At 43.5% G+C, this 72,089-nt stretch overlaps 1 protein-coding gene across 1 annotated transcript; it reads left to right on the top strand.

The window, feature by feature from the left end:
- Nucleotides 1–16,221: 16,221 nt before the first annotated feature.
- Nucleotides 16,222–51,629, top strand: LOC120021011 (leucine-rich repeat transmembrane neuronal protein 4-like). Its single transcript, XM_038964671.1, has 4 exons — nt 16,222–16,310; nt 16,659–16,684; nt 19,120–20,762; nt 51,564–51,629. Exons 1-4 carry the CDS (start codon nt 16,222–16,224, stop codon nt 51,627–51,629), a joined length of 1,824 nt encoding a protein of 607 aa, XP_038820599.1.
- Nucleotides 51,630–72,089: the final 20,460 nt, after the last annotated feature.

Here is a 72,089-nt window from a genome sequence, read left to right as displayed (position 1 = left end):
GATACCTTTGCGTCAAAATGTAAGTTCCAGTGATCTGACAGGCTCCACATTAAGGGTGGAAAGAGCTGTCCCATCTGTCACAAATGTCAAGTGCTGGTAAGGTTGCATGCCTGGAGGAAGGGGGGTTATTTTGATGGGACCTGATTTTGTCTGTTGAAGTATGATCTTTGTACACCTGGCAGCACTGTAGTCTAGTGGAAGTCCTAGAAATTAAGAATTAATGTGCTTTAATAATGGTGACATTTGACTCGCCTAGTGTGTCATAGCTTCATGTGTCAGAGGAAAGATGGACTGAAATCCAACAAACTAATTGGTTCTCATTAGTAGCACTGGGAAACTTTCATAAATATACTTGCTTCGCTTTGTATGAATTCTGAATGCTTCATACATATAGGAACCTGCATCACAATGAGACAAATCAATACTCACATGAATAACAGCTGTTTTTATTTAACCTTTATTTAACCAGAAAGTCCCTTGAGATTAATAATATTTTTCAATTGAGACCTGTATATCAAGCCCTTTTACCTTTAACTGTGATGGAGCAAATGAAAACAGTTATACTACCTTCTACTTAAAATCCCATCCCTACCCAATGACTGTACAGATCCATTGACGCATGTCTCAAGGGCCTCTTAAGAATTGGTGTGGTGGGAAATGTAAGAACAATCAACATTTCATTGGTGGGTCTTACCTACAAATGACTGTTGAAAACCATGACAGATAGGTGAGAGAGATCATTGGGGCTATAAGATGACATGGTCTAATTGCCAGCTGTCTGATGTAGAATGGTTCCTCTATCTGTCTGCTGCCATGCTCAGTTACTTGTTCCTGGCTCATTGTGCTTGTTAAACAAAGTGTAGTGTGGATGCATGTTTAATCCCCTCCGCCTTGCATGTGTACTAAAACAAGACATGCAGTAACTGCTCTCAGCTTCGTTGAGATCTGGGATCACATATGGCTTAATGTAGCCACCTACTTAATCTCCTACTGGATAAAGATACTTACAGATATGTTCTTTTATGGACATTTTTAACACACTTTGTGGTTGGGATTTCAAAGAAACAATGGAGGGGTCTATTTTTTATTTAGTTGCAATGTATTCCTTATTATTTATTCTAAAGCTTTGTCGTATGAACTTAAAGCAAACAGGTATAAAGCATTATGGTGCGGCAGGTAGCCTAATGGTTAGAGCAGTGGACTAGTTACCGAAAGGTTTCAAGTTCGAATCCCCGAGCTGACAAGGTACAAATCTGTCGTTCTGCCCCTGAACAAGTTAGCAGTTAACCCACTGTTCCTAGGCCGCCATTGAAAATGAGAATTTGTTCTTAACTGACTTGCCTGGTAAAATAAAAAAACTATAATGTGGTTATAATGCATTGCAAAACTTGTCATAAGCATGTATGACCCCCTCATAGATGCTTATAACAAGCATCTTTAAAGCTTCATACCTGTCTGCTTTAAAAAAATAAGTAGTTGGTTCAGCTGCAAGGCTGCTCATTGATAATGGGTAATGAAACCCTAGAATTATATATAATCTTTTCATTCTTGTGATTATATTAGCTAATCAGCACTTAATGCTCATAATTGTGCAGTTTAATCTGGGCATTAACTTTTAACCCTTGAGTTGTTTTCTACTGGAATTATGGAATTATGGAAAATATCGCTTTGCATAATTTAGAATATCATATGGAAAAATTTACCCACTACTATACCATTATATCATCTGCACTGACAAATACTAATAAGCACAGTTATGGCACAGGAACATAAAAAGTTAAATGCAAGCTAGTTCCCCCCCAAAGGCTGTCAAATAAGGCAGCTCTTGCTCTTCTCTTGAGCCTTCCCCGATATGTTTTTTTCTGAAATAATTTATTATGCTGTGCAAATCCCTTCCCCAGCCTCCCACTCTGATTCCAGGGTTGTGTGTGGGTTGGCCTCTCTCTCTCAGTTCTGCTTCGGCAGGTCAGAGATGTTCCAAATCTGCCTCATTCCAGCCACACAGAATTGGGCGTCAGGTAGCCTAGTGGTTAGAGCGTTGGAATAGTAACCGAAAGGTTGCAAGATCGAATCCCCGAGCTGACAAGGTAAAAATCTGTCGTTCTGCCCCTGAACAAGGCAGTTAACCCACTGTTCCTAGGCCGTCATTGTAAATAAGAATTTGTTCTCAACTGACTTGCCTAGTTAAATAAAGGTAAAAAAATAAATAATAATCATTGAGCTTAATAAGGATGTTGGTCCTCATTTCATTTAAGGCTCTAATTTATGCACTGTAATCCAGGCTGAGTTCCTCTCTCTGATTAACCAGCTCCTATACTATACGTCTAAAGCTCTTGCTGTGCTATACACTCTTAGAAAAAAGGTGCTACAGTATCTAGAACCTTAAATGGTTCTTTGGCTGTCCCCATAGGAGAACTCTTTGAAGAACCCTTCTGGGTTCCATGAAGAACATTTTCCACAGAGGGTTCTACTGAAACCTGAAACCAAAAATGGTTCTACCTGGAACCAAAAAGGGTTTCCTTTTGGAAGGAGAACCATTTTGGAACCCTTTTTTCGAGGAGTGTAGCTTTAGCTCCTCTACCTCTGCCTCCACTACCTCTGCCTTTGCTGCTACACTTCTGTTAGCTCTACCTATAAAATCTGTTTTTATCATAAATCAGTCGATTTTATACTGCTCCCTTCTTCTACTGTGAACTGGAATTACAGCTCTCTCCAATTTCTAAATTAATGGGTGTAAAATAATGGGTTTAAAGTGTGTAAAGGGTACTTCATTTCAATATTGCAATTTAAGTGTGACCAATTAATCTGTGTTGCATGATGGCAGTCCTGCATTGGTAATATGTCCCAGGCTTATGTGGCTTGAAAGTCTTTTTCATTTTATGTGTCTTAAATCTGAGTGAATACACTCAGTATTGCAGTATATCACATACAGTGCTACTAAGCCAGACCTTGGCTCAGCACTAGTGTTGTCGTGAAACCCGAATGTTGACTTCGATACAGATACTAGGTTTAGTATCACGATACTCAATGCCGAAACAATATCACCAAAAAAATAAAGAAAGCTTATTAGCTAGTCACAGAATAACCACTGGCTTAATTTTTTTAAACATTGCACAATATGTTGATAACTGGTAGAACAACTAAAATAACAAATAGAATATCTTCTACATTCAATTTCTTTAAAAAATAAAACGCCATTTTAAATAACAGAACAATATTTTTGGGACTCAGAGCATACAAAGTATTTTTATTTATTTTTTACATCTAAACTGTTTAAAAATGTAATTTGATATATAGCAGGGTTAATTTGCTAATCTATGGCCATAATATTGGGTCAAATTACATTTATTAGACCTAAGATTCATTATTCATTACAAATATATGATTTAATGTATTAAATGAAGAGTTTAGTTCCAAAACAACTTTGAAGCTAATTTCTGAAGCTTCGATATTGCAATAGTCTACAATGGATTTTACACAGCATACTACAATTATTTTCAGTGCTTTTCAACTCCCAGGGTGCAATGCCTTCACAGGGCTGCTGGCTGGGTGCTGTTAGAAAGGCCAGAGAAACGCGAAGTAGTCTATATACAGTATATTGTTGTCATAGAGAGCATTTCACATAACTTTTTTTGTTGTAATCATATTATAATGCTCACATGAATGTCATGCAGAATATACAGTGGGGAGAAGAAGTATTTGATACACTGCCTATTTTGCAGGTTTTCCTACTTACAAAGCATGTAGAGGTCTGTAATTCTTATCATAGGTACACTTCAACTGTGAGAGACGGAATCTAAAACAAAATTCCAGAAAATCACATTGTATGATTTTTAAGTAATTAATTTGCATTTTATTGCATGACATAAGTATTTGATACATCAGAAAAGCAGAACTTAATATTTGGTACAGAAACCTTTGTTTGCAATTACAGAGATCATACGTTTCCTGTAGTTCTTGACCAGGTTTGCACACACTGCAGCAGGGATTTTGGCCCACTCCTCCATACAGACCTTCTCCAGATCCTTCAGGTTTCGGGGCTGTCGCTGGGCAATACGGACTTTTAGCTCCCTCCAAAGATTTTCTATTGGGTTCAGGTCTGGAGACTGGCTAGGCCACTCCAGGACCTTGAGATGCTTCTTACGGAGCCACTCCTTAGTTGCCCTGGCTGTGTGTTTCGGGTCGTTGTCATGCTGGAAGACCCAGCCACGACCCATCTTCAATGCTCTTACTGAGGGAAGGAGGTTGTTGGCCAAGATCTTGCGATACATGGCCCCATCCATCCTCCCCTCAATACGGTGCAGTCGTCCTGTCCCCCTTGTAGAAAAGCATCCCCAAAGAATGATGTTTCCACCTCCATGCTTCACGGTCGGGATGGTGTTCTTGGGGTTGTACTCATCCTTCTTCTTCCTCCAAACACGGCGAGTGGAGTTTAGACCAAAAAGCTCTATTTTTGTCTCATCAGACCACATGACCTTCTCCCATTCCTCCTCTGGATCATCCAGATGGTCATTGGCAAACTTCAGATGGGCCTTGACGTGCGCTGGCTTGAGCAGGGGGACCTTGCGTGCGCTGCAGGATTTTAATCCATGACGGCGTAGTGTGTTACTAATGGTTTTCTATGAGACTGTGGTCCCAGCTCTCCAAGTCATTGACCAGGTCCTGCCATGTAGTTCTGGGCTGATCCCTCACCTTCCTCATGATCATTGATGCCCCACGAGGTGAGATCTTGCATGGAGCCCCAGACCGAGGGTGATTGACCGTCATCTTGAACTTCTTCCATTTTATAATAATTGCGCCAACAATTGTTGCCTTCTCACCAAGCTGCTTGCCTATTGTCCTGTAGCCCATCCCAGCCTTGTGCAGGTCTACAATTTTATCCCTGATGTCCTTACACAGCTCTCTGGTCTTGGCCATTGTGGAGAGGTTGGAGTCTGTTTTGATTGAGTGTGTGGACAGGTGTCTTTTATACAGGTAACGAGTTCAAACAGGTGCAGTTAATACAGGTAATGAGTGGAGAACAGGAGGGCTTCTTAAAGAAAAACTAACAGGTCGGTGAGAGCCGGAATTCTTACTGGTTGGTAGGTGATCAAATACTTATGTCATGCAATAAAATGCAAATTAATTAGTTAAAAATCATAAAATGTGATTTTCTGGATCTTTGTTTTAGATTCCGTCTCTCACAGTTGAAGTGTATCTATGATAAAAATTACAGACCTCTACATGCTTTGTATGTAGGAAAACCTGGAAAATCGGCAGTGTATCAAATACTTGTTCTCCCCACTGTATGTTCATGTTAGTAGCTAGGTTTCCATCTAAATGGCGACAGATTTTCATGCAAATGTTCTAAAATCCGCATAAAAACACATTTTTCCCAGCAGAGATGTGTTTCCATTAGGGTTGCAAAGGGTTGGAAATTTTCTTGGAAATTTGGGGAAATTTTGCTTAAATTCATCAAAAAAGTTAGCTTATACCAGTGAACCTTTTTTGTGGGATACACATACGGCAATTATGGGTCTTGTTGCATATTTTGGTTAAACTATCCCCAAATCAATGGAATTGCAACCCTCTGCATGCATTCTTTCATCGCATGTACAGCTGATTCTCAAGATCTTGCACACTAATGAGATGCTATTGAGCCCACACTGCTACACTGTCTGAGCCAAGGACTACATGCTTTCTGGTAAGTTTTGATTACAATACTGGGTGTGGTGAATATATTTTATATGACATACATGATTACATGAACTAGTAAATAGTAGCCTACAGCAAAGTGTGTTCAAATAATTTCTAACTTGTTAACAATTTCTGCTAGTTACTTTTTGCTACCATGTGGGTTTTAGCTTGCTTGAGCCTGCTAACTGAAGAGTGTTAATTCACCTGTTTCCATACATGTTTCATTTTAAAACATTTATCTTACAAAAGAGTTGTTTAATCTAACTGCTTAACTATTTATCTGTACATGGAATTGTATTTGTTTTTTTATTACTCCTTTTTAAAATCTTTATAGGAAAATGCCACAGAAAATGCCACACTATCTGATGTGTGAAGACATTTCACTGCAGCTAATGTAGAAGGAAAAGCTGTGTACATTTGCAAATACTGTGCCAAATCATATGTGAAGAATGCAACAAAGATGCAGAATCATCTGGCCAAGTGCATAAAACAATGGATAGACTTTACAAGAGAGCCAAGGAAATGGTTAGGTATGTGAAGGGTCATCAAGTTATAGCAGCAATCTACCTCGCCAAGCAAAGTGAGAAGAATAAGAGCACCACATTGAAGCTGCCCAGCAACACCCGTTGGGGTGGTGTTGTCATCATGTTTGATAGTCTCCTGGAGGGGAAGGAGTCTCCAAGAAATGGTCATATCACAGTCTGCCAATATGGACAGCCCCATCAAGAGGATTCTCCTGGATGGTGTATTTTGGGAGAGAGTGGTAAGCAGCCTGAAACTCCTGAAACCTATAGCAGTAGCCATTGCACGGATTGAGGGAGACAATGTCATCCTGTCTGATGTTCAGAGAAGAAATCTGTACTGCCCTGCCCACTTCACTGTTGCTCCAAGCAGAGGAAACTGCAGTTCTGAAATATCAAAAAGAGTGAAGACTTCTACCTGAAGCCCATACACGCCGCAGCGTACATGTTGGAGCCCAAGTATCCTGGCAAGAGCATCCTGTCTGGTGCAGAGATCAACACGGCCTATGGTGTCATCACTACCGTGTCTCTCCACCTTGGCCTGGATGAGGGCAAGGTTCTTGGCAGTCTGGCGAAGTACACTTCCAAGCATGGGCTTTGGGATGTAGATGCAATATGGCAGTCGTGCCAACATATCTCATCAGCCACCTGGTGGAAGTGACTTTGTGGATCTGAGGCGCTTTCCCCTATTGCCTCCATCATCCTCCAAATCCCACCAACATCAGCCGCCTCAGAGCGCAACTGGTCCTTGTTTGGGAACACACACACCAAAGCACGCAACAGGTTGACCAATACAAGGGTTGAAAAATTGGTGGCTATCCGGGCAAATGTGAGGCTTTTTGAGCCTGACAACGAGCCATCCTCAACAAGGTTGAAAGTGACAGTGAAGATGAGGCCTCAGAGTCTGATGTTCAAGACGTGTACATTGAGGAGGTCCACAGAGAAAACATGGAAGCCTGAGAGGAAGACAACCAAAGCTTTAGTTTCTGGACTATCATTTTAAAGATGTATGTTGAATTTTTTGGGGGGAGATACAATGGATCATTCAATAATCCCTTTCTTTTGTTGTTCAGTGAAATCATCCCATGTGAAGAGTCAACTCATTTAATTAAAGTTCAATTCATAACTAAATTGTTTTTTAAATTTCTATTGGAAATTTTGCAATTATGTCTACTTATGATAAGGTAAAAGGTTTTTGTTTCTGTCTCCATATGATATGGTAAATATATCCAATGCAAAAAAAATCTACATTAAAATGGTATTAATATTATTCTCATATATTTCCGTTAATTCCCATATATTCCCGTTAATTCCCATGAAAATTTTACACCTCTGAATAATCCCCAAAATGTGCAACCCTAGTTTCCATCAAATGTACTTGTTGCGGATAAAAGGCTGTGTGTGATGATGTAATGCACATAAGAGTTTCCGTCGCATTTTCAACTCTACTGATGGTTTTCTCACAAAAAATGTGGCGTTATATACCTAGTGTGCACATTCTGGTATTGACACCTGCGTTCTAGCCAATAGCTCGCAGATACAGTGCGGGGTATAAGCCTACGTTATGAGATTTGTCAAACGGCAGCCAGGCATCGATCATCATGTCACCAGAATAAGACCCTGGATATTTATTGTAAAGGAGCATCAAGCTCATCACCGTGCACTTTCACCACACTGTGAAGTTCATCATAACTTCTTTCATCTGTAACCTAATAAACTTCATGTTTTCCAAGTCATAGTGGGAGGACCACACACCATATCATCACTTGACTCCAAGTTTACTTCAATATAATGGTTATTATATCAGTATTTGCGTATAAAGGAGTTTCCACTGCCATTTCTCACATATATTAATTTTACAGACACAAAAATATCCCCCCCTTCTCACACCCAGGTGGCGACACGCATCTCTGCGCGCTTGGCAGATATCTCAGTTTGGATGTCGGCCCACCACCTCAAGCTCAACCTTGACAAAACGGAGGTGCTGCTCTTCCTCCCGGGAAAGGCCTGTCCACTTCAAGACCTCTCCATCACGATTGACAACTCCACGATGTTCCCCTTCCAGAGTGCAAAGAACCTTGGTGTGACCCTGGACAACACCCTGTCGTTCTCTGCAAACATCAAACCAGTGACTCGCTCCTGCAGGTTCATGCTCTACAACATCCGTAGAGTACGACCTTTCCTCACACTGGAAGCGGCGCAGGTCCTAATCCAGGCACTTGTCAATTCCCGTCTAGACTACTGCAAATCTCTGTTGGCTGGCTCCCCACTTGGAGCGGCAAGGGGAACTGCATCCTATCTCTTTGAAGAGTATCTTAAATAATAAAGAAGTACCCCCCAAAAAGGTACTTCTTTTTTCCCACTTACACTGACTTTGCTGATAAATACATTGTTGAGAGAAAATTTACTTGATACAATTGTGATGTGTTGTTGTCTCACCTAGTTATCTTAAGATGATTGCACTATTTGTAAGTCACTCTGGATAAGAGTGTCTGCTAAATGACAAAAAAAGGAAAAAAATGTAATGTCATACGAACCAATTATCTGTCGGCATTGATATTTTTTTAATTTAGAAGAATAACGCTACAGTGCAAATGTCATTTGTAAAATAGTTTTTATGTCGTTTTGGAACTAAACCTCACTTGCGCTGTACTGCTTTGTAACACCTCTTTCTTATTTGTTTTGGTGGGCTGGCCCTCATCATCCTTACCGTAGTTCACTTCTGGAGACAGTTTTGTAAACTAGATGCGGGCGAGAGATAATGTTTTTGTTAGAAGTCATGCTGTTAACATTTTCTCCCTTTCTCGCTTGCTCTTCAAAAGTTGCTCTTGCTGTGTCAACTGCATGTACAAGTAGCCTGGCTAGCTTACTACTGATCCCCCTGAAAATACTCAGACAAATTACTAGACAGACTCGATCCTCTCAATCCGTATCTGACGTGAGACACATCTGACAGAAGTACTGAAAGTAACAACAATTCTAGTACCGAACTGTTTTTCATGTTCTAGCATCAAAAGAATACCGTGCAACACTACTCAGCACTAATACATACTTTAAGCTGTCTGCTCTTGTGTCGCAAAGAGACACTAACAATGGATGATTCTAGACTGTGGATTCTCTTGCGTCCATTACTTTCCTTATCCACTCACTAACCTTAACACCAGAGACCTTGAGTTAGCCTGGGGTAATGTACTATAAAGGAAGTGTTTGATCTTGCTGTGTTTAATAGTCCTCCATTTTGTTATTATTTTAACCCCTGGTAACTACCCACTATAGAGGAGAGCATGTTTACATGTATGCAGCAGCTCAGGGTAGAATACCAGAGATGTTCTACTTAAGCAATAAGGCCCGAGGTGGTATGGTCTATGGCCAATATACCACGGCAAGGGCTGTTCTTAATCACGATGCAACGCGGAGTGCCTGGATATAGCCCTTAGCAGTGGTATATTGGCCATATGCCACAAACCACTGAGGTTCCTTATTGCTATTATAAACTGGTTTCCAACGTAATTAGAGCAGTAAAAATCTATGTTTTGTCGTACCCATGGTATGCAGTCTGATTTACCATAGCTGTCAGTTAATCAGCATTCAGGGCTCGAACCACCCAGTTTTTTATGTTTGATATAAGACTGCTTTCAGCCAATCAGCATCCAGGACCCAAACTACCTGGTTCATAATCACCAGTGGTGGAAAAAGTACCCAATTGTCATACTTGAGTAAAGATACCTTAGTAGAAAATTACTCAAGTAAAAGTGAAAGTCATCCAGTAAATTACTACTTGAGTAAAAGTCTAAAAGTATTTGGTTTTAAATATACGTAAGTATCAAAAGTAAAAGTATACATAATTTCAATGTCCTTATATTAAGCAAACCAGACAGCGCCATTTTATTTTATTTTATTTATGCATAGCCAGGGGCACGCCCCATCACTCAGACTTAATTTACAAACAAAGCATCTGTTTAGTGAGTCCGCCAGATCAGACGCAGCAGGGATGACCAGGGATGTTTTTGTGATAAGTGTGTGAATTCAACCATTTTCCTGTCCTGCTAAGCATTCAAAATGTAACGACTACTTTTGGGTGTCAGGGAAAATGTGTGGAGTAAAAAGTACAGAAATTTCTTTAGGAATGTAGTGAAGTAAAATAACAATTTTCAAATATAAATAGTAAAGTACATTTCAGATACCCCAAACAACGACAACGTATTTTTACTTAATCAATCAAATTCATTTGTAAAGCCCTTCTTACATCAGCTGATGTCACAAAGTGCTGTACAGAAACCCAGCCTAAAACCCCAAACAGCAAGCAATGCAGGTGTAGAAGCACTTACGTACTTCACACCAGTGATATTCACTGACATTGACGTTTTTTACGGAGCTCTTAACATACAAATTGAGTATCTTATTCTTCATTTCAAAGACACATTACAAATAAACCATTTTGAGCCATGTTATCTTAAGACCACATTTTATTTCCCCATTGCTAGAAGTTCAATGTCCATATTGATTTATACTTATCCAGGAAATCTATTACTGAGTGTGATTGAATAAGTTCTTTTTTTTTAGACATCCTATACCGTATCTGACCCATGTTATATGCTGAGGGCTTAGGCTATATGCAATATTTTTTGGTTCTCTGAAGTGCTCCACTGTGCAGCTCTCACGGTGCTGGCCGCTCTATTAACATGGGCACTCTGGGTAATAGCCTTTGTGTCAGCGCACCACAAGAGCACTGTGCATTCAAATGAAATATCAACTTGTCGCCCCGCCAAGGAAGATGACAGCTGACTCTGCCGTGGCCGCCAGAATCCAACTCAGTCTTATGAAAGAGCCAACCTCTGTTTTAGATGATTTTAAATTAGTTGCTTTTAAATGAACTGACCTTGGAGGAGCTCGATGCCATCAATTTACAGTATTTTAGCAACAGGGAAAAGCTGGAGGAATTTGGATACCTTTTTATTTGCAGCGCAACCCTGATGTGGTAGCTATGCTTACACCAGAACCTTGTTTCATGCCTTCGACTATGAAAAGAAGGTTCTGTGGAATGTACTAACATTCTGCAACGGCCTTGAAGTAGAATGTTGCGGTTGAAAACGGCATTAGAATAAGTTGAGCTGCCAGTGTTCATCCTTTTATGAGATGTTCCTCTCACTGATGATTGTGGCAGAAGTAGAGCACTGGGAGGCACAAGCTCAATGTGTTCATCACAAAATCAGATGGAAAAGTAGCCGTAGTCTCTAAGTGTAGCATTATATCATTGGATAGAGAGGGTGCTAGATAACCTGGCTCAGACTATTTTATGTCATGGTTATGTTAGCTAGGCATCGTGATGAATATAAAATAAGTGTGTGTGTACGCTCTGTGTGTGTGTGTGTGTGTGCATGTCTCTGTGTCTGTAAGTCATTGTAGTCCTTTGTCATTGCACCTCTCATGTTCTTTCTTAATTCCCCTCGGTATGCCTACAGAGGCAGGCAGGGGCATAACAATTTGTTTTACTCTATTTATCTAATAGGCTTGTTGATTAATCTCTGTCAGGAAAGTGGTTTCTAGAGAGCATTAGCCCCACCTTGGAAAGGTGGACTCCTGGCAGGCCCTATATTATGTCAGATCCATGTGATAAGGGAAAATCAGGTTACGGCTGAACAGGATGTCACGTTTAATGACCAGTAATGACCTGATGATCAATCTGAGACACGTGGCCACGTCTCTCTACCAGGCGCTCTTTAAAAGCCCTAGACACTAGGGCTTTATCGCTCCACGTCCGTTCTGAGATCTATGTTGTGCCGACGTGTGCTAATTAGCGTAGCCGTCATGCGGAGATGTCAATGAGCCCAAAGCATGGGGAAAAATGGTCCTGCCCCAGATTATATGTTACATCTGGGGAATGTTCCCGGATGTCCAGGTGTGTCTATTGATTTCCTCCCTATGGAGCGGCACGTGTGCTCATGCAAGCCACCAAATGGTGTGTAAGTGATCTAATAGGAGAGAGGGTTCTCTGTAGGCTCTCGGAGGGACATGCTAACCGTACCAATGGAATTACCATTTAGTTGAAAGTGATGAGTCTGTAAATTGCAGTGGATGCTTGGCCAGCTCTGTTGGTGTACTCTTAATGAAGGTGAGGGCCCTGGCATACTGTATTGGTTTAATGACCTCAGGGCTTCATTTACACAGTAGCTTGAATCATCATTTCCAATACACAGTTTGAATCATAATTTCAGAAACTGCAAGAAGTATTGGAGGCTGCGTGATTTTCTCTCACAGAGGAGTTTTTCCTCCAACTATGAGTCAGAGAATCATGGGAAAAGAGATTATAGGAGGAAATTGCCTCTCCTGTAATGGATTTAATTTTGATGCCTCAGAATATCAGGATTGTTCGGGGCTGCGATGGGTGACTGATCAAATGCAGCCTCAAATTGGATACTGATCATTTTGTGACCATACTTGTTAGTCAGAGTTTAAACAAGTTTACATGGGTGAAAGGCAACTGAAAGCCAGAACCAAAGGACTGTGAGATGAAGGATAAAACAAGGCATCAGCGCATTTATTCATCCAAGACCAAGTAAGAACTCTGATCAGAGTGGTAACAGGCTTCTGTTTCTTCATGTCTAGTGCATGTCCAGTTCTGTTACTAACACCACTGGTCACGAAGAAACAGAAAGAACTTAATAGACACTAAAGCCAATGTACGGCAATAGTCTGGCCTCTCAAACCACCAAGGTCAGAACATGATCAAATACTGAGGGAGCACAGAATGTAAATGCAATTCAAAGCCCAGACACGTACTGCATTTAAAAAAACATGAAATCATGAAAACAATACATCTTTTCATCAGTGAGCTGTGGTTATACCATATAGGTTAGGACATTTCAAATGAGAGATTGATATTCCATTGGAAAAAGGAAAACCTGCACTTACTGGAAATAGTATTTTTAAGTTTAATTTTCTTAAACAGCTGCAAAAGATAATATTTTATCTCATGATTTTTTTTTACTTACTATGACTGTGATATGTGGTTGTCTCACCTAGCTACCTTAAAATGAATGCACTAACTGTAAGTTGCTCTGTGTAAGTGTGTCTGCTAAATGACTTAGAACATAAATGTACATTTTACATTTAAGTTTCAATATTCAATAGTTTCATTGTGCTCAAGTCCAGGGCATGATATCTAGCATTCATCAGTGGCATGGTGTGGTAATTAGGACAGTCAATAGATAATAGTTGCACCTTTATGTCCTCACGGATATCGAGTGAGGAACACTGCTCTAGAAAATTGGCTGCTCTGATCAGGGGCCACATTAGACTTGTCATACCTTCATACTGACATTTTGCCATCTCAGGATACTCGGTAATACCGGCACTGAACACAAGGGGTGCTATTTTCAAACCCCACTGTGCCACTGTAATCCGAAGATTAGCAACACTAACAAGTACATGTAAAATTCTATAGCGAATGCTAGCTAAATGCTAAAGAGCGCATTGCAATCATTTTATACAGTCTCTGACAAACTATTTGCAGGACAGACATCCCAGCTCCTAAAGTTATACAAGTAACTAAAAAATGCTACTCAGAGTTTGCTGCATGCACAAAAAAATATTAGACAGCAAGGGAGGTGATTCCCTGCTGTTACCAAGATAAGCTTGATTTTGCAAGAAGCTAACCACTTAGCTAGACAACTAGCTACTAAATAAGCAAACCAAATGCACAACTGCAGAGCATTTAGCACATTTTAGACCGTTAACTTAATAGTTATAAGATTCTATACTGTAGGTAGATCACCTGGCGTGTGCTGCAGTGACTGACTCACAAGGATCTGGTCTGTTGTCCTTGTGTGCTTGTAAACAAACACCATGTGACTGGGGACTACCGGTAGGGTTCAAATTGAAAAATTATGTGATAGGTGAAATGAAGAACGCAATCTGCTTTATCTCCTAACGTATTGCACAAGTTGACTGTAGGTATTTACATTAAAAGTAGCTACAAATATTAAAATACATTTTTAAAACTTCAAAGAAATAGTTTAAATGGTATTGAAGGTATTGAAAAACTATCCCATTACTATTTCCAAATACCCTGGTATACTGTATATACCGCGGTATACCGCCCAAGCCTAGGCACCATGTCAATGTACTGTACAGAGCATCTGATCTCACACGCAGTCATCCATCCGTAGACTACAGACCTCCTTGATAACTGAAGCAGCAATTCAGCTGAAGGGGCCACTTCATGGACACACATCAGTGCTCAAGGGAATCCAATGACATGTCTGAGGCTATAATCCTTAATTTAATCACAAAGCGGGCATCCCGCCTCTGTTTTGGTATAAATCTGAGGGATGGGCCTAGAGAAATGTAACAACTTTCAAATTCATAGACAGAGCTATGGATGAAAGAACTGTAATATCACATGTTCACCCTGTTTCTAGCTCCTAGACAACTTTGCAGTATTTGTTTTGTGTGTGTTTTTTCTTACATTATTTGCTCAGAACGTTACTTGTAGTATTACCTAAAGCTGAAAAGAACTTTTGGATATTAGATCGTGGTCACTTACCAGAAATTCGAGCAGAAATTCGACTTCCCTGAACTGGACCCTTTGTTTGAACTTCCCGAGGCAGCTCTATTCATTCCGGGGACTGCAACGAAACGCTGTCGCCGGAAAAGAGGAAGAAGAAGTAGGGCCCTAGTCAGACTCAAGTGGCGTGCATATCATCCACCACTTCTAAGTACATTACTCGCTAACGTTAAGTCCCTGGACACTAAAGTAGACGATCTCAGGGTGAGGATCTCCTTACAGAGAGACAGACGACAGGGACTGTAACATACTCTGTTTTACGGAATCATGGGTCTCTCCGGATATATTATCCCCGGGACAGGAAGAACAAACATTCTGCGAAAAAGAAAGGCAGAGGGGTTTGTTTCATTATTAACAACTCATGGTGTGATTGTGGTAACGTACAGCAATTCAAGTCCTTTTGCTCTCCGGATTTGGAATACCTCACCATCAAATGCCGACCACATTACCTCCCAAGATAATTTCTTTGGTCATTGTCACTGCCGTGTATATTCCTCCCCAAGACAACATCACAATGGCTCTAAAGGAACTATACTGGACTATGTGCAAACTGGAAACCATGTAACCTGAGGCCATATTTATTGTAACCTGGGACTTTAATAAACGAAATCTGAGGAAAACGCTACCGAAATTCTATCAAGACACCTCCTGTCCTACACGCGCATCATGGACTGAATCATTGCTACTCTCCCTTCCGGGATGGCTACAAGGCCCTCCCTCGCCCTGTAGCCATTGCATCCATTCTGCTCCTCCTCACCTATAGGCAAAAACTTAAGCAGGAAGCACATGAAGTAAGGACTGTACAACGTTGGTCTGACCACTCGGAATCTATGCTTCAAGATTGTTTTGATCATGCGGACTGGGAAATGTTCATTTCGCCTCTGAGAATAATATTGACGTAAACACTGACTGGATTCAGCAGGAAGTCGATAGAGAATGTTGTTCCCAATCAACCAAAAACTGTGGATAGATGGCAGCATTCTCCCAAAACTGAAAGTGTGAACCACTACATTCAACCATGGCAAGGTGACTGGGAACATGGACGTGTACAAACAGACCATCTATGACCTCTGTAAGGCAATCAAAGAGGCAAAACCACAGTACAGTACAGTACAGTACCAGTCAAAAGTTTGGACACACCTACTCCAGTTTTTTAAAACTATTTCTACATTGTAGAATAATAGTGAAGACATCTGTCATCATGAAGTGCTTTGAGAGGCTAGCTAAGGACCATATCACCTCCACCTTACCCGACACCCTAGACCCACTACAATTCACATACCGCCCCAACAGATCCATGGACGTCACAATCGCCATCACACTGCACACTGCCCTATCCCACCTGGACAAGAGAAATACCTTTGTAAGAATGCTGTTCATCAACTACAGCTCAGTCTTCAAGCCCATCATTAAGCTGAACCCCCTAAGGGTCTGAACCTCTCCCTGTGCAACTGGGTCATGGGCTTCCTGATGGGCCGACTCCAAGTGAAGAAGGTCGGCAACAACACCTCTGCTACGCTGATCCTCAACACGGGGGCCCTACAGGGGTAAGTGCTCAGCCCCCTCCTGTACTCCCTGTTCACCTATGACTACGTGGCCAACTCAATCATCAGGTTTGCTGACGACACAACAGTGATAGGCCTGATTACCAACAATGACGAGACAGCCTATAGGGAGGAGGTGAGACCCCTGGCAGAGTGGTGCCAGAAAAAACAAAAACAAAGGAGCTGATCGTGGACTGCAGGAGAATGCAGAGAAAGCACAATCCCATCCACATCGACAGGGCTGCAGAGGAGAGGAAGCACTACCATCTAAAAAGGCAGAGACAGTACAGATGCATCAAAGCTGGGACCAAGAGACTGATAAACAGCTTCTCAGCGCCTTTTCAACCACAGGAAGCTGAAGAAATTCATCTTGGCCCGTAAGACCCTCACAAACTTCTACAGATGCACCATTGAGAGCATCCTGTCGGGCTGTATCACCGCCCAGTATGGCAATTGCACCGTCCGCAACCGCAGGGCTCTACAGGGGGTGGTGTAGTCTGCCCAATGCATCACTGGGGGCACACTGCCAGCCCTCCAGGACATCTACTGCACTCTGTGTCACAGGAAAACCAAGTAGATCATCAAAGATCTCAGCCACCCGAACCACAGCCTGTTCACCCCGCTACCATCTAGAAGGTAGAGACCAGTACAGGTGCATCAAAGCTGGGACAGAGAGACTGAGAAACAGCTTCTATCTCCAGGCCATCAGACTGTTAAATAGTCACCATTAGCCGGCATCTGCCCAGTACCCTGCCCTAAACCTAAGTCACTGTTACTAGCCAGCTACCACTAGGTACTCTACCCTGTACCTTAGAGACTGCTGCCCTATGTACATAGAGTCATTGAACACTGTTCACTTTAATAATGTGTACATACTGTTTTACCCACTTTATATGTATATACTGTATTCTAGTCATGGTTCATCCTATATAACTACTGCTGTACACACCTTTTCTATACTGTTCATACACACCATTTTATATATATTCCGGACTCTGACATTGCTCGTTCTGATATTTCTTAATTTATTCCTTTTTACTTTTGGATTTTGTGTATTGTTTTGGATTTCTAGTTATTACTAAACTGTTGGAGCGAGAAACACAAGCATTTTGCTACACTTGCGATAACATCTACAAATCTGTTTACGTGATCAGTAAACTTTGATTTGATTTGACCATCCATGATTTCAAAATGATAGTTTTAACCATGTTTTAAGGCTATACAGTGTTTGTTTACATTTACATTGTTTACAAACATTGTGGTAAAATAAGCTTTTATTTTGGCTTCTCATGGTGTGTGACAGTTGAACTAAACTCATGAGGCATTTATAAGTTATATTATTCAAGAATCAATGGGTATGGGGCCTCCCAAGTGGAGAGGAGTCACTACAGACCTGGGTTTGATCCCAGGCTGTGTCACAGCCGGCCGTGACCGGGAGACCCATGAGGCGGCACACAATTGGCCCAGCGTTGTCTGGGTTAGGGGAGGGTCTGACTGGCCAGGATGTCCTTGTCCCATCGCACTCTAGTGAATCCTTGTGGCGGGCGACTTCGGTCGCCAGCTGTACAGTGTTTCCTCTAACACATTGGTGCGGCTGGCTTCCGGGTTAAGCGAGCAGTGTGTCAAGAAGCAGTGCGGCTTGATGGGATTGTGTTTCGGAGGACGCATGGCTCTCGACTTTCACCTCTCCCGAGTCCGTACAGGAGTTGCAGCAATGGGACAAGACTAACAACCAATTTGGATATCACGAAATTGGGGAGAAAAAGGGATAAAATAAAGAATCAATGGGTATATATCATTATACCCCCCATTCTCTCTAGTAAGTTGTTCCTTCCACTCTCAAACCATCCTAGAGTACCCCTGCCCCCATATGCTCCCTAGTAAGTTGTTCCTTCCACTGTTAAACCAGCCCAGAGTACACCCCCATTCTCCCTAGTAAGTGGTTCCTTCCACTGCCAAACCAACCAGGCCAGAGACTAGAATAAGAAGCTGTCAGGTCGCAGTGTGTCTAAGGAGAGAGCTCAGCTGAACAGCCCCATCCTGTTGCTACCTCAGCCTGCACAGCCGTTTTGCTCACAGTCACTTCACGCTGTCTTTATGTGCAAAGGGACGACATCACACAGCAGGCAGCAATGTGTCTCAATTAGAGCTAAATCTACGGGTGTTCTTGTTTCCCAGCAAACGGTTTAAAATGGGGACAACCCGTTACTGTCTGCTGCACAAAGAGAACAAAGAAAAGAAAGAATAGGATCAAAGCTTTGAATCACAGAGGGGTTGAGAGGAGTGTTATTTGTAGGGTCTTGTCTCCTGTTTATCAGGGCATGTGCTTAGTCTGTGTAATGTCTGCTTCAGCATTAGAAATGTAAAAAGCTGTAACAGAAGACAAAGACCCCTGCACAGGTTTACCGGGGTGAAAAGAGAGGACACCAGTTACCCAAAACAAACATTGTGTGCGTGCACTTTGTCATAGCAAATGAAGTAGGCATGTTTTTTTCACTGCTGTCTATCAACAGACCTTGAAGGTATGGGATAGATAATGTACTCATTTCTTGTACATCAATGTAAAATTGATTACAACGAGAATCTAAAAACATGATGTATAAGTGTTTACTTACAGTATATGTATTCATTTCAAATCAAATATTTTTTACAATGTACGGAGCGTTCTTGAATGTGGCCATGATAAACGTACTCTAATTTAACTACAATTATTAGTATTTATCCTTTTATGGGTATTTCCATGGATCAACATTCATAAAAATTCCTCTCTAACATGCCTGCTTCTTCTCTCTCTCTGTCTCTCTATCTGTAGGTTCCAGGCTGTGTGATGGACGAGCGGCGCACCCCATCCTCCTCCTGCTCCTCGTCCTCCAGGCCATGCTGCCGCTCTGCTCTGGTGAACGCACCTGCCCTCACAGCTGCCGTTGTGAGGGGAAGATAGTCCACTGCGAGTCTGCTGGCTTCTTGGACGTCCCTGAGAACATCTCAGTGGGCTGCCAGGGCCTCTCTCTTCGCTACAACGACCTGCACACGCTGCTCCCCTACCAGTTTGCCCACCTGAACCAGCTCCTCTGGCTGTACATGGACCACAACCAGATCTCTTCTCTAGACAGTCGGGTCTTCCAGGGGGTTCGCAGGCTTAAAGAGCTGATCCTCAGCTCCAACAAGATCTCTCAGCTCCACAACGCCACCTTCCACGGGGTGCCCAACCTCCGCAGCCTGGACCTATCCTACAACAAGCTGCAGGTGCTTCAGCCGGGGCAGTTCCACGGCCTGAAGAAGCTGCAGAACCTCCACTTGCGCTCCAACGGCCTCACCTTAGTCCCCATCCGGGCCTTCCTGGAATGCCGCAGCCTGGAGTTTCTGGACCTGGGCTACAACCGTCTCCGGGCCCTCACCAGGACCACCTTCCTGGGGTTACAGAAGCTCATGGAGCTGCACCTGGAGCACAACCAGTTCTCCCGGATCAACTTCTTTCTGTTTCCACGTCTTGCTAACTTGCGAGCGCTCTACCTGCAGTGGAACCGCATCCGAGCAGTCAACCAGGGCCTTCCCTGGACTTGGCACACGCTGCAGAAACTGGATCTGTCTGGCAATGAGATCCAGACCCTGGACCCTGCCGTGTTCCACTGCCTGCCTAACCTCCAGACCCTCAACCTGGAGTCCAACAAGCTGTCCAACGTGTCCCAGGAGGCAGTGTCTGCATGGATCTCCCTGAACTCTATCAACCTTGCAGGTAACGTGTGGGACTGTGGGACAGGCATCTGCCCCCTGGTGGCCTGGCTGAGGAACTTTCGTGGCACTAAAGACACGACCATGATATGCAGCAGCCCAAAGCAGCTCCAGGGAGAGAAGATCATGGAGGCTACGAGGAACAATGGAATTTGTGAGGAAACTGATTACTTCCAGACAGAAACCCCTTCACCAACCCCAGATTTCATTGAAACGACATCTGACCCAACCCCTGCTCCCACCAGCCCACTTCCACCCCTGCCTCCACCTACCACCCTGGCCCCCCTACCCCCACCTCGGCCTCAGTCCCCCCCCCGGCCTACTTTTCCCAGCCGGGTAAGGATTGACCCCAGAGACTCCCCTCCACGGGCTCCGCCCTCCCTCCGCAGCCTGGTGGTGACTCAGCCCCCAGAGCCGGAGCACATGTCCTTCCACAAGGTGGTGGTGGGCAGCGTGGCACTCTTCTTCACCATGTCACTCGTCCTGACCGTCATCTACGTGTTATGGAGGCGCTACCCGAATGCGGCGCGGCTCCTGCAGCAGCGCTCCGTGGTGGGCCGCAAGCGGCGGAAAAAGAGCCCGGAGCCTGAGCAAAACCTGAGCTCCCAGCTGCAGGAGTATTACATGAGCTACAATCCGGCCGCCTCCCCGGAGGGCTTGGAGGTGCTGGGCAACGGGACTGGCTCCTGCACCTGCACCATCTCCGGCTCCAGGGAATGTGAGGTATGACCCGTCGCATCAGCCTTTAAAAACAAAACCCAAAAAGCAAAAACACAAAGGCTCAAGAGAGAGAGGTAAATCCTTTTTCAGGCATGAACTGTTTAGAGAGACTTTGAATCAGGGCTAAGCACCCTTGACTCTTGGTTCATAACATGCTCGACTTAGAACTTTGAATGTTTCCAATTATTTCTGCAGTTTTCATTCATAAATTGAATTGGACACTGGAAACATGAAAATTACATTTAGAACCAGGAGGCAACGGTAACCTAGCTCAGGTTCAGAGAGCTACATTATTGCACTGCCACAAAATACCTTTTGTTCACTTTTTTGTTTGTTTAGTTAATTTGCCAATCAGCTTATTTTTGTTCAGCGTTACACTTCAGCAGCGTTTTGAAGCACAATTCTTAATCATACTTGCACACTGTTCATGTTTTCAAGGTCTCACACAAGTCATTGCTACGACATCATGGCATGGCTCACTGGATGCTTTGATATACAGAACCAGTAAAAGTTTGGAGGCACCTACTCATTCCGGGGTTTTTCTTTATTTTTTACTATTTTCTAAATTGTAGAATAATAGTGAAGACATCAAAACTATGAAATAACACATATGGAATTATGTAGTAACCAAAAAAGTGTTTAACATATCAAAATATACGTTCGATTTTATGTTCTTCAAGGTAGCCACCCTTTGCCAAGATTGTGCAAAGCTGTCATCAAAGCAATCTCTCAACCAGCTTCATGTGGTAGTCACCTGGAATGAATTTCAATTAGCAGGTGTGCCTTGTTAAAAGTTAATTTGTGGAATTTCTTTCCTTCTTAATGCAGTTTAGCCAATCATTTGTATTGTGACAAGGTAGGGGTGGTATACATAAGATGGCCATATTTGGTAAAAGACCAAGTCCATATTATGGCAAGAACAACTCAAATAAGCAAAGAGAAACGACAGTCCATCATTACTTTAAGGTAATTACTTGAAGGTCAGTCAATGCGGAAAATTTCAAGAACTTTGAAAGTTTCTTCAAGTGCAGTCGTAAAAACCATCAAGCGCTATAATTAAACTGGCTCTCATGAGGACCGCCACAGGAATGGAAGACCCAGAGTTACCTCTGCTGCAGAGTTCAAGTAACAGACACATCTCAACATCAACTGTTCAGAGGAGACTGCGTGAATCAGGCCTTCATGGTCGAATTGCTGCAAAGAAACCACTACTAAAGGACACCAATAATAAGAAGAGACTTGCTTAGGCCAAGAAATATGAGCAATGGTCATTAGACCGGTGGAAATCTGTCCTTTGGTCTGATGAGTCCAAATTTGAGAGTTTTGGTTCCAACTGCTGTGTCTTTATGAGACGCAGAGTAGGTGAACGGATGATCTCTGCATGTGTGGTTCCCACCGTGAAGTATGGAGGAGCAGGTATGATAGTGTGGGGGTGTTTTGCTGGTGACACTGTCAGTGATTTATTTAGAATTCAAGGCACACTTAACCAGCATGGATACCACAGCATTCTGCAGCGATACGGCGTCCAATCTGGTTTGTGCTTAGTGGGACTATCAATTGTTTTTCAACAGGACAATGTAGAAAATAGTAAAAATAAAGAAAAACCTTTGAATGAGTAGGTGTGTCCAAACTTTTGACTGGTACTATATATGTGTTTGTTTGTATATGATTGTATGTGTTTATTATGTGTAGTACACTCAATGTGTGTGAGTAAGTGAATAGGTACATTTCTTTCAAGGCCAAAAATGAAAGACAGGGCAGGGGTTAGCTTAAGGCCACTAGCTTTCCCAGTCTTGACCAAACTGGAAATGTTAGCTCTCCACCTCATGAGATGCCAAAAAAACAAACTCCAAATCGATTCAAGCCAAATCACAACATGGATTAATGAGGTATTGATCAACATCGGTTGGATGCCCCATAACAGAGCGACTGGAGCTCCATGTGCTCTTATGTGGCAGAGTAGAAAAAGAAGAGGTCCCAGTCCGCATGGCTGTGTAACGGATGTGAAATGGCTAGCTAGTTAGCGGGTACGCGCTACTAGCGTTTCAATCAGTTACGTCACTTGCTCTGAAACCTACAAGTAGTGTTGCCCCTTGCTCTGCAAGGGCCGTGGCTTTTGTGGAGCGATGGGTAACGACGCTTTGTGGGTGACTGTTGTTGATGTGTGCAGAAGGTCCCTGGTTCGCGCCCGGGTATGGCGAGGGGACGGTTTAAAGTTATACTGTTACATTGATGCTGTTGACCCGGATCACTGGTTGCTGCGGAAAAGGAGGAGGTTGAAAGGGGGGTGAGTGTAACGGATGTGAAATGGCTAGCTAGTTAGCGGGTACGCGCTACTAGCGTTTCAATCAGTTACGTCACTTGCTCTGAAACCTACAAGTAGTGTTGCCCCTTGCTCTGCAAGGGCCGTGGCTTTTGTGGAGCGATGGGTAACGACGCTTCGTGGGTGACTGTTGTTGATGTGTGCAGAGGGTCCCTGGTTCGCGCCCGTGTCGGGGCGAGGGGACGCCATAAAGTTATACTGTTACAGCTGCATGCCCATTACTGGTGGTTTATTTCACTTCCTCAGTGGCCCTGTACAAGCTACATGGTCCACCTGCCGGCCAGGCTGCAGTAGCTACGGCCCTCTTTAGCCTAATCTCTTCAGCCACTTAACTCAACAGTGTGTTTAGTAAAATAGTAGCGGGCATAGTGGAAGGGGCATTAGCTCCCGCCTGTTTTGGGAAGATTTATGGTAATCTCAAAAGAGCCATAGCGATATGTGTAATCCCAAATCTTATGAAATGCTCATTAATGCGGATGGATCCCTCCGGCCTGCCAAGATGAGGCACCTATTTATACCCAATACCAGGGTAATTACAATCACCAGCCATCGCACTGCATCTGCGTTTGATCTCAGGAAGCATGTTTTCCTACACAGATGTGCTGTTTTATAAAAGGATATTCACCTGAAGTGATTTTGTAAAAGGGGATTATTTATGTTCAGAGAGGAACTGTTTTGGAAGGAGGAGAGAAAAAAATTACAGAAAGTAATCTGTTTATTACACTCCACTGGAAGGAACCAAAGATCACAGGAAGCAAAAATTAAAACCCTGTAAATGTTTGGTTTGTATAATGAGGAAATGAACTGACACACTCGGTGGTTTTACAGGTTGAATTAATGATTCTATGACAGTGCTGCAAAACAAAACAAGTCCACAGAGCCCATCTTATCCATATTAATTATCACATTCAACATTATCCTTTCTGCTGACTGCAGTTTGCTACATTTTTTTATCAAGAGTTTAGATTTTTGCTCAGTAAGCCTCCAACATCATTAATTCTATTGAAGGAATAAGGCGTTTATTTAATATCAGAACTCCCATGGCGCCAAATTCAAATTTTTATTCTGCTCAAAACCTTTTCTAATACTTTTTATATGCCTAACGTTTCATGAGTTATTTCAGAAATATGACATGAATCACCTATAGGCACCAAGCTACCAAGCCATTCATTATAATTCCTCTGACTGGCAAAGCAACTCTATGACAAGGAGAGCTTGTCACGATCGTCGAAGGGAGAGAGATTGGACCAAGGCGCAGCGCGTGAAAAATACATCTTCTCTTTATTTTAAGAAGGAAAACGAAACAAAACAACAAACAGACGACCGTGAAGCTATAAATCTAGATAGTGCTGACACAAACACTACACATAGACACAGACAATTACCCACAAAAACCTAGTGCCTATGGCTGCCTTAAATATGGCTCCCAATCAGAGACAATTAATGACATCTGTCTCTGATTGAGAACCCTTCAGGCAACCATAGACACAGCTAGACTTCTATACTAAACATAAACCCAACTACTCTAATAAACCCCCTAACCTTACAACCACCCTAGACACTACAAAAACACATACATTCACCATGTCACACCCTGACCTAACTAAAATAATAAATGAAAACAAAGATAACTAAGGCCAGGGTGTGACATAACCCCCCCCTTAAGGTGCGAACTCCGGGCGCACCAGCATAAAGTCTAGGGGAGGGTCTGGGTGGGCGTCTGTCCACGGTGGCGGCTCTGGTACTGGTCGTGGTCCCCACCCCACCATAGTCACTACCCGCTTTCGTAGCCTCCTCCAACTGACCACCCGCCAACTTAACCCCACTGGATTAAGGGGCAGCACCGGACTAAGGGGCAGCACCGGACTAAGGGGCAGCACCGGACTAAGGGGCAGCACCGGACTAAGGGGCAGCACCGGACTAAGGGGCAGCACCGGACTAAGGGGCAGCACCAGGATAAGGGGCAGCACCAGGATAAGGGGCAGCACCAGGATAAGGGGCAGCACCAGGATAAGGGGCAGCACCAGGATAAGGGACAGCACCAGGATAAGGGACAGCACCAGGATAAGGGACAGCACCAGGATAAGGGGCAGCTCCGGACTGAGGGACGGCAGCTCCGGACTGAGGAACGGATCCTGGCTGGATGACGGCTCTGGCGGATCCTGGCTGGACGGCTCTGGCGGATCCTGGCTATACGGCTCATGGCTGGCTGACGGATCTGGCTGCTCATGGCTGGCTGACGGATCTGGCTGCTCATGGCTGGCTGACGATCTGGCTGCTCATGGCTGGCTGACGGATCTGGCTGCTCATGGCTGGCTGACGGATCTGGCTGCTCATGGCTGGCTGACGGATCTGGCTGCTCATGGCTGGCTGACGGATCTGGCTGCTCATGGCTGGCTGACGGATCTGGCAGATCCTGGCTGGCTGGCGGCTCTGGCAGATCCTGTCTGGTTGGCGGCTCTGGCAGATCCTGTCTGGTTGGCGGCTCTGGCAGATCCTGACTGACTAACGGCTCTGACGGCTCGGGACAGACGGGCGGCTCTAATGGCTCGGGGCAGACGGATGACTCAGACGGCGCTGGGGAGACGGATGGCTCAGATGGCGCTGGGGAGACGGATGGCTCAGATGGCGCTGGGGAGACGGATGGCTCAGATGGCGCTGGGGAGACGGATGGCTCAGATGGCACTGGGCAGACGGATGGCTCTGGCCGGATGAGGCGCACTGTAGGCGTGGTGCCGGAACTGGAGACACCGGGCTAAGGACACGCACCTTCAGGCTAGTGCGGGGAGAAGGAACAGGGCATACTGGACCCTGGGAGCGCACATTAGGCCTAGTGCGTGGTGCCGGAACTGGTGGTACCGGACTGGGGACACGCATCTCAGGGCTAGTGCGGGGAGCAGCAACAGGACGCACAGGACTCTGGGGACACACAGGAGGCTTGGTGCGTGGTTTAGGCACTGGTGGTAAAGGGCTGGAGACACGCACCATAGGGCTAGTGCGTGGAGGAGGCACTGGTGGTACTGGACTGGGGCGGGGAGGTGGCGCCGGAAATACCGGACCGTGCAGGCGTACTGGTTCCCTTGAACACCGAGCCTGCCCAACCTTACCTGGTTGAATGCTCCCCATCGCCCGACCAGTGCGGGGAGGTGGAATAACCCGCACCGGGCTATGTAGGCGAACCGGGGACACCATGCGTAAGGCTGGTGCCATGTATACCGGCCCGAGGAGACGCACTGGAGACCAGACGCGTTGAGCCGGCATCATGGCACCTGGCTCAATGCCCAATCTAGCCCTACCAGTGCGGGGAGGTGGAATAACCCGCACCGGGCTATGAACACGTACAGGAGACACCGTGCGCTCTATTGCGTAACACGGTGTCCGCCCGTACTCCCGCTCTCCACGGTTAGCCTGGGAAGTGGGCGCAGGTCTCCTACCTGCCCTCGGCCCACTACCTCTTAGCCCCCCCCCAAGAAATTTTTGGGTAGTACTCACGGGCTTCCAGCCTTGCCTCCGTGCTGCCTCCTCATATCGCCTCCTCTCGGCTTTCGCTGCCTCCAGCTCTTCACGAGGGAGGCGATATTCTCCCGGTTGTGCCCAAGGTCCCTTTCCATCTAATATCTCCTCCCATGTCCATGAATCCTTGATGCCTTGATCCTGTTGCCGCTTGTCACGCTGCTTGATCCGGGTTTGGTGGGTAATTCTGTCACGATCGTCGAAGGGAGAGAGATTGGACCAAGGCGCAGCGCGTGAAAAATACATCTTCTCTTTATTTTAAGAAGGAAAACGAAACAAAACAACAAACAGACGACCGTGAAGCTATAAATCTAGATAGTGCTGACACAAACACTACACATAGACACAGACAATTACCCACAAAAACCTAGTGCCTATGGCTGCCTTAAATATGGCTCCCAATCAGAGACAATTAATGACATCTGTCTCTGATTGAGAACCCTTCAGGCAACCATAGACACAGCTAGACTTCTATACTAAACATAAACCCAACTACTCTAATAAACCCCCTAACCTTACAACCACCCTAGACACTACAAAAACACATACATTCACCATGTCACACCCTGACCTAACTAAAATAATAAATGAAAACAAAGATAACTAAGGCCAGGGTGTGACAGAGCTGTTGCGTAACTAATTATTTTTGCACTCTGTCAACGCGTTATACCCTTAATCCATGGAGATAGAAAGACCTCTTATTACCTGCAGTGTGATTAACTCAACTTTGAAGGCTGGCATATTATTTCTGATTGGAACTTTTTTTTTCATGGAAACATGGCAGTGAAATGAAGTACAAATGTGTTTCTCCCAATTACAGTGACAATGTGAATCTCATCCCCTCAAACACAGACACTTTTCTCCCTGTTCTCTGCAAAGTACTAAAGGGGGTCTGCAGAAGTTTTTTTTCTATGTTATGTTGTTGCTCATTTCGGTGAACGTTTAATAATTGAGGAGCAGGCGTCAGCTCGGTTTAACTTGATGAAAGAGCCATATTGCCGGCCGGCACAGCTGGCTGTGCCTTTCATTATGGCTCAGTGCGGTGCAGGCAGTCCCAACGGAAAACGGTGAGAAAGACTGGGAGCTGCGGCACGCTCTCAACTGTGCCTGTGATGAAATAAGAAACAGTCAGGGTGAGAGAGGAATGCTGCATACCGGGTCAAAGCCCAATTAAAGCACCGAGGAGAAAGTATCAGAGATGGTGTGATTTTTCCTCTGTGGCTGATTCAATTTGGTCATGTTCGGACTCACCAAAACTTCTATTCAGAATGATGATGTTTTGTATCATCATGATGATGTGGCCGGTGACACTTTGCTTCTTGTAAGTACAATATCTTGAAAACTTGACTGCTGACATGCAAAACATTTGGGACTGTATCAACAGTGGACTATTGAAAAAAGAAATGTATACTTTTTGGATTTTCCCTTTTGAAAATAAATAGTTTCACCATATTTTACATTTATATTTTATATTTTAGTCATTTAGCAAACACTTTTATCCAGAGCGACTTACAGTTAGTGCATTCATCTTAATATAGCTAGCTGGGACAACCACATATCACAGGCATAGTAAGTACACTTTTCCTCAATAAAGTGGTTATCAGCAGAGCTAGAAGTGTTGGTTCAGGAAATTCATTTTTATTTGTATTTATTTTTAAAAACAAGAGTTCAGTTGTCACGAACCGGCTCAAAGCCCGTAACAAAAAGGGAGACAATGTGGAGATAAGGAATAACAACATATATTTATTAACTAACGTAACCTATATACAAATAAACAATAGTGTGTCTGCATGGAGAGAGTCTCCCAATGAATGGGGAAGAGGTCTATTTATCCTGGGACACACCCGGGCCCATGTCGCTGACGACCCTCCCGGCTCCGCCCACCGGCATCCTAATAAGGAAACAAGAGCAAAGAGAGAGAGAATACGACAGACAAAGTGGGAGGGTTGTCACACAGTTCACGTAACAGGGTTGACCTTAAAATGAGGGATAGGTTTTTTTTTTACCTTAAAATGAATCACTAAGCACATTAAATAGTTATGATCTTCAGAAATGACTATGTCAAAGCAACAAAATAACTAGGGCTTTACAATGATGGTGAAAACTTGGAGAAATGTTGAGGTTAAGTAGGTTAAAATATCCAGAGAAGTCACAAGAGTGTGCACAGAGGAACATGTTAAAATTCTGAATTTCGGGAACTTTAGCAAGTCTTTATTCATATAATTTGTTTTTTAATGTGGTCTATATTAAAGGACACTTAATTTAATATAACAGGCTTTTAAAATCAATGTTTTATTTAAAATATGTAAAGGGTCACAAAAGGGATTTATTTTGTGGAACGACCCTTGTAGGGAGGCATATCTCTTGCATACTAAATCAGACTTAAGTCTTCTTCCTTCTCAAAACTCTAATAATTGACAAGAAGTCGACCATGCATTTTGCCCCAAGAGCTCAAATAGAAGAGATTTACATTCAGGCAGCTCCAAAACACTAGAATTTGTATTTAAATACCTGTACAATTCCCCCCTCTCTCTATTTGAAAATAAATGTCAGAGTGTTTTCTTGGCAGTGGTAATGGAAAATAGCACTGAGATAAGCAAACTGAGAGCATAGTCACACTACCTTTTCATATGGTAGAAGTCATAACAGAGATCTATTTGAACTTATTGGCTGAAACACAATGAACCACTCAGGAAATAACAGACAAGGTTTTATGATGAAAAACAGCAGTTAGGTGCAATTAATGGAATAATTTTACATTGAAGAGTGCTTATCATGATAAGCATTCAATCAGCATGATAGTTTGAGTATTAGTATGGTGCATTGCTTCAATTGAGTAAGCCACTTTTCCTCATCAGGAAATTATGAGCTACTCTCCGCTCACCACTACTGGATAGAACTGTTTCAGTCATCTGTTAAGTGATTGAACATTGTCTGCTTCCTCAATGGATATGGTCAGAATAGGCCGTTTAAAGGCACTTAACAGTCACCAGCGTATGAGCAGTTTTATGTTCCCTTTAATCTGAAACCTAAATTGAACTGCTTCTCGTATACCAAGTCCCTCACATGTACACACCTTTCCGATGGCCTCAAGGGCACTATCCCACTTCTGACACCATCGTAGCGAATTTGGGGGGTAGCCCTAAGATGTTGGCTTGACAGCAGCAGGCTTGACGAGGTTGCTAGGTGTTGGGTTAAGTTTTCTACAGTATGTTTATTAGTGTGATATCTTGTTTGTTATGATTATGAACATATTGCTCAATATGAGTGCTAGGAACAGGTTACTGGCTACCTCAACGGCTGTGGAAATTCAAACTGAAAAATAAATGTACAGTATTAGGATTTTTGTGTCAGATATTTCCATGTCATAAGATTTCAAGTCAGGTATAACTACCTTTTTGATCTGCATCTCTTCTCAAAGAGAGCTGCCCCCTATTCAAAGCCCTATATATACGAATGTAAGAAGGTAAAATGTTCTTTAATTTCAAATAAACTATCATCTCGTTTTCATACCCCTGGATATTTATCTAGATTCTAGATATCGCTGCTGACATGATCTTGTACAATATATCGGAATCTTTGCATTGTGATCCAAGTTCCAATATAATATTACATCAGGCAGACACGTTAATAAAAATCAGTGTCAAATCAGTGCCGCTATTGAGGTATTGTTCATGTCTATCTTGTGTTAGGGGAAATACATGGGTCCTCCATTGGGTCCCCTTTCATACCGGTTCTACCCTGTAGCACAGAGTGACTTTCAGAGATGCCCCTCCTCCCCTCAAACAGCTTTGAAGACTGGGGGCATGTCACGCAGCCCGACAAAGGCCTCCCTTGGCTAATTTCCCTTCACGTCCCGTTCGACTTGACAGGCATTCCTCCAAACACCATTTACAGAATGCTTTCATTCTCCACTGCCTCTCCATCTCTTTCTCCCCCCTTTCTCTCTCGCTCTCTCTGCCTCATCGGCTTTAAGTAGCCATTAAGTGCTTAAACGCACACATTCCACTGAGGCTTCTTAATGAATATCCAATAGGTTCTGGTTTGATATTTTGTCCCCATTTATCAAATCCCGTCTCATCGCTCCTAACGGGATCTATGGTCTGCAAGAGTGCTGCTTAATGTGTGCGTCATCTGATCTTTTTCACTTACACTTTAATTATGAATTAACTGATAAATTAATTGATTCAGTGATCAGGTCAATATTGTCTCCGTAAAGAATAGGGGTGTGGGGTAGTCTCACGGTTGGAGGGTTTAGGTGGAGGATGATGAACTAGTCCCTGAACACTCTCCATCCATCTCTACATCACACTGCCAAGGAGAGTCTAAATCTGTCTATAAAAAGACAGTGACTGACAGAAACAAGACTAAATAGCATTGAGGCCTGTGAGGCAAACGCATGATCCACCTGATGGTTCTTTCATGCCAATGTTGCCATCCCAAGCTTGAACTCCTCAGCTCTGTTTCTTAGGGACATGGCTTTGTTCCTCCTTGCCTAGATTGCAGGCATGACCTCAAATTGGTGCCAGTGTGCAGTAGCTCCTCAGGGCACCCAGTGTGAAGACTGTGGCTGGATGGATAGGATACCCCAGGCCTATGCAGGTTATTCCCTCGTCCCAATCCACCCGCACATCAAATCAAATCGAATCTTATTTGTCACATGCTCCGAATACAACATGTGTAGACCGTACCGTGAAATGCTTAATTACAAGCCCTTAACCAACAATGCAGTTCAAGAAATAGAGTTAAGAAAATATGTACTAAATAAACTAAGGTGAAATAAAAAAAAAATAGAAAAAGAGTAACAAGGAAATTACAGTACATAACAATAACGAGGCTATATATAGGAGGTACCGGTACTGAGTCAATGTGCGGGGGTACAAGTTAGTCGAGGTAATTTGTAAAGTGACTACACATAGATAATAAACAGAGTGTAGCAGTAGTGTAAAAACAAAAGGGGGGGCAATGTAAATAATCCAGGTGTCCATTTGATTAATTGTTCAGCCGTCTTATGGCTTGGGGGTAGAAGCTGTTAAGGAGCCTTTTGGTCCTAGACTTAGTGCTCCGGTACCGCTTGACGTGCGGTAGCAGAGAGAACAGTCTATGACTTGGGTGACTGGAGTTGTTGACAATTATTTGGGCCTTCCTCTGACACCGCCTAGTATATAGGTCATGGATGTCAGGAAACTTGGCCACAGTGATGTACTGTGCCGTACGCACTACCCTCTGTAGCGCCTTACGTTCAGATGCCGAGCAGTTGTCATACCAGGCGGTGATGCAACCGGTCAGGATGCTCTCGATGGTGCAGCTGTAGAACATTTTTAGGATCTGGGGACCCATGACAACTCTTTCCAGTCTCCTGAGGGGGAAAAGGTGTTGTGCCCGCTTCACAACTGTCTTGGTGCATTTGGACCATGATAGTTCATTGGTGATGTGGACACTAAGGAACTTGAAACTCTCGACCCGCTCTACTTCAGCCCTGTTTATGTTAATGGAGGCCTGTTCGGCCCTCCTTTCCTATAGTCCACGATAAGCCCCTTTGTTTTGCCAGGTCTCTGACCTCCTCTCTATAGGCTTTCTCATGGTTGTTGGTGATCAGGCCTACCACTGTTGTGTTGTCAGCAAACTTAATGATGGTGTTGGAGTCGTGCTTGGCCACGCAGTCGTGGGTGAACAGGGAGTAAAGGAGGGGACTGAGCATGCACCCCTGAGTGGCCCCAGTGTTGAGGATCAGCATGGCAGATGTGTTGTTGCCTACCCTTACCACCTGGGGCGGCTCGTCAAGAAGTCCAGGATCTAGTTGCAGAGGGAGGTGTTTAGTCCCAGGGTCCTTAGCTTAGTGATGAGCTTTGTGGGCACTATGATGTTGAACGCTGAGCTGTAGTCAATGAACAGCATACTCAAATAGGTGTTCCTTTTGTCCAGGTGGAAAAGGGCAGTGTGGAGTGCGATTGAGATTGTGTCATCTGTGGATATGTTGGGGCGGTATGCGAATTGGGTGGGTCTAGGGTTTCCGGCATGATGGCATTGACGTGAGCCATGACCAGCCTTTCAAAGCACTTCATGGCTACCAACATGAGTGTTATGGGGCGGTAATCATTTAGGCAGGTTACCTTTGCTTTCTTGGGCACAGGGACTATGGTGGTCTGTTTGAAACATGTAGGTATTACAGACTCGGTCAGGGAGAGGTTAAAAATGTCAGTGAAGACACTTGCCAGTCGGTCCGCGCATGCTTTGAGTACACGTCCTGGTAATCCGTCTGGTCCAGTGGCTTTGTGAATGTTGACCTGTTTAAAGGTCTTTCTCACATCGGCTACAGAGAGCGTGATCACACAGTCATCCGGAACAGCTGGTGCTCTCATGCATACCTCAATATTGCTTTCCTCGAAGCGAGCATTAAAGCCATTTAGCTGGTCTGGTAGGCCCGCGTCACTGGGCAGCTCGCAACTGGGTTTCCCTTTGTAGTCCGTAATATTTTTCAAGCTCTGCCACATCCGACAAGCGTCAGATCCAGTGTAGTAGGATTCAATCTTAGTTCTGTATTGACGCTTTGCCTGTTTGAGGGCTTTGCAGGATTTCTTTTAAGCGTCCGGATTAGTGTCCCGCTCCTTGAAAGCGGCAGCTCTAGCCTTTAGCTCGGTGTGGATGTTGCCTGTAATCCATGGCTTCTGGTTGGGAAATGTGCGTATGGTCACTGTGGGGACGACGTCGTCAATACACTTATTGATGAAGCCAGTGACTGAGGTGCCATTGGATGAATCCCGGAACATATTCCAGTCTGTGCTAGCAAAACAGTCCTGTAGCGTAGCAGCCGCGTCATCTGACCACTTCCGAGTCACTGGTACGTCCTGCTTTAGTTTTTGCATGTAAGCAGGAATCAGGAGGATAGAATTATGGTCAGATTTGCCAAATGGAGGGCGAGGGAGAGCTTTGTATGCGTCTCTGTGTGTGGAGTAAAGGTGGTCTAGAGTTATTTCCCTCTGGTTCACATGTGACATGCTGGTGGAAATTAGGTAAATTTGGCTCCCAAGTGGCGTAGCGGTCTAAGGCACTGCATCTCAGTGCTAGAGGTGTCACTACAGCCCCTGGTTTAAATCCAGGCTGTATCACAACTGGCCGTGAATGGGAGTCCCATAGGGTGGCGAACAATTGGCCCAGCGTCGTCCGGGTTAGGGTTTGGCTGGGGTATGCCTTCATTGTAAATAAGAATTTGTTCTTAACTGACTTGCCTAGTTAAATAAAGGTTAAATATTTATTTTTTTAACTGATTTAAGTTTGTCTGCATTTATGTCCCCGACCACTCGGCCACTCGGAACGCCGCTTCTGGATGATCATTTTCTTGTTTGCTAATGGCCTTATACAGCTCGTTGAGTGCGGTCTTAGTGCCAGCATCGGTTTGTGGTGATAAATAGACGGCTACGAATAATATAGATGAGAACTCTTTTGGTTGATAGTGTGGTCTACAGCTTATCATGAGGTATTCTACCTCAGCCGAGCTATACCTCGAGACTTCTTTAATATTATACATCGCCACCAGCAGTTATTGACAAATAAACACAAACCCCTGCCCCTCGTCTTACCAGACGTAGCTGCATATAAGGGCACAAGGCGAGACCCAGATGCAGACACAGGAGGCAGATGGTTAGAGTCTGTCGTTTATTTATAATCCAAAAGGAGTAGGCAAGAGAATGGTCGTTGACAGGCAAAAGGTCAAAACCAGATTCTGAGACCAAAAGGTAAAGAGTGCCAGACAGGCTCGATGTTAGGGCAGGCAGAAGGGTCAGGCAGGCAGGTACAGAGTCCAGAAAAACAGTCAAGGGTCAAAACCCGGAAGACTAGAAAAAGAGAATAGAAAACAGGAGCACGGGAAAAACACGCGGGAAAAAATAAATTAGCAAACCCCAGAAACCACTGTAACTGCACCCTGGACATGGGTTGGGGCCAATCCACCAACCGCTCTCACTTTTTCTGGATCCATCTGAACATTCCCTTCAGAGATGATGTATCCCAGAAAAGTGATTGTGGAGCGGTGGAACTCGCACTTCTCCGCTTTAACAAACAACTGGTTCTCCAGAAGGCGCTGAAGAACTTGTCGAACATGGAGAACGTGTTCCTGGGCAGAACGGGAGAAAACCAGGATGTCATCGAGGTATACAAAAACAAACCGATTCAACATGTCCCGGAGCGCATCGTTAACCAGAGCTTGAAAGACAGCAGGAACGTTAGTGAGTCCAAATGGCATGACCAGGTACTCATAGTGTCCACTTGCTGTATTGAAAGCAGTCTTCCACTCGTCTCCTTCACGTATCCAAACGTTGACTGGTCTCCCACAGCAGAATAACAGCAAAAGGTGTACAGGTAATAGGAATTAGGGAATTCCCAGTCTGACTCACAAGAGTAGTTGTACCTACTAATGATCTAGGTCTCCTCACTGGACAGGTCACAATGAAATGCCCTGCAGCACCGCAATACAGACAACTGTTGGAGCTTAGCCTATGTGAACGTTCCCTAGCAGATAATTTAGCTCTTCCCAGTTCCATAGGTTCTGGTGTATCCGACTCACCCGTCGTTGATGGTTCTCGAGGGAGCTCAGGTGGTTTGGATCCTCTCGGGAAAGCTATCCTCGGGGACTTCCGGGTTCCCTCGGAGGTGAGCGAGCCACTGTGGATGAACGAGTGTGCCTGAGACCAGACCTCCTCTCACTCCTGAGTTCCCTTAGGCGTCCATCAATTCTAATGGTGAGGGCGATGAGGGAGTCGAGGTCCACCGGTAGTTCCCGAGCAGCTAGCTCATCTTTTACCACCTCAGATAATCAGTGAAGAAAAGTATCGAAAAGAGACTCCGGATTCCAGGCACTCTCGGCGGCCAACGTGCGAAAATCTACCGCGTAGTCTGCCACACTACGGGAGTTTTGACGTAATTCAAGAAGTTTACTGGCTGCCTCTCTCCCGAATACCGGAGAATCAAATACCTTCCTCACATCTGCCATGAAATTCTCCAGATGACAACAAACGGCGGATTTTTGCTCCCAAATTGCCGTAGCCCAGGAGAGCGCCCTTCCCGACATTAGCGTAATAACATACGCTATCTTAGATCGGTCTGAAGGAAACGAAGATGGCTGTATCTCAAAAATAAGAGAGCACTGAGAAAGAATCCCCAGAATATCCCCAGAATATCACTCCGGATGAGGTAAGTGGGGTTTTCGGGGAGCTGGGGTAGGCTGTACAAGCTCACCACTAATAGGGAAAAAATGACTGGGTGGTTGGGGTTTCTCAGCTGTAGCAGGCAGCCTCCGAGCTAACTCCCTGATTTGCTCCATAATCTCCTTAAACCCTTGGTCGTGGCATTCCCTCAAGGAACGGAGCCCTCCCAGAAGGTCCTGTAACAGCTCCTCATGTCTCCCAATAGTGGCTCCCTGCAGAGAGACAGCGTGGCGGAGCTGATCCAAGTCTGCTGGGTCTGTCATGGCCAGTTCATACTATAAGGCACTAGGTGAGGACTTTCATCTGACAAGCGAATACAGCTGTTTCCCTTTGACTTGCTGAATACAATTACATGTCACATACGGCAGTTTCTAAAACATGATTTGGCTTTTCACCTATTTTCTGAAAAGTCAAAGTAAGGTATTTTCATACGTAGATACACATACCACATTTCCTTTCAGAGTATTGTCTGAATAGTTACATTTTGGCATCTTCACAGTGTGTTTATTTTAATTGAAGAGCCCAAAGCTAAGGAGTCCAGAGCCCCAAGGTCTCATAGAGACAATATCATTTGATAAGGAGATTCTAAAATGAAGCAACAGTGTTTTTGTCAATTCCCCCTCCTAGCCACTAACTGTACATCACATGATTTGACTGTACCATTCCTAGGGTTGCTTGAGTGGAGGCATATTAGAGGGCTTCAATTCCTTTGAAAGCAATGGACTAAACATTGCCCTGTGTCACCTCTGTCATCTCCTCCTGAAGACAAATGCATTAATAGAAAGACTGTCATTGAAAACCAGATCAACAGCACCAGTAGGCATCAACACGACTAACTTCTGCTTTGAAGATTAAAATGTTTTATATCAGGGACAATGTTTTGCCTATAACGCTGTAACAGCTCCTCATGTCTCCCAATAGTGGCTCCCTGCAGAGAGACAGCGTGGCGGAGCTGATCCAAGTCTGCTGGGTCTGTCATGGCCAGTTCGTACTATAAGGCACTAGGTGAGACCCAGATGCAGACACAGGAGGCAGATGGTTAGAGTCTTTGTCGTTTATTTATAATCCAAAAGGAGTAGGCAAGAGAATGGTCGTGGACAGGCAAAAGGTCAAAACCAGATTCTGAGACCAAAAGGTAAAGAGTGCCAGACAGGCTCGATGTCAGGGCAGGCAGAAGGGTCAGGCAGGCGGGTACGGAGTCAAGAAAAACAGGCAAGGGTCAAAACCGGGAAGACTAGAAAAAGATAATAGAAAATAGGAGCACAGGAAAAACACGCTGGTTGACTTGAAAACATACAAGTTGAACTGGCACAGAGAGACAGGAAACACAGGGATAAATACACTGGGGAAAATAAGCAACACCTGGAGGGGGTGGAGACAATCACAAGAACAGGTGAAACAGATCAGGGTGTGACACTGCATGTCCTGCCGATACACGGAGAAGCTAGCCAGCGCTATATTATCCGTGTCGTCGTTCAGCCAAGTCTCGGTGAAACATAAGATATTACAGTTTGTAATGCCCCGTTGGTAGGATAGTCTTAATTGTAGATCGTACAGTTTGTTTTCCAATGGTTGCATGTTGGCCAATAATACAGAGGGAAGTGGCAGTTTACCTCTGCAAGTTCTTCACGCTAATGACGGGCCTTGTCTTGACAAAGTAGTATAACCTTTGCGTCAGACTCATTAACTAAAATATCTTCGTCCAGTTGAGTAATCGCTGTTCTGATGTCCAGAAGCTATTTTCGGTCATAAGAGATGGTAGCAGCAACATAATGTACAAAATGAGATACAAACAATGCAAAAAAACAAACAAAATAGCACAGTTGCTTAGGAGCCCGTAAAACGGAAGCCATCCCCTCTGGCGCCATTATAATCCTACTGAGCTGTTATTTTAAAGCTGCAGATGGCACCACAACGGGCCCTGAAGCTAAGACAAATAGGGAGAGAAAGTAGGCCTGTTTTATAGCAAATCTAAGACTATGACAGTGAGGGGAGAGATTCTAAGACTGATCTGCTGCTGTGACACCTAAAGGAAACATATGCAGTGGCAGTGTGGCACCTTATATCAAAGCTACCCCCTCCATTACCTTAAATTGAATTTTGTAATCTTCTACCTGCTTCTGTTTCCTTTTGCCACCGGCGCTGGCAGACACTTTGTACTGTGTCCACGGATAACAGTAACATCCTTCCAGCACACCCACACACACTGCTATAGTCTACATACAGCAACGCAGAGTTGCAGACCCACACACATACACGTGTGTGCGCAGGCTAGCACTCAAGCTTTCGCACGCACGCACGCACACACACACAAAGTCCAATCGCATACAGCAGGTGATTTTGAGAGTGTGTTATTCTTTCAAACAGACAAAAACTACTTTACAGTATTGTCCAGGTGCCTCCACGCAGGTCTTCAGTGTCAAGCCATTTGTCATATTAGAAACCCCAACCTCATTTATTTTGCTGCCTTCTCCTCCCCACTTCCTTGTATCCCTCTGGTCCATAAGCAAGGAGAGGTCAATTAAATGGGTTGATGGACAGAGGGGCAAAAGCCTGCAGGGATTCAGCTGTGATTGAAAGCAAAGAATGAGCGGCTCCTGCACTCCAGACTCTATTTATATCAAGATGACGTGGGAGGATAATGTGCCATCAGCTAGGAGATGGCATTAAATGAACTTTGATCAGGGAAACATGGATCCAGCGCTTGAGAGAGGCTTAAGTCCTACAGCCCAGTCTGTCCCTTTACGGAAGGGTAAAGGAGGAGATATGGATCTGCGTCTAGGCACGCTTGGTCTACAGGACAGTGAACCTTACCAGTTAACACTGGGAACCACAAAGGACTTTCATCTGACAAGCGAATACAGCTGTTTCCCTTTGACTTGCTGAATACAATTACATGTCACATACGGCAGTTTCTAAAACATAATTTGGCTTTTCACCTATTTTCTGAAAAGTCAAAGTAAGGTATTTTCATACGTAGATACACATACCACATTTCCTTTCAGAGTATTGTCTGAATAGTTACATTTTGGCATCTTCACAGTGTGTTTATTTTAATTGAAGAGCCCAAAGCTAAGGAGTCCAGAGCCCCAAGGTCTCATAGAGACAATATCATTTGATAAGGAGATTCTAAAATGAAGCAACAGTGTTTTTGTCAATTCCCCCTCCTAGCCACTAACTGTACATCACATGATTTGACTGTACCATTCCTAGGGTTGCTTGAGTGGAGGCATATTAGAGGGCTTCAATTCCTTTGAAAGCAATGGACTAAACATTGCCCTGTGTCACCTCTGTCATCTCCTCCTGAAGACAAATGCATTAATAGAAAGACTGTCATTGAAAACCAGATCAACAGCACCAGTAGGCATCAACACGACTAACTTCTGCTTTGAAGATTAAAATGTTTTATATCAGGGACAATGTTTTGCCTATAACGCTTTTACAGAACCTATTTACAGCTTTGTTCTCTTGTCACATTAATTTTAATTCACAAAGACTTTGGCTCTCTTTCTTAGCAAATGTTTGAATTATTAAAGGGTGGTTTTCAGAGGGGAACGGAGACATTTGTCGAGATCCACATATTTTTTAAACGTGCCCTATAGGCATATACGTTCACTCGGTGCCTGTGTTAGCCACAGTCACTATCACAGTGAGAATACAACCCACGCTTCCTGTGTTCTTTACTTATTTTCGCCAGTTTTCCAACAAAGCCACTTTTCTACTTAGTGGTATTACAATACAATCCTTCTTTGTGTACAAATGAATGATGCCGCTTAAAGAATAATGGTGGGAGGAGATAGCCTTGTTTGCCCTAATTTAACCACGGAATTACAGCTAAAGAAGGCTGATTTCTTTGTTAGATATTCAAGGTGGAGAGCTTATCCCTATTTAGGTCGTTTGATAAAACATGAATAAATGGATAAATACATGGATTAAAGAGGTACACTCAGTCAGCGACAGAAAACTATTTTAACCTCTTTGTAATATATTTTAATTTGTATTTAACCTTTATTTAACTAGGCAAGTCTGTTAAGAACACATGTTTATTTACAATGATGGCCTACTGGGGAATAGTGGGTTAACTGCCTTGTTCTTTGTTGGGATTAAGAGTTTGTTGGATTTTTTAAAGATATTTGTTTGTGTGTGCATGTGTCAGAGAGGGAGGGATAGAGTGAGATTGTGTTGGAAGGAAGCTGCCGCTCCTAATGGTGTCGTCCATCACTGTCATAAATCATAAATCATAACACACACATACACACACACACTTTCATTGTGACATGTTTGGTTGGATCCTCTACAAGTAAATTGCATCACATTTCCTTTGAGAGATCCTTGAGCCACCACCATTCCTAAAGCATGGCTTATGTGTCTTTTTTCTGCTCTCCTCTGCAATGCATGTACAGTATATACACAATCATTCTCCACCGCCACCAGAATCTTATCGCTATTCTATCACATACTTAGTGACTGCAGCAGTCCATAGTTAAATCCTATATATGATAATTTGTTCCAATATATCTCAGCTACTGCCTGTGCTGGCTGCCTGCCTACCTTTGTAAGGCTCCTGGAGATTTGTGCACCCTGTCACGCTGAAGTTTGCGTTCCAGTTTGAGTCATGATACACGTCTCTGGGCAAAATATTACTCTTGCTGTCAAGATTTATATATTCATGCATTCATGCTTTCAGCACTACAATTAATCTGTGCTTTTATTATTTTCTTCTTAAGGAGGAGGGGAAATGGTATACATTCAAAATAAGATAATAATTCAACACTATGTTTAGACATCGTATGATGTGATCACATTGTCCTGTAATAGCACAGTATATTGGGCGGTAGGTAGGGACCTCCATGAGAATGTGATCAAAAGAGTTCCTATTAATCAAATTTGCCTCCAGTATAGTTACAGATGGTTGATACTCCATTTAGCTTGTTTGTTTTTAGATCTACCGATGTCAGATCCTAATTTGACCCGTTTCTTTGCAGCAGGAAAATTATCCTGCAGCAGGAGGATTTGAATATCTGAATAAATATTTTGAATTGCCGCCAGGGAGTAGCTGGAAGCGGTGTTCATATACAATGCACACTGTACCTATATTGTACCTTATGTAGGCTACGTGCAGGCTACAGCGCGTCTCGTGTTAATGTTTATGTGGATTATCATAAATTGACATATTTGTAGGGGTAGATGTATTTTTGTTAGGGAAAATCTGTTTTTGTTAAATCAATTGTTGAATTATATTTTGAAGGGAAGCAATACCCACAGCCACTGACCCCAGCACACATATGACAGAGTTGGTGTCACTTTCTGACCTTAGTTCCTTTTTTATGTCTTTATTTTAGTTTGGTCAGAGCGTGAGTTGGGGTGGGCATTCTATGTTGTTTTTCTATGTTTTGTTCTGTTGTTCTATTTCTATGTGTTTGGCCTAGTATGGTTCTCAATCAGAGGCAGGTGTCAGTCGTTGTCTCTGATTGGGAGCCATATTTAGGTAGCCTGTTTTCATTTGTGTTTTGTGGGTGGTTGTTTCCTGTGTCTGTGTTTGCACCATACGGGACTGTTTCGATTTTCGTTTGTTCTTTCACTTTGTTATTTTGTATTTTTGTAGTGTTCAGTGTTACATATTAAAATGGACACTTACCACGCTGCAAATTGGTCCGATATCTCTTACTCCTCGTCAGAAGAAGAGGAAAGTCGTTACAGTTGGCATGGGTTTGAATCTGGTCCACTGCTCATGGATGAATGTCTATTTCTGATGGGTTAATTCTGCGTGGTTGCTGGGTTAAGACAGAAACAACTCAAAGGTTAACAGTTTATGCATTAATTCTGAGCAATTAAGGTAAGGGATATGGCAGGGGTAGGCAACCCTGGTCCTGGAGTGCCGCAGGCACTTCATGTTTTTGATTTAACTGACCTGGAAGACCAGGTGTGTTGAATTTAAGCCATCACTGAATTGATCAATTAGCTCAGTTGGTCAGGTGTGGTGCCTAGTTGGAACATCCTGCACTCTAGGAACAGAGTTGCCTACCCCTGGGGTATGGTTTGGGGAAGGCTGACAACACAATTATTTAAAAAACGATGCCTCTATGTTTCATCAGTATTAATCATATTCTTGGTGGTTGCTAGAGCATCGTGAACTGCCGTAGTGCAGTGGTCCAAGCAGTGCCCTCTGGGTCCGAGCCTCATGAATTAGGCACGCACTGCTGGCCGATAGTGACCAGCCTGAGCCTACATTAGGACCCACAAGTTAATTGTGTTTGTTTCAATATTTTCAAGAAGTAAAATGAATATGATAATTTACACATCAAACAAAAGTGTCTCACCCTCAACAAAATTGTCTTTGGATAGGCTCATGCATAAACATCTTGACAGCTTTACGAAATGAAATATTAAAGCCACACAATACATGCTTTCAATCCTCACCAAAGAACAGAACTATATTGACAAATTATACATAGGTGAACTATAAAACGTGGACTAGTATCCACACTGGGGGAAAGTTGATCATTCTACTGTAGGCCTACATTTGTCAATCAACTGATGGCCCAAATCAACTCAGCCAGAGACACACAATCTGTAGCCTATTATGGGTTTTCACACCTTTCATTATGTGACAATGGATAGGCAAATCAAATAACAAGGAGCCTATTGCAACCATCGATGGAACTAGATCATCGCCATCTGACGCCTTATTAAACCATCAGCACGGGCTGATCTCATTTGCAACCATTATTGGTGACCTTATTACCGCCCGCTAAAAGATGATGTCGGTGTTACCCTTATGCCTCGATCATGTGCTAGTCAGAACTAGGAAACTCTGAAATGTCCGACTTGCTATCTGGTTGTAGTTATACACGTGCCGTTACACAAGTCCTGCTTGCAACCAGTCTTTCAATTTATGTTCGCCCTCTTATTGGTATTGTAATCTGAACAATTTTGTCCTTTTTGAACAGACTAAGGGCGATTGAGCTATTTGACAAGCATTCTGTACAATAGAAATATACAGTGGTGTAGTGGTTCCTGGAGAAGTGGGTATACTCTAATTTACCAAAAATTTGCCAAACGGCCCGCCAAATCATATAGACTCAGAAAAAAAAGAAACATCCCTTTTTCAGGACCCTGTCTTTCAAAGATAATTTGTAAAAATCCTAATAACTTCACAGATCTTCATTGTAAGGGTTCAAACACTGTTTCCCATGCTTGTTCAATGAACCATAAACAATTAATGAACATGCACCTGTGTAACGGTTGTTAAGACACTAACAGCTTACAGACGGTAGGCAATTAAGGTCACAGTTATGAAAACTTAGGACACTAAAGAGGCCTTTCTACTGACTCTGAAAAACATCAAAAGAAAGATGCCCAGGGTCCCTGCTCATCATGCTGCAAGGAGGCATGAGGACTGCAGATGTGGCCTAGGCAATAAATTGCAATGTCCGTACTGTGAGACGCCTAAAACAGCACTACAGGGAGACAGGACGGACAGCTGATCGTCCTCACAGTGGCAGACCACGTGTAACAACACCTGCACAGGATCGGTACATCCGAACATCACACCTACGGAACAGGTACAGGATGGCAACAACAACTGCCCGAGTTACACCAGGAACGCACAATCCCTCCATCAGTGCTCAGACTGTCCGCAATAGGCTGAGAGAGGCTGGACTGAGTGGTTGTAGGCCTGTTGTAAGGCAGGTCTTCACCAAACATATCCGGCAACAACGTTGACTATGGGCACAAACCCACCATCGCTGGACCAGACAGGACTGGCAAAAAGTGCTCTTCACTGACGAGTCGCGGTTTTGTCTCACCAGGGGTGATGGTCGGATTCACGTTTATCGTCAAAGGAATGAGCATTACACCGAGGCCTGTACTCTGGAGCGGGATCGATTTGGAGGTGGAGGGTCCGTCATGGTCTGGGACGGTGTGTCACAGCATCATCAGACTGAGCTTGTTGTCATTGCAGGCAATCTCAATGCGGCTAGCAGAGCATACCGGACTTATTTTCTCTCCATATCCCCGGATTCATACCGTAAGCTCTGAACCTTTTCACCTGGATCATCGCAGCTAGCTAGCTGCAATCCGAATGGCTACTCCTGGGTAACGTCTCTGTCCCAAAGCATGAACCAATTTGCCTGGAGCTAGCCCATACTAGGCCCATCTCCCGGCTAGCTGAAGAGGTCCATCAGCCACTCCTGGGCTACAATACCTATTTTGCCAATTGGCTTGGACCGCTTTTACTGCCGGTTCGGAGCCCCACCAAACCTTCACGACTGGACTACCGACGTAATCTGCCAGAGGGGGTTCTTCAACTGGCAACAACGTTGTGAAGTCCCCTGAATGCCCATCTGCTAGCCTGCTAGCCGCAGCCCGCTAGCTGTCTAGAGCATATTGGACTGTTAGCTAAAGAGATCCATCAGCCAATTTCTTGGGCCACTACACCTATTTTGCCAATTGGACTGGACCCCTTTACTACAACGAACCCTACTAATCCATCACGACTGGTCTGCCGACGCAACCGCTGTAATTTGAAGAAACTAATTTGAAAGGAATAATATCAAAAAAATGACTATCACTCAACTATCACTTTTCAATCTCTGTACAATAATGTCACCAACTCACCAAGATTCTCAACACATAGAACCCCCCCCCCCCCCCCCCATAATGCTCTACGGCACAACCCCAATACAACACACTAGGTTCATTCTCTGATCCCATTTTTTTCGTGTTTCACTATTTTTATTTTTATGAAATTTCACTGAGGAGGATGGTCCTCCCCTTTCTCCTCTGAGGAGCCCCCACTGGTGCCAACTGTAAAGTTTTGTGGAGGAGGAATAATGGTCTAGGGCTGTTTTTCATGGTTCAGACTAGGCCTCTAACTTCCAGTGAGGGGAAATCTTAACACTACAGCATACAATGACATTCTAGATGACTCTGTGCTTCCATCTTCGTGGCAACAGTTTGGGGATGGCCCTTTCCTGTTTCAGCATGACAATGCCCCCGTGCACACAGTGAGGTCCATACAGAAATGGTGTGGAAAAACTTGACTGCCCGAAACAGAGCCCTGACCTCAACCCCATCAAACACCTTTGGGATGAATTGAAGCGCCGACTGCAAGCCAGGCCTAATCGCCGAACATCAGTGCCCGACCTCACTAATGCTCTTGTGGGTGAATGGAATCAAGTCCCCGCAGCAATGTTCCAACATCTAGTGGAACGCCTTCCCAGAAGAGTGGAGGCTGTTATTGCAGCAAAGGGGGGACCAACTCCATATTAATGCCCATGATTTTTGAATGAGATGTTCAACGATCAAATGTCTACATACAGTGCATTCGGAAAGAATTCAGACCCATTCACTTTTTCCACATTTTGTTACATTACAGCCTTATTCTAAAATTGATTCAATTGTATTTTTTCCTCATCAATCTACACACAATGTCACATAATGACACAGTGAAGAGGTTTTTAGACATAAAAAAAAAAATAATATTAAACATAAAAACAGAAATACCATATTTACATACTGCAAGTATTCAGACCCTTTGCTATAAGACCTGTCCGGGGGCATCGTCGGACAGGGCCACAGTGTCTCCCAACCCCTCCTGTCTCAGCCTCCAGTATTTATGCTGCAATATTTTATGTGTCGGGGAGCTAGGGTCAGTCTGTTATATCTGCAGTATTTCTCCTGTCTCATCCGGTGTCCTGTGTGAATTTCAGTATGCTTCCTCTAATTCGCTCTCTCTTTTTCTCTCTCTTTCTCTCTTTCTCTCTCTCTCTCTCTTTCTGTTTCTCTCTCTCTCTTTCTCTCTTCTATTGGAGGACCTGAGCCCTAGGACCATGCCTCAGGACTACCTGGCCTGATGACTCTTTGCTGTCCCCAGTCCACCTGGTTATGCTGCTTCTCCATTTTCAACTGTTCTGACTGCGGCTATGGAACCCTGACCTGTTCACTGGACGTGCTACCTTAACCCGGAGCTGCTGTTTTGGACCCTCTCTCTACCGCACCTGCTGTCTCTAACTCTGAAAGATCGGCTATGAAAAGCCAGCTGACATTTACTCCTGAGGTGCTGACCTGTTTCACCCTTTACAACCACTGTGATTATTATGATCTGACCCTGCAGGTCATCTATGAACGTTTGAACATCTTGGCCATGTTCTGTTATAATCTCCACCCGGCACAGCCAGAAGAGGACTGGCCACCCCTCAGAGCCTGGCTCCTCTTTAGCTTTCTTCGTAGGTTCTGGCCTTTCTAGGGAGTTTTTCCTAGCCACCGTGCTTCTACACCTTCATTGCTTGCTGTTTGGGGTTTTAGGCTGGGTGTCTGTACAGCACTTTGTGACATCGGCTGATGTAAAAAGGGCTTTATAAATACATTTGATTGATTGATTTGATTGAAGTAGTGACGTGCAACATACACCTTGTTTCCTGAAACTAGTCACATATTTGATATTTCCAAAATGCTAATTTGAATGGTGTAAAGCGAAAGGGAGAGAGGGAGAGAGAGAGCAATACAGAGAGAGAGAGCGTCCCAAAAATATTTGAGGTGAAAAGCTCCAGAGTTTTACTGTATATTAATATATGACCAGCAGGATACATCATTAACAATGTGCTATCCTCTACAGAGACAGGCAGAGGGAAGGAGATAGAGAAGCTCAGTTTTACTCCCCTTTCATCCCTCTCTCTTTTGTCCTTTTCTGGTGAGAAGATTAGAGCTGCCACACGTCCATAATGATCTCATTTGTTGGCGGGGGTGAATCACACAGTCCCCAGTGTGCTTCCTCACACTCACCTCCTCCCCAGTCCTAGCAGACCTTGTTAATCACATGCCCTACAAAGACCTAGCATTGGCCGTGTTCATCCACTGCCACCGCAACCCGGTCCACGATCCATGCACAGGTCACTGAAGCATCATTTAGCTCTTCTAATTTCTTCTGCTTGCTGTTTCGTCTCATATTGTTGAATAGGAGAGGAGTGAAAGCTTCAGTAAAAGTAGTACAAGAAATTGGTGGCTAATTGGAGCCCAGGGTGGAGGGAGAGAGAGGGAGAGAGGACCCTGTGCTCCCAGAAAGAGAGCCTGTTATATGTCTTTGTTAGCTCCCGCTACTCTGGCACAGAGCAAACTAATTACCTCATGTTTATATCATCCTAATTAGTGCACACTCTAACAGGCTAATTACACAGTGTCGCAAACTCTCAAAAATGTTCCTGTAAAGTAGAAGACTGTCTAAGAAGTGTTGACATTTTGGAGTGAGGAATCTCTAAACTGTACTTTGTTTGTGATGAATACGTCTTTGTGCTCTGTTTTTATCACTTACATCATAGCTACAGGTGTATAATCTTAATTTGAGCCAGATTGCTACAGCATAAAAATTATCCTGCAGAATAATTATGTGGATTATAATGAATGGACATTTTTGTAGGGGTTGATACATTTTTCGTAAGGGAAAATCAAATCTGAAATGTCAAAGTGTAAAGTACAATCTTCAGACACCTTTTTAAACCTCAAATACACTACAAATATGAAATGTCCTGCATTGCAGGAAAGTTATCCAACAACAAGGTGAGAAAATTAAGATCCTACATCTGTAACACAGCTAACACCCATGGCATGGTATGTAAATTAAATAAAACATTTACGATGGCGCCGGAGGGGAGGGCTGCCGTCTTATCGGCTCTTAACCAACAATGCTATTTTTTAGTTTTTTCGCGTTGTTCGTAACTTGTTTTGTACATAATTTTACTGCTACCGCCTCTTATGACCGAAAAGAGCTTCTGGACATCAGAACTGCGAATGCTCACCTCTAACTGGATGAAGAGTTCTTCTTCAACAAGTCGGATGGGAGGGATATACTACTACAGACACCCGACCAGGCTCAGATCCCCATCATTCGCTGGAGAAGGAAACTGAGATTTTGTGGAAAAAGATCAGGGTGCCTTGCGAGGATCAGGTGACGAGTGGCTAATCTGCCCCTGCCTTCCGTCCTGCTAGCTAATGTTCAATCACTGGAAAATAAATGGGACAAGCTGACAGCACATATATCCTACCAACGGGACATTAAAAACTGTAATATCTTATGTTTCACAGAGTAGTGGCTGAACGACGACATGAAGAACATAAAGCTGAAGGGTTATACACTATCGGTAGAACTGCAGCCTCTGGTAAGACACGGGGCGGGTGCCTATGCATACAGTTAAAGTCGGAAGTTTACATACACTTAGGTTGGAGTCATTAAAACTCGTTTTGCAACCACTCCACAAATTTCTTGTTAACAAACTATAGTTTTGGCAAGTCGGTTAGGATATCTACTTTGTGCATGACACGAGTAATTTTTCCAACAATTGTTTACAGACAGATTGTTTCACTTATAATTCACTGTATCACAATTCCAGTGGGTCAGAAGTTTACATACACTAAGTTGACTGTGCCTTTAAACAGCTTGGAAAATTCTATAAAATTATGTTATGGCTTTAGAAGCTTCTGATAGGCTAATTGACATCATTTGAGTCAATTGGAGGTGTACCTGTGGATGTATTTCAAGACCTACCTTCAAACTCAGTGCCTCTTTGCTTGACATCATGGGAAAATCAAAATAAATCAGCCAAGACCAAATTGTAGACCTCCACAAGTCGGGTTCATCCTTGGGAGCTATTTCCAAACACCTGAATGTACCACGTTCATCTGTACAAACAATAGTACGCAGGTATAAACACCATTGGACCACGCAGCCGTCATACCGCTCAGGAAGGAGACTTGTTCTGTCTCCTAGAGATGAATGTACATTGGTGCGAAAAGTGCAAATCAATCCCAGAACAACAGCAAAGGACCTTGTGAAGATGCTGGAGGAAACAGGTACAAAAGTATCTACAGTATATCCACAGTAAAACGAGTCCTATATCGACATAATCTGAAAGGCCGCTCAGCAAGGAAGAAGCCACTGCTCCATATCCGCCATAATAAAGCCAGGATACAGTTTGCAACTGCACATGGGGACAAAGATCGTACTTTTTGGAGAAATGTCCTCTGGTCTGATGAAACAAAAATAGAACTGTTTGGCCATAATGACCATCATTATGTTTGGAGGAAAAATGGGGAGGATTGCATGTCCTAACCGACTTGCCATAACTATAGTTTGTTAACAAGACATTTGTGGAGTGGTTGCAAAACGAGTTTTAATGACTCCAACCTAAATGCATGTAAACTTCCGACTTCAACTGTATGTCTGAATTCAATAATGGGAAGGCTATTTTACAAGAACCCCCATTGAGTTATCTGTCTCTATTGCATAAGTAACATTTCTGTCACATGTTTGCTTCAGTGAATTTATTTGTTATAGTGTCCTGAGGTAAAGGTTGTCTCTGTGAATGTCTGTCGTCAAAGTCTCTCTATGTGTGTGTGTGTCCCTCTGGCTGTAGGAGGTGTGTTAAAGTTGAACTTGCATGAAGTTCTAAGATTAACTCGGTGCACCGTTAGATCCCCCACCTGAGAGACTAAAATGGCATATATTATATTATTAATTTCAGCGAGAGATGAGTGAGTTGTGTCTGGCTGTTTGATAACAGGCTTAATCAAAGTTGGGCTCATGGCGTACTATAGATGTAGCCTTACGTCAAAGGGAGACAGGATCTGACACTCACACACAGTTATCTAAACTGTGGCACCAAAACGCTTCACCTTCATAATTCCATGCAGATTCTAAGAGGTCCAGAAATTGCTTAGGACTGCAAAATCCAAAGTGTCTCAGTACATGTACATTATTAACACTGGATTTACCTGGAGCCAAGCCCACAAAATAAGATTTTTTTAAAGGCTAAAATGCAATACTAGTGGTTTTAAGGAGGGAAAGGCAAAGAGGCAACCTTGGTAAGTCTACTGCCACTGTTCGGGTTTAAGATTAATTGACAGCTTGTGGCTCTGGAGTTAGAGTAAGTGTGGAGATTCCATTACCTAAATACAAGCTGGAGTGGAGCTCAGTGAATTTCATTGGCATTCAAAACACTCCAGGACGAATGAAGATCTTTTTTTTACCAGGTTAATGGACATTTAACCCAAGGGAGAAAACACATGTGTGACTCGTTTCAGAAAACTAGGCGTATGTCGCGGGTCACTACTTCACACGAGAGCCATTTGAAGTTAAGTTCAAGTTTTTTATCAAAATGCGTTTTTGGCAGAAATGCCTTCTGGAACATGTGAACTTTCATGTACCTTAATAACAGACTTGTATGCCATCTGTAAATACGAATACAATTGTTAAATTACGAGCCTAGTTGGTTTAGCCACTGAAAAAGTAAGGAACCTTCCCGCTAGCCATTATTGGCTGAGATACTGAGTGGGCTGGACATGCTGAGAGATGAGTTCGGATTGGTCTGCTATCTGGCTAACATTGAACCTGGTTGGTTAGCTACCTGCAGATTCATGCAGGGTAGTAATGTCATGAGTTGTGATTATGGCTCATTGTTTATCTAGCTAGCTAGCTACATGTATTAACAAAAGACCCCACCATGCAAGTAACCATTTCATTAGAATGTCGCTGCAACAACTGTTTATAGACATAGCTGGTAAATCCGCTCTGGCAATCTACTCCGATTTCAGAGCACTCTCATCTGAGTGTACCAGAGCGCAGAATAACTGATGAATTTAAGAACACACAACACCCGTTGAATATGGCCGGTGTCAGTAAACGTTGGCAAAAAAAGCGTAAATTGTTGCCAGCTGCATAGATGCAGTCACCAACGCTCTGGATAACATAAAAACAGCCTAACAAGCTCTGCTAAGGCGAGTAAAATGGTCAGTGAACGGTTCTCTCACGTTAGCCAGTTAGCTTCAGTGCTTGACTGTTGTTGTTAGGACAGAGTGCTCAGATCAACCGTTAAAGTGATGGGTGGGGCTAAAGCTTAAGAGGGTGTGAATGATGCTGAATGGGTATAGACAAAGAAGAGCTCTCCAGTAGGTACCAAAACATTCAAAGGCCATTTTCTCAAAAGTGAAGTTACAAGTTTATCAACTTTCACAGCAGAATTACTTTCCCATTGTTCCTCAAATGCAGTGTATGAAATACCATTTTGTAGCTCTGCATCTCTGCTTTTATCCAAAGTAAAAAACACCATTTCAAATTTTGCTACATAAGACCAAATCAAGGCGGTCGTCACATCTGTGGTGTGGAGGAGCAACATGGGTTAATTCATTCCCATATCTGCAGACTGCTAGCTGAGATGTGTCATGTAATTACAGATGTCTTTCACAGGGGGAAACATCATGTAGCCTAATACAGTAGGTCTGCACCAGAGCGATTTTTTACATTGAGGCCTTTATCGAACAAGAGGGTAATGGAGATAATGATCATTGCGCACAATACATATTACCATTAGTATTCAGAAAGGATTTTAACATTTTGTTTAAGGTAAAATGTAAGCAAGGTGAATTGAACAGAATAGAATAATTTGATTTAATTGCCGAAACTTCAATTAACATTTTTGAAAATGAACATGGATGACGAGTCAGTATTTAAATTTTGTGGAGTCTCATAGTTCTGTCTCTATCATTAAGCGAAGCCACTCCATTTCAAACTTCTAAACCGTCCAAGCGGTGTCAATTTCATTCTCTGCTTAATTGCTTATCCTAATTTGCTTTGCCTGCATTGTCATGGCTGCAGTGTGTCATGATCAGAATAACCAGGAACTCTACTTAACTTTATGTTGTAACCACCACCAATGTACCATACTCACCGGCTGCTAGATTGTTTTAACTTTGGTATCTTTATCTTCCCCTCAGAGTGAATACACATGTCCCCGTCCACTACCTGGAGCTTGGCTTGGAGACGTACCCACCATTCACTAGGAGACATGTACGTTTTACCAGCCAGTTGCTAACAAGCAGAGGAATCAGGGCCTACAACACTATGGCTAACCCATTAATGTCTGTCCTGACATTACGGTGGCACTCTCTAAACATCTGCTACAGACATATGTCAAACTATACCTCAACAGGCCCATGGAAAACGTAATTTGGAAGCAAGAATGACTTTCATGATTTCTACCACTCCGAATATTTATGTTTTCTTTTACAAGATCTATATACTCTTTCTGTATCTTAGGTTCTCAGCTGCCCTACAGCAGTGTTCATCCAACTATGACTAAAGTTGCTGTTAAAGCATTGGCCATGTTAACTCTTTGATTGGCCAATTAGGCTGGTCCAGATTGAGGGGGTTTGGAACACTTCACGTCTGCAGCACCTCTCTGACCGTTGGCATGGAAACTTGGGACTCTGATGGGGCGGCCTGTGCCACGATGGGCGGTATCACTCTGCTGGAGGCTGGCGAAGTGAAAATGGGCTGTGGAGCATATGGACCATTACAGTTAATGAAGGTGACTAGTGAACAGGGCGATGGCCGTCCAGACGCAGATTGTCCCTTCTTTCCCGGCTAGGAACCACAGGCTTCACAGTGAAGTGTCAGCCCAGCAACGATTTGATGATGTGCACTGAACAAGTAGCTCTGACTGCCTAGCAAAATGTAATGTGCAAACTGCTGTGTGTAATTTAAAATACATGTCCATGGTTTTTCTTTGCTGTTGAACAACCCATTATTTGCAGCTGTGGTTTCGAAAAAGATTAATAATTTCTATTCTGCCAAGATGGCTTCAAAATAATCTACGCTCTCGGCTCAGAAGTGTTCATGTGGATTTTGTTTGCTTTATAAGTTTACAGCGTGTACCTGTCTCTTGAGTAATATTTGAGTAAAGCTCTCATTGTTCATTTAGTCCCCTGGGGAGAGCTGCATTCAATAGCTGGAGGTACTTTTCTGAGAAGTCTGAGGATCTAGTCTGGAGAACAGCTGATCTTCCTGCCAATCACACCTGGTGGTGGAGGAACTCCGTCTATTCCCAGACACACAGACAACTGTAATTACACATCTTGGCTCAGGACAGGAAAGAAAAAATTAAACTGAGACTCAAACTTCTCAACTGTATATGACTATTTACAGTATTATTTGTTGCTACCATCTCTCTCTGACACCAAAGGCCTTTAGGGGTGGGTGTTTTGGATCTCTGTCTCGTGGGCACTGGGGAGAACTCTAGCTTTGGTGGTTCTGTCTCATTAAAAGGACCAGAGGATTTCACAGCAGAACCATTTCAAAGCGGAGTTGCCTCGGGGGATAGTCTCACTGATATGAGACTAGTGCCATAGGGTGAGAACACTATAGAGATGGATGTTCTGTATGAGACATTTTATCTGTGTGCGTGTGTGTTGGAATGATGAACGTTCCAGAGAGGTTTCCTTGAATTTCTCTGGAATCTTTGAAGATGGATGAAGCCTCAACGTTCTTATAGTACTACCATGCTCTTGTGCCAAATCAACATGCATGTCTGTGTGGGTGAGGGGGTGTATGTGTGTGTGTCTAGCGTGTCTGACTTCATTCATGAGTCTGCTTGCATTGCTTGACAGTGGTTTTGAACAAGAGATTATGTATGTGTGTCACAAATACGGTTCCTGCCACTGCTAACAAATTATGAGTAACGCTGAATACATGCTGTGTCTACATCAAAATCTCCTTTAAAGGATATGTCAAATCCCCTTTAAACGGATGTGTTGAATTTGTGTGTGTGTGGGTGAGTAGGTGGGTGGGTGTGTGGACAAGTGGGGACATTTCACAGGTCCCCAAAAGGAAAAATGCTATTTAGGTTTAGGGGTTAGGTTTAGGGTTAGAATTAGGGTTAGGATTAGGGTTAGAATTAGGGGTTATGAATAGCAGTTAGGTTTAGTTTTAGGGTTAGGGGTTAAGGTTAGGTTTAGGGTTAGAGGTTAGGGTAAATAGGATTTTGAATGGGAATACATTTTTCGGCCCCCACTTGGATAGTAAAACCAACGTGTGTGTGTGTGTGTGTGTGTGTGTGTGTGTGTGTGTGTGTGTGTGTGTGTGTGTGTGTGTGTGTGTGTGTGTGTGTGTGTGTGTGTGTGTGTGTGTGTGTGTGTGTGTGTGTGTTTGCGTGCGTGCGTGCGTGTGTGTGCGCGCGCGTGTGTGTGGAGAGAGGACTGGGGACTCATATTCACTGCTTTCTTCATTAGTGTTCAAATGGGGTTGAGCTCGGAGGCATTTGGCATATCTCAAAACAGTATCAATGAATTTCTACATTAAAAAGAGAACTATTTTGTACTGTATATTTCTGCTTTCTCCCCATAAAGGTATTGATCATTTTATAATTAACTGTGTTATTTGTTCACTGAAAAATGTTCTGTTTTATAATGTAAATAATAACTGAATCAATGGTGAGCAATAGAAATTGGTCAAATAGAAATGGTCATTGATCCTTTTTTTCTAACATACTTTAATGGAAACCATATACATTTGTTACAAAGCTGTTCTCAAGCATATGGATTTTCAGGGTGTACACCATTTAATAAAATCAAAGAAAACGTGAGCATGAGCACAAAAACTTGAGAAAGTATCAATCGTGTTTGAATGAGCTTGTTAGTGCCATACTTGGGTCTCTGTGTGTGTGTGTGTGTGTGGGGGGGGGGGGGGGGGTGTCTGTCTGTGTTTATGTCCATACGCAGGTATTAAATATGTATGAAGTTGTATGATGAACTCAATGTACCTGCTAGCTACTGTACCAACAAACCAAGACATCAGCACAAGAAATGCGTGTGACTGAGACTGCAAATGACTGACTGCCACACAGTATGTGTTTATTTGTATTTGTCTGGTTTGTGTTAATGCTCGATAGAGTCTATCCTATTCCCCACACATCTCTCAGTGATGGTCCTGTCACATCACCATTATTAGTCCCATTAATTCGGAGATTGGAGCATTGATCTCTGTTCGACCGTATACTGTTCATGGTGACACTTACCACGGGCGCCGAGCCGCTGCACCGGCCCAATAATTACGCTCCATGTACCACAGCATTACTTTTCTCAAGAGGGGGCCAAGTTTGTGAATTTGCTTCTACGTTTCACTGCTCTTGGAACGTGTCAAGCTGTCAGCTCAGAGGTCCAGATGGCAAATATGCCTTGCATTCCCTGTGGCGTTCCTTACTCCCCGTCTCTCTCTCTCTATGGCTCTACCTCTATCTATCTCTTCCCCCTTCTTTCACTAATTTTACCCCCTCCCCCCATTTCTCTCTTTCTCTCTCTCTGTCTCTTTTTTTCACCCCCCCTCTTCAGTGATGGTAACACAGACAGAGTGCTGTGTTGAAGTGACTACACTGATTGAATAATGCATGAGGCTGTATAGCCCCTGTGCGGACCAGGGTCCAGACCAGACAGTTAGCAGTCCATAACATTTCTTCCTCCGGAAAGGCCCCAGAGTATGTTCAACTATAGAAAAATACACTGGTGTGGCCTTTACTAACTCTGGTCGTGACACTGTACACAATCCAACTTGACACTGTGAAAGTACTACTCCGTCACATTTCTTTCCATGTGGGTGCAATATGGATTACATACACAATCACAGCTGAGTCAAACAAACAAACAAACAAGAGAAAAAAACACAGTGGGTTCAGGCCAGTCTGTTCAGATTTTTCTTAGATTTTGCACGGGTATAGACACTCCCCTCAATCCTTGAACACAAAAAGAAACAACCTGGACCACCATATTGACGAAGAGTTTTTCTTTATTTTTAGTATTTTCAACATTGTTGGTTAATAGTCAAGACATCAACACTATGAAAAAGCACATATGGAATCATGTACGAACCAAAAAAGGGTTAAACAAATCAAAATATATTTTTGATTTTAGATTAATCAAAGTAGCCACCCTTTGCCTTGATGACAGCTTTGCATACTCTTGGCATTCTCTCTATCACTCTCCTTGGTCAAATAGCCCTTACACAGCCTGGAGGTGTGTTTTGGGTCATTGTCCTGTTGAAAAACAAATGATAGTCCCACTAAGCACAAACCAGATGGGATGGCGTATCGCTGCAGAATACTGTGGTAGCCATGCTGGTTAAGTGTGCATTGAATTCTAAATAAATCACAGACAGTGTCCCCAGAAAAGCACCCCCACACCATCACACCTCCTCCTCCATGCTTCACGGTGGAAACCACACATGCAGAAATCATCCGTTCACATACGTCTCACAAAGACACGGTGGTTGGTACCGAACATCCCCAGATTTGGACTCATCAGACCAAAGGACAGATTTCCACCGGTCTAATGTCCATTGCTCGTGTTTCTTGGCCCAAGCTAGTCTCTTCCTCTTATTGGTGTCCTTTACTAGTTGTTTCTTTGCAGCAATTTGACCATGAAGGCCTGATTCACGCAGTCTCCTCTGAACAGTTGGTGTTGAGATGTGTCTGTTACTTGAACTCTGTGAAGCATTTATTTGGGCTCCAATCTGAGGTGCAGTTAACTCTAATGATCTTATCCTGGGGCTTCCTTTCCTGTGGTGGTCCTCATGAGAGCCAGTTTCATCATAGCGCTTGATGGTTTTTGTGACTGCACTTGAAGAAAATGTCAAAGTTCTTGAAATGTTCCATATTGACTGACCTTCATGTCTTAAAGTAATGATGGACTGTCATTTCTCTTTGCTTATTTGAGCTGTTCTTGCCATAATATGGTCTTGGTATTTTACCAAATAGGGCTATCTTCTTTATACCACCTCTACCTTGTCACAACACAACTGATTGGCTCAAACGCAAATTCACTTTTAACAAGGCACACCTGTTAATTGAAACGCATTCCAGGTGACTACCTCATGAAGCATGTTGAGAGAACGCCAAGAGGTGTGCAAAGCTGTCAAGGCAAAGTGTGGCTACTTTGAAAAATCTCAAATAGAAAAATATATTTTGATTTGTTTAACACTTTTTTGGTTACTACATGATTCCATATGTGTTATTTCATAGTTTTGATTTCTTCACTATTTTTCTACAATGTAGAAAATAGTAAAAATAAAGAAAAACCCTGGAATGAGTAGGTGTGTCCAAACTTTTGACTGGTACTGTAGATATTTACATTTTCACACTCAGCTTTTCATAGACTTGATTTTCAAAGCACAGACTTTAATAACATGAGCATTACTGTTCATCAGAAAGACAGGGACATGACCTGACAGAAAGACCGTAGCTCCTTTTTCCTGTCCATCTCTTTTACAAGAAAGCCTTTCAAGAAACAGCCCGTAACTTGGCAGTGATGCACCCAGAACAGAGTCAATGCATCACTTTGCATTAAATTACCACAGAAACAGCAGCTAACAGGGTAAATTACTCCATACATGCCTTAGGTTGCCAATGACATACATTGTGTACCGTAAAAAGGAGCTACCCAGATTCCCCTACCATAGCATATGGTTTTCTTTGCTCTCCATGTGGGTGTTTTGCAGTGGCTCCTCAGAGGAGAAAGGTGAGGACCATCCTACTCAGTGAATTTCAGAAACATTTAAAATAATGAAACATTTAAAAAGTGTAGTGTTTTATATAAAACTACACTAAATATATTCACGTCACCAAATATCTGATTAAAGCACACTGTTTTTCAATGAATGTCTACAGTAGACTCACACTCTAGGCTAGCACCATGATGTAACCAGAGGACAGCTATTCATCATCCTCCTCTGGCTACATTGACTTCAATTGCAGAATAGCTAGCTAATGCTTAAACCAAAGTAGTGGATTTTGTCTTGAAGAACCCCTTTCATTACCCACATCAGATTCAAGCTACTTGGAAAAAAACACATCGACTGTCACGTTCTGACCATAGTTCTTTTGTATTTTCTTTGTTTTAGTGTGGTCAGGGCGTGAGTTGGGTGGGTATTATCTATGTTTTCTGTTTCTATGTGGGGTTTCTCGTTTGGCCTGATATGGTTCTCAATCAGAGGCAGGTGTTAGTCATTGTCTCTGATTGGGAACCATATTTAGGTAGCCTGTGTTCTATTGTGTTTTGTGGGTGGTTGTTTTCAGTCTTTGTGTGTCTGCACCAGATAGAACTGTTTCGGTTTTCACTTTTGTTGTTTTGTATTTGAAGTGTTCTGTTTTATGATTATTATTTAATTAAGATGAACACTAACCACGCTGCGCTTTAGTCCTCTCCTTCCACCGACGAAAGCCGTTACAGAACCACCCACCAAAAAAGGACCAAGCAGCGTGGGAACAGGCAGCAGCAGCGGCAGCAGCAGCGACCTAAATCTCAGGACTCCTGGACATGGGAGGAAATATTAGACGGCAAGGACCATGGGCACAGCCGGGTGAATATCGCCGCCCCAAGGCAGAGCTGGAGGCAGCGAAAGCCAAGAGGTGGCATTATGAGGAGCTAGCTCGGCAGCGCGGCTGGAAGCCCGAGAGGCAGCCCCAAAAATGTCTTGGGGGGGGCACACGGGGAGTGTGGCAGAGTCAGGAGTCAGACCTGAGCCAACTTCCCGTGCTTACCGTAAGGAGCCGAGGATGGAACCAGAGCAGTCGGCGAAGTTGAGGTTTGAGTCTGAGAATGTTGAGGAGTTATTGGACAGATTGGAGGAGAGTGAATGGAGGGGAGATTATGAGACATTCGAGGAGTTGTTGATGAAATTGGAGGAGAGTGAAGCGAGAGAGCTGTTGGTTTGGCGTAGTATGCACGGCATTCGCCCTGAGGAGCGTGTTAGCTGTCTGATGCCACCTATGTCAGTTCCTAGTACTCATCCTGAAACGTGTTAAAGTTCCGGAACAATTGATGCCGGCTATACACACCAGGTCTCCAGAGTACCTTCACAACCCGGGGTGTTCTGTTCCTGCTCCCCGCACTCGCCCAGAGGTGCGTGTTCCCAGTTCGGTACCACCAGTTCTGGCACCATGCACTAGGCCTACTGTGCGCCTCCAGAGTCCAGTATGCCCTGTTCCTGCTCCCCGCACTCGCCCTGAGGTGCGTGTTCCAAGTCCGGTACCACCAGTTCCGGCACCACGCACCAGGCCTACTGTGCGCCTCCAGGGTCCAGTATGCCCTGTTCCTGCTCCCCGCACTCGCCCTGAGGTGCGTGTTCCCAGCCCGGTACCACCAGTTCCAGCACCACGCACCAGGCCTACTGTGTGCCTCAGCAGGCCTGAGCTGCTCGTCTGTCCAGTGCCGCCTGAGCCGCCCGTCTGTCCAGCGCCGCCTGAGCCGCCCGTCTGTCCAGCGCCACCTGAGCCGCCCGTCTGTCCAGCGCCGCCTGAGCCGCCCGTCTGTCCAGCGCCGCCTGAGCCGCCCGTCTGTCCAGCGCCGCCTGAGCCGCCCGTCTGTCCTGAGCCGCCAGAGCCGCCCGCCATTCAGGAGCCGCCAGAGCCGCCCGCCATTCAGGAGCCGCCAGAGCCGCCCGCCAGTCAGGAGCCGCCAGAGCCGCCCGCCAGTCAGGAGCCGCCAGAGTCGCCCGCCAGTCAGGAGCCGCCAGAGTCGCCCGCCAGTCAGGAGCTGCCAGAGCCGCCTGCCAGTCTGGAGCTGTCCTTCAGTCCGGAGTTGCCTTTCAGTCCTGAGCTACCCCTCAGTCCTGAGCTACTCCTCAGTCCTGAGCTACCCCTCAGTCCTGAGCTGCCCCTCAGTCCGGAGCTGCCCCTCAGTCCGGAGCTACCCCTCAGTCCTGAGCTACCCCACAGTCCTGAGCTACCCCACAGTCCTGAGCTACCCCTCAGTCCTGAGCTACCCCTCAGTCCGGAGCTGCCCTTCAGTCCTGAGCTACCCCTCAGTCCTGAGCTACCCCTCAGTCCTGAGCTACCCCTCAGTCCGGAGGAGTTTTTTCAGTCCAGAGGCGTCCTTCAGTCCAGAGGCGTCCTTCAGTCCAGAGGCGTCCCTCAGTCCTGTGGGCCCATTTATTAGGGTTCCCAGGCCAGGGTCGGCGGCGAGGGTCGCCGTTCCTAGGAGGCCACAGAAACGGACTAAGACTATGGTGGAGTGGGGTCCACGTCCACCCAGACCCTCCCCTATAGGTTCAGGTTATGCGGCCGGAGTCCGCACCTTGGGGGGGGGGGGGGTACTGTCACGTTCTGACCATAGTTTTTTGTATTTTCTTTGTTTTAGTGTGGTCAGGGCATGAGTTGGGTGGGTATTATCTATGTTTTCTGTTTCTATGTGGGGTTTCTCGTTTGGCCTGATATGGTTCTCAATCAGAGGCAGGTGTTAGTCATTGTCTCTGATTGGGAACCATATTTAGGTAGCCTGTGTTCTATTGTGTTTTGTGGGTGGTTGTTTTCAGTCTTTGTGTGTCTGCACCAGATAGAACTGTTTCGGTTTTCACTTTTGTTGTTTTGTATTTGAAGTGTTCTGTTTTTTGATTATTATTAAATTAAGATGAACACTAACCACACTGCGCTTTGGTCCTCTCCTTCCACCGACGAAAGCCGTTACATCGACCATGTAACGGACGAACATCTGCTTATTTAAACTGTGCAACACAACGAGAAGGTAAGAAGAAAGTGTCACAAGAAGCTTATCGGCAAGAGTTGGCTTTTACTTAGAAGCACAATGAGAGGGAAAGCTCAGCTAACAAGGCCAACTACAAGGAGCTTACAGAGGTAAATGCACATTACGATTCTTTACTTGCTAAGCATGTGAACGTTTCTACTTCTCTGGGATGTCGAAATCAATTCAGAATGAATTTGAATCATTCATTAAAAGTGAGATTGAAGAGAGAGTTTAACGCAGTGCATTTTTTCGCGCACTCTCAAATAGGCTTTCCACTTTCTTCCAGTATTTATTTAGCAAAGCTGATAACACAATCACTCCGGACAGACAAGCAAAAACTCATTACATGAATGTTGCAGCAGCCTAATTAAACATTAGAGATCTGACATGATGTATGGGATGAAAACGAGACGATTGTTCAGTCTGATCAACTGTAGGCTACTTTTAATAGCAGATGTATACAGCCTATGCGCCGTATCCATCTGGTCAGGCTAAACAAATTGGTAACGTTATGTATTTATAATCCATTTGTTTGTCAGGAGAAAATGTGAATGTGATTTGGTTTATATTAAAACTTGGGCTGGTTAGGCTGCCTACACCTTTTCAAGCCAAAATTATTAACTGGAATTAATCAATCAACATAATAGTGATGTGACATGGACTGTGAGTACATTTTTAATTAGGCCTACAGTTGCATAGGCCTGGATGATGCAAACATGCATAAAGCAAGCTCAGCCCTTTGAGTTCTATCTGTATCTAGGTAGAGGAATCCCTGTTAATCTAGTCTAAATATAATTCATACAAGTGTAAGGTTGCTGCAGTTTAACAGGGTTTTCATCCTCCCAAGGGCCAAAAGTTTTTACCAGGAGTTTTTTTTAAACCATATAAAACCTTTTTACAACTGATTCATCACTGTCATACCCATTATGATCCATCATTTCCCAGGTTAGGTTACCAGATAAGAAAAAAATAATGCCCCACCACTCTGGGACCTATGGTGCCACCAGTCTACTCGCAGTTGTCAGTTATAGTCAGGTATGTCGATGATCAGGGCATTACTGAGAAACGTTTCAGGTTTGCCCCAGATGCAGACAACGTCGAGTTAACAACAATTTAATAATCCAACAGGGGCAGGCAAAAGACAGGTCAAGAGCAGGCAGAGGTCAATAATCCAGAGGTGGGGCAAAGGTACAGGATGGCAGGCAGACTCAGGGGCAGAAAGAGTGGTCAGGCAGGCGGGCTCAGAGTCAGGACAGGCAAGGGTCAAAACCAGGAGGGCGAGAAACGAAAGACTGAGGAAAAGCAGGAGCTGAGACAAACTGCTGGTTTACTTGACAAACAAGACGAACTGGCACAGACAGACAGAAAACACAGGTATAAATACACAGGGATAATGGGGAAGATGGGCGACAACTGGAGGGGGGTGGAGACAAGCCCAAGGACAGGTGAAACAGATCAGGGTGTGACACTACTTTGATGTGTCAAGTGGGCGAGATAAGCAGTCTGTGTTTGACATTGGAAATTCTAAGATGTCTAAGTTTAACTTCATGGAGAAACGTGTTGCCCAAACCTATCATAACGTCCCTGCTGTAATGGAACATATCTGCTATTTGTATTTACAGCTAAGTCCCCTCCTGTTCCCTGATTAAAAGGTGATGACCACTCCACTACCATTGTCAACTCTCTCCTGACATGAACTGAAGCCATGTGCCCACTCATCCACTGGCACATTGAATGGTTCCTCTCCAAGCACTGTCAGTAGACCTGTACATTTTCTCTCATTACTGTTGTAGAGTCAATCACATAGACAAACACAATCACATTATTACACATCAATGATTTTACTCCTTGCTTGGACTAACTCATTCTTGGCTCTTTTGACTAACTGTGTAGTGTATTATGTTATTGTTTTCTGTCTTCCCAGTCAAATCCTGTCCTGCCCTCAGTTGAAGAGTTGAGCTCTTCTTCAACACTATTTATCCATGATGAGCCTGTCCTGCACCGAAGCCTCTGAACACCTCAACTCATGCCTCATACCTTAATTCAATCACTGCTGTGATCCCTTCCCAACACCGTGTAAGTAGCCCTCTCATTCCCATTGCCCATAATATTGCACTATAAATGTCTTTATTAAATGCTTTAGGTTAACATAATTAGTCTTTGGGCCTCCCGAGTGGCGCAGCGGTCTAAGGCACCGCATTGCAGTGCTAGAGGTGTCACTACAGACCCGGGTTCGATTCCAGGCTGTGTCACAACCGGCTGTGATCGGTGCACAATTGGCCCATTATTGTCCGGGTTAGGGGAGGGTTTGGCCGGGCGGCCTTTACTTGGCTCATCACGCTCTAGCAACTCCTTGTGGCAGGCCGGGCGCCTGCATTCTGACCTTGGTTGTCAGTTGAATGGTGTTTCCTCCGACACATTGGTGCGGGTGTGTGTTAAGAAGCGCAGATTCCCATACTCCTAAATTGTCACCAGGCTCCACTGGTGTGTTGGTATTTTAAGTACAGCAGGTGAGATACTACACCCTATGCCCACATATTGCACATTGAAATGAATTCTGACCCACAAGGGACCTATTTGTCCTGTGGCCCCTGTCTAAAGTGCCCAAATCAGAGACCAAATGGCTCTGTCTCCTGGCTCTCAAGGGGCCCACAAATTGGGCTGCTGGCTTAATGTAATTGGACTGGTTTAAATGAAACCAGTGAGAACGAGCGGTTGATCCACTGCAAGCAAGTGATAACGAAGACAAATAATGTGACATGGCACCGATGGAGACCAAGTACCGCCGGTGTGAGATATATCCCTACTAGGGAGCCTGGGCCTGACAAAAAGCTTTTCGATCAACTGTGCAATCGAGCGATAGCGATTAAATCACTTTCACTAGGACGTAATCCTTGTATGACTGGTTCATCCATCTCACACTCATCCAAGTGTGTGGAAGTGCATTGTGTGTGCGTGTGTGGGTGGGTGCATGTGTGTGTTTGAATGAGTGAGTGAGCACTGCCGGGCGATCCTCCAAAGCTGCGTTAGAAGGTTTTTGCTGCTCTTTGGGAAAAACAGCATATCATAAATGTGCTTTTCAAAACCCAGTCAAAATCAGGTTTTGAAAGGAGCGTGATCCTCTAGGATAAGAGTGTGGCGTCCATCTATTTATTTCTCTTTTAACAAAAATACCTAATTTAATGCAAATGAAACCTACATTGTTGACTACCTGCTGAGCAAACATGAAGAAATGTGGAATATTCTAAGAATGAAGACAAACCATAGGAGAAGGCTACATATTGTATTGTCCTCTATTTACCATTCTACTGGTGTACTGTCCATGCCATTTGAGAGTGAAATGCATGTCAATTTGATTTGACACACTACTGATCTTGTTAGCCTATGATCATTTCTGTATTCTTCTCTAATGGAATAACTCAGAGGCTGATAACTGTATAATTTGATTTGATGTTATGAAATTATTTGATTTATGGCTTAATACGACTGTAGGGAATCTGGTCGATTCAATCCGTATCACGGAAGTTCAGCACTGTTGAGCAATTTAAAGGTAATTTTCGATTGAGCTGACATATGTGACATATGCAGTCAAAAGTAAAAGTTTTTTTTCTTCAATATAGGTCTTTTCCTGCACATTATAGGGTACAAGCATTACATTTTTTTAAGGGCCCGATTCCGACTTAGGAAATTACGTCTTTCTTACACACGTCTTTCCTACATACTTCTCAGTAGCTGGTATTCAGACTTACCTTATGAAGGTGCATAACAGGTTTTGCAGGCTTAGTTCCCTTGTGCGTGTGCGAAATAAATGTAATTCAACCACTGAAATCCCTCCCACTTGCTGGCCAACATATTTTCTTGTGGAGTTTTTATTCACTAGGGTTTTCTGTACGTTTATCTTAAGCCATCCCTTTAAATATGGTGTACCTTTAAGTTAGACTCAATAGAATATATCAAGAGAACGGGTTCAGAATATTTGGGATCAATGTAAGAAAGCCATCTAAATATATGCATATTCATCTCAGTTTCAGCACCAATTGGTAGAATTAAAAAATACTCTGATTTTGTAGATTATTTAGGGTTAGAAAGTCTTCATGAATCATAAAAAACAGGATAGAAATAGGAAACCGAGAAAGTTGGGGTACCCTACAATTAAGACATTCAAGAGTGCCCATCCCTGCAAGTTAAAAGGCTGGACAATTGCAGCATTTTATACATTTTACTGTGGAAAAGTTGATATGTTGATATGCTTCAGTTGGCTGCCATATGACTAGTTTCACATTTGTTTACAGCGATTATAAGGTTAAAGAAATATCTAATACAAGTGTAATTTATATTTACCCTTCACTTATCCAAACAGATTACTCAATTACCTAGTTCTTATCAAAAGCTCTTATCCAGTTGTAGATTACAGTGCATGGAGAATGGTGTTATTTATATCGGGAAAAATTTAGTAGATGCTTTTTCCACTTTGAACCTGTAGGTTTGCTAGACCTTATTCATGGTTTCCTTGTGCGTAAAGGAGGTAGAATTTTTTACTGCAGTGGGCTAAATGAGGGTCAGAGTGATTCTTGGTAGTTTTTTCTTGCACCTTGTTCTGGAGACAGTAAAAGGCCACTCTAAAATGTGCAGTTTTTTCACACAACACATTGCCACAGATGTCTCAAGTTTTGAGGGAGCATGCAATTGGAATGCTGACTGCAGGAATGTCCACCAGAGCTGTTGCCAGATAATTGAATATTCATTTCTCTATCACAAGCCGCCTCCAACGTCGTTTTAGATAATTTGGCAGTACGTCCAACCTGCCTCACAATTGCAGGCCATGTGTAACCACGCCAGCCCATGACCTCCACATCCGGCTTCTTCACTTGCAGGATCATCTGAGACCAGCCACACGGATAGCTGCTGAAACTGATGAGTATTTCTGTCTGTAATAGTTTATTATGAAAAATATTAAAACATTCCACACATGAGGCCAAAGAGGGCACTTTTGGTCATTGACTGGAGGAAAGGGCTACGTCAAGTTCAGAATAAGGTGGACACACCTCAGCCACACTGGATATTAGATATCCACCCAAAATGAATAGCAAGTGAATAGCACGCTATTCTCATGCTAAAGTTCAAGGTCAGAATACACATAGAGAGTAAAGTGCATGAAAAATAAATTACTTTCCATTTACTTGCGCTGAACTCTGGTTGGAATCGGGCCCTAAATTAAAACATTTCCACAAAGCAAACAGAGTGTGCACTGTACTGTATGTCAGAGATAATTCAATCACATTAAACGTCTTTAAAGGCATTTCCCTCTCAAGTGGATGTTTAGTCAACACAACAACATGTTTTACTCAGCAATGCCGCATAATGACAACATTTTTGCAAATGTATTAAAAATAAAAACAGAAATACCTTATTTACATAAGTATTCAGACCCTTTGCTATCAGATTCAAAATTGAGCTCAGGTGCATCCTGTTTCCATTGATCATCCTTGAGATGTTTCTGCAACTTGATTGGAGTCCAACTGTGGTAAATTCAATTGATTGGCCATGATTTGGAAAGGTACACACCTGTCTATATAAGGTCCCACAGTTGACAGTGCATGTCAGAGCAAAAACCAAGCCATGAGGTCGAAGGAATGGTCCATAGAGCTCCGAGATTGCATTGTGTTGAGACACAGATCTGGGGAAGGGTACTAAACATTTGTTGCAGCATTGAAGATCCCCAATGACACACTGGCCCCCATGATTCTTAAATGAAAGAAGTTTGGAACCACCAAGACTCTTCCTACAGCTGTCCGCCCGGCCAAACTGAGCAATCGAGGGAGAAGGGACTTGGTCAGGGAGGTGACCAAGAACCCGATGGTCACTCTGACAGAGCTCTAGAGGATGGGAGAACCTTCCAGAAGTACAACCATCTATGCAGAACTCCACCAATCAGGCCGTTATGGTTGAGTGATCAGACGGAAGCCACTCCTCAGTAAAAGGCACATGACAGCCCGCTTGGAGTTTGCCAAAAGGCAACTAAAGACTCTCAGACCATGAGAAACAAGACTGGGGCGACGATTCACCTTCCAACAGGACAACGACCCTAAGCACACAGCCAAGACAACACAGGAGTGGCTTCGGGACAAGTCTCTGAATGTCCTTGAGTGGCCCAGCCAGAGCCCAGACTTGAACCCAATCGAACATCTCTGGAGAGACCAGGAAAATAGCTGTGCAGCAACACTCCCTGTCTAACCTGACAGAGCTTGAGAGGATTTGCAGAGAAGGATGAGAGAAACTCCCAAAATACAGGTGTGCCAAGCTTGTAGTGTCATACCCAAGAATAATCTATTTTGAAATATCTGCCAAAGGTGCTTCAACAAAGTACTGAGTAAAGGGTCTGAATACTTATCTAAATCGGATATATAAAAAAATATATAATAATAATAATTGCAAAATATATTATAAACTTGTTTTTTCTTTTTCTTTATGGGGTATTGGGTGTAGATTGATGAGGGGGGAAAAAATAGTTCAATACATTTTCGATTAAGGCTGTAATGTAACAATATGTGGAACAAGTCAAGGGGTCTGAATACTTTCCGGAGGCACTGTGATATATACACAGTGCCAGTTAAAAGATGGGACACACCTACTCATTCCAGGGTTTTTCTTTATTTGAACTATTTTCTACCTTGTGGAATAACACATATGTAATCATGTAGTAACCAAAAAAGTGTTAACAAATTAAAGTATATTTTATATTTGAGATTTTTCAAAGTAGTCACCCTTTGCCTTGATGACAGCTTTGAACACTCTTAGAATTTTGTTAGGTTACAGACTTATCTTAGAATTGATTAAATTGGGTTTCTTTCCTCATCAATCTACACACAATACCCGATAATGACAAAGCAATAACAGGTTTTTAGAAATGTTTGCTAATTTATTGAAAATAATTTACATAAGTATCCAGAGCCTTTACTCAGTATATACACTGAGTGTACAAAACATTAAGAACAACTGATCTTTCCATGACATACTGACCAGGTGAATCCAGGTGAGAGCTAGGATCCCTTATTGATCAGTGTAGATGAAGGGGAGGAGACAGGTTAACCTGTTTAGGCCAGGCGTTCCGCTAGCGGAACTCCTCCCACATTCCACTGAAAAGGCAGAGCGGGAAATTCAAAAAAAAAAATCTTTTTTAATATTTAACTTTCACACATTAACAAGTCCAATACAGCATTTGAAAGATAAACATCTTGTGAATCCAGCCAACATGTCCGATTTTTTAAATGTATTACAGCAAAAACACCACGTATATTTATGTTAGCTCACCACCAAATACAAAAGAGGACAGACATTTTTCACAGCACAGGTAGCATGCACAAAACCAACCTAACTAACCAAGAACCAACCAAACTAACCAAGAAACAACTTCATCAGATGACAGTCTTATACCATGTTATTCAATAAATCTATGTTTTGTTCGAAAAATGTGCATATTTGAGCTATAAATCAGTTTTACATTGCAGCTACCATCACAGCTACCGTCAGAAATGGCACCGAAGCAGCCAGAGTAATTACAGACACCAACGTCAAATACCTAAATACTCATCATAAAACATTTCTGAAAAATACATGGTGTACAGCAAATGAAAGACAGGCATCTTGTGATTCCAGCCAATATTTCCGATTTCTTAAGTGTTTTACAGCGAAAACACAATATAGCATTATATTAGCTTACCACAATAGGCAGAAACACAAGCCATTCCCCAGCAGCAAAAGTTAGCGATCGTAGCAAACCAGCAAAAGATATATAATTTTTGACTAACCTTGATAAGCTTCATCAGATGACAGTCCTATAACATCAGGTTATACATACACTTATGTTTTGTTCGAAAATGTGCATATTTAGAGTTATGGTTATACATTGTGCTAACGTAGCATCTTTTTCCCACAACGTCCGGATATTTTTCTGACACTCACATATTCTGACCAAATAACTATTCATAAACATAACTAAAAAATACATGTTGTATAGGAAATGATAGATACACTAGTTCTTAATGCAATCGCCGTGTTAGAATTCTAAAAATAACTTCATTACGATATGCAGTTTACGTTATGGCGAGAGCGTGCCCAAAACCTGGCCGCAAACTACTAGTTCACATGTACGACAGATATATGAAATAACATCATAAAATGGGTCCTACTTTTGCTGATCTTCCATCAGAATGTTGTACAAGGGGTCCTTTGTCCAGAACAATCGTTGTTTGGATTTAGAATGTCCTCTTCTCCAGTCAATTAGCACGGAAAGCTAGCAAAGTGGCGCGAAGCTCTCCTTCCTGAACATACGCAGACAAAGCAACACGCCTAACGTCCCGAAAAAATTTCAATAATCTAATAAAACTATATTGAAAAAACATACTTTACGATGATATTGTCACATGTATCAAATAAAATCAAAGCCGGAGATATTAGTCGTCTATAACGACAGCTGTACAGAAGGCAAAACCAGGTCCCTTCACGCGCTCTCCAGAAAACAGGAAACTGGTGACACGTCATACAAAGAGCTTTTATTCGACCCCAGATCAAGTTATACACTCCATTTCTTCTCTCACTGCCTGTCGACATCTAGTGGAAGACGTATGAAGTGCATGTATACTGATATATATCAAGGACATTTATAGGCAGGCCCTAGAACAGAGCATCAATTTCAGATTTTCCACTTCCTGTCAGGATGTTTGCTGCAAAATGAGTTCTGTTTTACTCACAGATATAATTCAAACGGTTTTAGAAACTAGAGAGTGTTTTCTATCCAATAGTAATAATAATATGCATATTGTACGAGCAAGAATTGAGTACGAGGCCGTTTGAAATGGGCACCTTTTATCCGGCTACTCAATACTGCCCCTGCAGCCCAAACAGGTTAATTAGATAAATAAGTCTTCAGATTAATGTTAAAGTCAAGTCACAACAACAGTTACCACTCCCTGCCAGCTGTCTTCACTTTGAGAGGTTTATCATGGTTATTTCATTGCCTGCCAATGCTAGATAGGAACAGATTTCATCGATAAGTACAATTTATTTGCTTCCTGAAACAAGCGAGTTGGTGATTATGTATGAAATCAGAGTGATAATGAGAAATGACACCAGCACTAACAATATGCTCTAAGCAGAGCAGTATATGTTATTACTTTGATTGAGATATTAACACTAGAACTTCTCAAACAAAGACATCTGAAATTGTGTTTTTCTTAGCTTTGTAAGAAATACCTCACAGGCATAGAAATATTTGTTGTACTTGGAGTGTTGCAATATTAAACCCTTGTCAAGTAAACGGGACCTCATATTACTTTGAAGCCTTGGCGAGAGAGCCTGCAGCAGAACACTCCATTCTGAAATGTCATTTGGTACTATTACACAAGACTTGCAACTTTTTCCACTGACTATCAACATCTATAAATAAAAAACAATGTCCAAATGTTCTAACAGATACCATTTTCAGAAGGATGTGTTTTGGGGGGAGTGAATTTGCTACTTCTCACGGTCAAAAGAGGCTGTTTTCTGTGCACAGTATTTACTCTGAATGCATTATGGATGTGTAGGCTTACTTATCCATGAATCTCTGGGGTCACTTTACCAACATTGCCTTTCAACAACTGAATGCTCTCCCCCCCGACCCCCCCCCCCCCCCCCCCCCCCCCCCCCTCTCTCCATACGGATCACTCACATGTGAGTGGCGGATGTTCATGTGTTGGGCTGTCCTGCACAATAATAGACGGTAAACACACTCTCTCTCTTATTTAAACCACCTCATCCCCTGGTTAGGGCTTCCATTCATTGGGGAGCTCTTAAAAGTAATTACAGTTTCTTACATTATTCATCATCTCCTCTAAATATGCAGTAATCTTATAGCACTTCATGGGATTGGATGAGATATATAATGAGAGGTTTGGCTAGTCCACTGATTCTTTCTGCTTCTATATGTACCTTATTTGTTCATTATTGGTTTATTTGGATCCCCATTCACTTTTGCAGAAGGTACTCTTCCTGTAGCCCACAAAGAACACAACACATGACAAGTAACAAAACACTGATACACTGATAGACAAGGACAGTCACACACATTTTAAATACAACTATATACAAACAATAAAACTTAAAGATAATGTGTGTGTGTTAGAGTGTCTGTGTGTGCAGGTGTTTGTGGTTGTGTCCTGCCATTCCATGAGATGTTGTTTAATACATTTTTTTAAAGGTAATTTTGATGTTTGCTTGAGTAATTGGCGATGGGAGATCCATGCGACCGGGGACTGTATAATACTGTGCGTTGCCGTGAATTCATGTTGGACTTGGGGACTGTGAAGAGACCCCTGCTGGCATGTCTTGTGGGGCATGTACAGTATGGGTATCTGAGATGAATGTTATTTGATAATGCAAACAATCTGGAATTTTCATCACAGTAATATTTATCATAAAAACTACAAGAGATGTAGATAAAATCATCAACTCTCTACCAGGAAAGACTGGCATGCATGTTGTTGATGTTAGTTCTGTACGTGCAGTTAAGGGCAAGGAGTGCTGCTTTGTTTGTCTTTATTTGCTGCATTTGACCGTATTACCAGACAGTCATCAAGATGGGACCAGAGCCTGAACAACTAGTACAGTTGTTTTTTGTGTAAAAAATGCAGAACTAAATTTTATAACAGACATACTTCTTTCTCCCCATCTTCACAGCAACTTTGTCAATATTACCATAATAATTGACCATCCAATGTTACACCTTGTCACGTATACTCCCTCTCTGGCCTCTAGGTCATCAGGCTGCTGATTATCCCGCACACCTGTCAACATCGTCTCGCGCACCTGCGCCTCATGACACTCACCTGGACTCCATCACCTCCTTGATTACCTTCCCTATATCTGTCACTCCCCTTGGCTCTTTCCTCAGGTGTTATTAACTCTGTTTCATGTCGGTGCTTTGGTTGTGTTTGGTGTTCATTGTATTTATTAAAACACTCGCTCCCTGAACTTGCTTCCCGACTCTCAGCGCACTCGTTACAAACATGGAAGTTTAGCTACCTCAACGGTCACACCCTTTCTGCACAACTCAAATCTTAGAGAATGTTTTGAAGCAAATACAATGGTTTTAGATGTATTTAATACCAGTTTATTATTAATCACCCCTTACTGATCGTAACTCCTTATTTCAGTGAGCTCACTGGCTTTGGGTGCTGACATGTTAAGTGTGGAATCATTCACATATGTAGTCATTTTAGCTTTGTGTAAGACCAGTGGCAAATCATTTGTAAAAACAGAGAAGCGTAATGGCCCAAGGCAACTGCCTTGAGGGAAACGACACTGTACATATCTGATGTTAGAGAAGCTTCCATTGAAGAACAATCTCTGGGTTATATTGGATAAATAACTTTCCAACCATGTGATGGCAGGTGATGTAAAGCCATAGCAAGTGAGTTTCTTCAATAACATCAAAGGCTGCACTGAAATCTAACAATACAGTTCCAACTATCTTATTATCCATTTATTTTAACCAATCATCTGTCATTTGAGTCAGTGCACTACAATTGGTGTGCCCTTCTCGAGTGCGTTGCCACGCATGACTCCAATACTGTCATGAAGTTTGCCTACGACACAACAATGGTAGACCTGATCACCAATGACGATGAGACAACCAATAGGGAGGAGGTCAAAGACCTGGCAGTGTGGTGCCAGGCAACAGCCTCTCCCTCAACATCAGCAAGACAAAGGAGCTGATCGTGGACTACAGGAAATGGAGGGCAGAGCACGACCCCGTTCACATCGACTGAGCAGTCGAGAGCTTCAAGTTCATCGATGTCCACATCACTAAGGACCTTTCATGGTCCAAACACACCAACGGAGTCGTGAAGAGGGCACGACAACATCTCTTCCCCCTCAGAAGGCTGAAAAGATTTGGCAAAAAGTTCTACAACGGGA

This window comes from Salvelinus namaycush, chromosome 26, assembly GCF_016432855.1.
Source record: "Salvelinus namaycush isolate Seneca chromosome 26, SaNama_1.0, whole genome shotgun sequence".
Taxonomy (NCBI): Eukaryota; Metazoa; Chordata; class Actinopteri; order Salmoniformes; family Salmonidae; genus Salvelinus; species Salvelinus namaycush.
The sequence above is the reverse complement of the archived record's forward strand: the minus strand, read 5'-3'. Positions and strand labels throughout refer to the sequence as shown.

Coding starts and splice junctions, on each gene's coding strand:
- LOC120021011 (XM_038964671.1), top strand. CDS start 16,222: ATGGGCTTCCTGATGGGCCGACTCCAAGTGAAGAAGGTCGGCAACAAC. Junction 16,311..16,658: donor AACACGGGGGCCCTACAGGG/GTAAGTGCTCAG, acceptor TTTCAACCACAG/GAAGCTGAAGAAATTCATCT. Junction 16,685..19,119: donor GAAGAAATTCATCTTGGCCC/GTAAGACCCTCA, acceptor CTCTATCTGTAG/GTTCCAGGCTGTGTGATGGA.